Source organism: Melopsittacus undulatus, chromosome 4 (genome assembly GCF_012275295.1).
Source record: "Melopsittacus undulatus isolate bMelUnd1 chromosome 4, bMelUnd1.mat.Z, whole genome shotgun sequence".
Lineage (NCBI taxonomy): Eukaryota > Metazoa > Chordata > Aves > Psittaciformes > Psittaculidae > Melopsittacus > Melopsittacus undulatus.
The window spans coordinates 27960439-28032527 of NC_047530.1; the positions used below are offsets into that span (position 1 = coordinate 27960439).

At 43.4% G+C, this 72089-nt stretch overlaps 2 protein-coding genes across 2 annotated transcripts; one reads left to right on the plus strand and one right to left on the minus strand.

Annotated features, from left to right (window-relative positions):
• The first annotated feature begins 14978 nt into the window (after positions 1 to 14978).
• On the plus strand, positions 14979 to 42665 carry ASB2 (ankyrin repeat and SOCS box containing 2). The gene is made up of 10 exons (XM_005149521.3): positions 14979 to 15113; positions 17363 to 17622; positions 19181 to 19285; positions 24236 to 24402; positions 25056 to 25211; positions 26723 to 26968; positions 28934 to 29105; positions 33927 to 34488; positions 37968 to 38121; positions 38875 to 42665. The coding sequence occupies exons 2-10, from the start codon at positions 17384 to 17386 to the stop codon at positions 39009 to 39011; spliced, it is 1938 nt and encodes a 645-aa protein (XP_005149578.2). The 5' UTR covers positions 14979 to 15113; positions 17363 to 17383; the 3' UTR covers positions 39012 to 42665.
• Positions 42666 to 45291: 2626 nt separating this feature from the next.
• On the minus strand, positions 45292 to 46161 carry FAM181A (family with sequence similarity 181 member A). The gene has a single exon (XM_005149520.2). The coding sequence runs from the start codon at positions 46159 to 46161 to the stop codon at positions 45292 to 45294; it is 870 nt and encodes a 289-aa protein (XP_005149577.2).
• Between the last annotated feature and the right edge of the window lie 25928 nt (positions 46162 to 72089).

The following is a 72089-nucleotide window of genomic DNA, read 5'->3' on the forward strand; positions in this document are numbered from 1 at the left end:
GGAGCTTTCTCCCATCCACACTATTCCCATGCAAGCATGTGCTCTAGAACAATTCTAGGGCAAAGTCCACAGCCACCTGGAGGGAAAGAGCTCAGCCACGCTCAAAATCTAAGTCCTGGGGGCTGTGTGGTCTAAGAAGAGTTTTAAGCAAGGCCAATAGTCTACAGCTTGTCCAGACATGTTTCTTCAGGTTGGCTCTACCAGAATGTTGTATGGTTGTGGGAGCTAGGAGTACCATAGAGCTAACAGCCAATGATGGAAATGGGAAACAAGGGAGTCAGGAAGCTCAGGGTGCTCATAGCCACTTTAGTCTGTGGTTGCAGAGAGAGCGTGGTGAAGCAGTCCAAGCATCACTACCCTCTTCCTCAGGCACAGCAGCCCTTTCTGTCCCTTGTGCTTGTATGAGCTGCAGAAGTGTGTGTTCCTAGTTCCCAGCCATCAGCTGCCACCTACATCCCAGCACAGCTCTCTGCACAGCTGATTGCTGGAGGCTGTATCTACTGGACCACAGCTCTGGAGCAAAGGGAGGCAATAACATTGCTGTTATTGCAGTGAAAGAGCCAGCAGGTGCCTTAGAGTAACACTTACTGTCAGGCAATTTGTTACTGGTTTTCAATAGGAAACCATCAAATACTTCATACTTAGCAACTTTCTTTTCCAGCTTTTGTTGCCTGCAAAGAAAATCAAGAAATACACAAGACTGTTTTAGATGAGTTAGTTCAAACAGTGAGAATTAAGTATGCTGTTAAAGGTATCTTTGGTGCCAAAGCAGTTTTTAATTGTACTATGTTACACAAAGAGAATTTCCCTGATGTTAGAGGAGTATGTAAAAACAGCTATCCTTAGAGGGGGAAATTTGGCAGTTCTGACAGTTAAGCTTCTCGATGGCTTCCTGAAATAACAGGAATGCTGCTATTCAGAATAGTTAATAGTGGCAAGTATTAACATCCTGAGGTACTAGACATTAAATGAGATCTACTCCAAAATACCGTGTGCAGTGTTCACTAAAGGCAGACTCACACTACACAGGTGCAGGCAGGGAGAGCTGAGCAGAGCAGGGGAACTGAGAGCCTCTCTGGGACAAGTGGAACTTGGCTGGATTAATGCTAGAGAGAAGCCATGAGCCAATTAGAAGAATGTTTGTAATCAGAGGAGAGAGGTCTTGAACAATATTTCAGTGGGTGCATTGGGAGCTGGGGTTACAGCTATGCTGAACACCACCCCTTTGCATACTGTCATTGGAAGTTACAGCCTCTTGAAAGCCCTCTAATGCTGGAGGTGCCTAAATCACTTAGCACTCTCCCAACATTGAGAGTTTCCTGGGAGCTGCAAGCTCTGTATTGCCAGATGCCCAGAACTGCTCAGGTGGAGCAGCTTCTTGCTTGGCTCACTCTTGAGCCCCTCTAGAAGTGGCTGTCACTAGCTGATGTCCTGGGGGTTAAACCTGGAGGGCTCCTCACTTGGAGTTGCAGCATTTCTCAAGCCTGTTAATAGTAATGATATGTGGTGCATCATCATGGCATACAATCACACGGCTGTGCTTGGTAGTGCATGACAGCAAAGATGAGAAAGGGCTGTATTGAGACAAATAAAATAGTCTCTTTCTGGCATCAGTGTTTTGGCGCCATAGGGGTTTTTGTCTGTTTACAGAGGTGACTGTACTTTGAAATGCTCTGTGTACAAAATGGATAGGTATTTTATAAATATATATATATGTGGGCAGGGCTCCTTATGAGGACAATGTGGACTAAATGAAGACGGAAAGAATATAAAACAGGCCCGTCCAGCTTCTTGACAAGTTGGTGCAATGATTATACTTTAGTACTGTGCTCGGGCTGGACAGCAAATACATTGTGTTACATTGCTCAGTGAAGAAATGCAGAAAGGCATTCAAGAGACAGGTAGGTTTTCCAACAGGAAGATTCAATATATCACACTTCTCTTTTAAGTTTAACATCAATGTTTAACTCCAAAGATTTGAAGTTTATAAATCTGTGAGCCCAGATCCTCATAGGCAAGATTGACATATGTTTATCAGTATAATTCCAAGTGTGATGGTCTCTTGAATGGATCCTTCTGCACAGATGGATGCTAAACAGCTCCTGAAGATTTTCTTCAGATGGAATGTTTTCCCTGCCACCCCTGAAGAGATTAGTTCATTGGATACAACTATTGGAACCTTGAAGAATGTACCTGGTCTCATAGGTTTCACAAATTGGGAAACAAGCTATGGTCCCAGCTACTTATTTTCCACTGGGCACTTGATAAGCCTGCAAATGTGGGATGTAAAATGAGGCTTCTTTTCCAGGGTTAGTCCCAATCTTTTAAGTGATCTTATGCATTTGGTTTATTGATGGTCATAAATGTTGGAAGCCTAGAGTGTTTTTTTCTGGGGGTGGAGGTCTTTGAGGACAAACTGCAAGAGAATGGTCTTGAAATGTGCAAAATTAATGGGCATGCCTGGTATGTTGCCCATTCTTTTGAAGAGATATTCTATTGGAGGGAAATGCTGCCAACACATGTGGGAAGGACTGTACCCCTTGGATCTTTTGCACCATTTTGAGAAGGCTAATGAGCAAGTCAGCTACATGTAGGCATCTAAACAAGTAGGTCTGGGCAGCAATTTAGATAAAGCAGGTCGATGCATGTATGTGTCACAGCTCTGCAGCATGTAAATAGGTACTACAATGGGGAGCACATTACAGTTGAGGGATGCATCAGATAGGCTCACACTTCAGCAGCTGCTGCACAAACTCAGTTTCCCAGATCTGTTTTAGGCTTTTTGGGGCCTGAGCCAACCAGCTGTGCACATGTGTGTCATATTATGCATGGTGCTGTTCTGTAATTTTATTTTTCATTGCTCCATATTATCTGCTATAGATTTTAATTTTGCAATGAGGAATCGTCTCATTGACTTATACAATCTCTCTTTCCCATTTTGCAGGACAGATTGAAGTTTGGTCAATAACTACTGACTTCATTCCAGTTTGGTCTTATTTACTGTGATGCCACCCTTAAATGCACAGCACTGCGACTCCATCAGCTTCTCTGGTACTGAACCAATACACCTGAGCATACCACTAAATGAGTATTGGTTCCCATGCTTTGTTATACAGTTGTGATGCAGAGCAGAAACAAACTGATTCTGAGGCCAAACATGTGGTATGGATTGTGGTTACAAAGATCAGTGATGAGGACAGCACCTTCAAATTACTCCAGTGGTTTATGATAAATCTTCCCCTTTTTTTCCCCCTTAAAAAATATTTTAAAATAAAATTATTATGAAACACTCCATTCCCATTCACATCCTGAGCAGGGAACCAATAGCCAGAGACGTTTCATAAGACTGCTGAAAATTCACACTATCCATCACTTTTTTTGTGATAGGAGTGTTTTGGCTTTTGCCAGACACTAATGTGCCTAAAGCTCTGCTGGTCCACATGCTGCACAGCCTGCCCCAGTGAGTATGTGGGCACCTGCACTGAGAGTTCCTGCCTACAGAAGTGAAACCTTGATGAATGTATGAGGTTTGGAGCTTTTCTTCTTTGACTGTGTTTTAAAGCTAACCACAGTTTCCTGTGCAACCTGAACTTGGTGTTCTCAGCATGCCCCAATGTCATTTCTGTGGGATTCGATGTGTCAAAAGCTAAATTGGTGTGTGAAGCCTGCCTTACCCTAGTGACTGGCTCACAGTGCCAACATCCACCAGTGATGGAGGTCCCTGCTCCTTGTATTCAAAACCACATGTGGGTCCCTGCTGGTACACAGCAAGAGGTTGTCAGAAGGCTGACAACAATAGCACAGAAATGTGCTATTTGTGGCTCTGGGACACGTTGCTTCAAAATGTCACGGAGATAAAAAATCTAGCAAGATTCAAATTTGGGTTCAGTGTTACATGAAAACAGAACTGTTGAGAAGTAAATAATCAGAAAAATATTTCTAATGGTTGCAAAATGCCAAGTATTGAAGGTTTAAACCAGTCTCTATGAGCTGGCAGGATATCTTTGAAGAGGACTATTTATCCTGACAGAAGTTTCTTGCAAATGCTCCTAAACCACCACTGCCGGAGTCAGCCCATGGAGTCTTCTTAAGCTGACCACTGGCCTGATTGATTTTTAGGTATGAAACAACAGAAAGTAAGATTATGTCAGAGATTAATCCATGATCTATAACTGTGACCACAACTAATGTGACAGACATGATGTACAGTCACAACCGAGAAAGCAAAACCATTTTTATGAAAAACAGAACATGCCAACCAAGAAATGACTCAGTCTTTGCAGCATTTCTGTAACAATATTTTTTACATTCTGCATGTACCCACTTACACTCATATATAGTGCAAGCAGCTTGAGATGTCTAAACTTGTCTCACAATCTCAGGTCAAAAGGGAATCACTCATCAAAGGGAAAAAATAGTAAAAATGACATACACACTATTGAAAGGTATTGTGCTGGCATGATGTCACAGCAAAGTCTTTTGGTATCTGGACAGCAAGCACAAAGTGGATGGATAGATTTCTCTACATTGACATGGTAATGTTGTCCCCTCTCTGTAGTCCCAAAAGACTGTCCCACCTGAGGGTGAGAATTTTTTTGCTAAGAAGACCTGGCAGTACCCACTGTAATCCATGATGTGTTTGACCATCCTGCCCCTATACCCAGGCCAAGCCTGAATGTGCTAAATAGCATCAGCTATTGGGCAACTCTCAGGTATCAGCCCCCTTCTTTTGGGCTGGACCAGCTTTAGCCTAATGACCCAAGGAGCTGTTAGTATCCTATTTCTAGTGCTTTGAAACAAAGCTCTCTCCTTGCTCAGCTGCCTCAGAAGCACTGGTTCCCCTCAGCAGTGCTGCACACTGCTTTGGTGCTCTCAAGAGCACCCTGATAACAAGCTGATTTGCGCATTATAGCTGGTGGCCCCTCCTTTTGATGGCCAGCAGCATTCTGCGTTTTCTGACTAATCCCAGTGACCTTCCCCCTGCCAAGCTGTAGCTCTGAGGACACTGGTGGACAGAGACTGTGCACCAGCTGGGAACCTATGGACCTGTGTGGGATATTTTCACAGCAAGGAGCCATGGAGTCTGCCAGCTCCTTGCACCAGAGGAGAGCTCAGCATTAATGGCTATCACCCACATGTGGATGGAGCACCTGTAGATCCCCACCATCCACGGCATGATAGAAACACCCTAACCTTTCCTTATCAGCAGTGGGGGTCTAGATAAATGCCAAAGGACAGAAGCACAGCAGCAGGTCAAATGGAGAAAATACATCTTGTTTATTGTTACAGATCAGTAACAACAAGGCAGCTTGGCTGAAGTTCAGCTCTTCACTCTAGACTTCACCTGTGCTGTTGTGCTTGCTCTCATCTTACTTGTAAATGTGTTAAACAGATTTTCCATCTCCCTTTGTGGCTTTGACACTTGTAAAACAGTGGAGCTTTTTTCCTGAGCTCAGGTTTTCCCTGGAGCTATGATTTCCAAAAACAGCTCTGGAAGCTAACGATGCTTAGTTTGAAGACCTGTGTCTCCCTGCCTCAGCCATCCTGGCTGGTGTCATCCAGCTTTGTTGTAGCTGAGAAAACCCTGTATGTAGCAAGATAATTCGTACCTCGGCAAGAATCTGTCCTTTTCTAGGCTTAGGGTGGGAGTTTTAGCAGCCATTTAACTCTGCTTTTGAGGAATCAGAGATCTCTTAATTTGGTGGTAAAAAACTCTAAAATTGTTTTCACAGTCACACCAATTTTTAAGATAATTTAGACTGTCACACATATATTGCTGTGGGACAGTAATTACTACTTGATACAAAACAAAAAGATAGAACAAATACAGAAAAAGAATGGTTTTTTTTCTGTCTTCTTACTCCTGGCATCCAGTGATATATCTTCCCTCAGGATATTTGTGACTCTTATTATTGTACTGACTGCTTACCAGCTCAGTAGATAGAGTCCAGAAGCCTGCTGAATTAGGTATGTGTATGGTTATTTTTAACTGAGTTGAACATTACACGTTTGTATGGCATGTTGTGCAGCAGATATACACTGGTATCATGACATTCTGTCCAGACACTTGTCCTAAATTTCAATCTAAATTTAACCTGATAGATGTAGAGCATAATAATTAAATGTCAGCCCTGCAAAACAAACCTATTGCATTATGATTTGAACTTAAAGGAGGCATAAACCTCTGGTCCTCTCTTATTCATGCTCAAAGCAGTCAGTGCAGAACAACAAAGCTTTCGCAGTGGCAGTGTAAATAATGGTTCGTTTGACTAGGGCTTCAGATACTGTATTTATTACATATAATTTGACCGCACAGCAAAACAGCACTGGCTAAATAGAGTTGATAGTGCAGTGTCCTTTTGCACAGTCCATTCTAGTTCTTTTGCTGCTCTTGTCTGCACAGCAGCTGATGATATCCCAGGCCTGGCCAGCTCATTTGCAGGAGGAGGCCAGCATGGCATGGCAGGAGTCAGCATGGATCGCAACTTGTCCCCCTGCTTTGACTTTCTGAGCCCTGTGGCAGCAAATCCACATCCAGTTATAGTGGCCAGAAGCCACTTTCAGCATTCATCCCATGCCAGAATGGAGCCCATGTCTCAGGAAACAAACCCAACCACTTCTCCCTGGGGCTGTGCACAGGAAGGTCCTACTCTGCCTTGCCACTCTGGTAGCACCTACTAGCATAATTTCAACTCCAGGTATAGAGGTATGTAGAAAGTCATAATTCCTTGAACTTCATTGTGCTCCAAGTAATGGTCATTTCACAAGCCGCTTAATTTTGGCAGGGGCATCTTTTATTTTTTGAGGCTTGTTTATCTGTGGCAATAGTAAGGCAAAACAGATCACTATCTAGAAAGCAATGCAACAGATCTTACTGCAAACAGCAGGCCCGACATTTAGAAACAAATCAGTCTTAAGGAATTAGAGGGTATCAGAGAAATGCATCAAAAACGATTTTGTTCATAAATTAGCCTAAGGGATTGAGTGGAGAGATAAACACCCCTTGTATATTTCCAAAGATGGCTTTAATAAAACTGTGGAAAGGTTGTTTCCCATCAGAACTTATTTCACTTTTCTATCATTGTTGTTTTGGAGCTGCTGTTTTTCCCAGGATATTTTCTATTCACAGAAGCTCGTGTCTCCTGTTGCCACTCTCATCCTCATGCTCCCCTGCAAAAGCCTTGGAGCAACCAAGGGCTGCAGCAGCTTCTCTGAATTTTGTGGATTTTGTAAAAATCAAGAAAAAGAGGAATCTTTAATTAGAATTCTTACTAGCATATATTATAGCATAAGATAAATAATATTTACATTGCAAAATGTAGCTAAGTGATAATATTTATGCTTCTCCTCTTTCTCCAAAGAACGTGTATATGTTTGTACAGTCTTTGGGCTGTATTCACTTCATATTAGCATTTCATGTTCTCTTTGACTGATTCCTCTTTCAGTTTGAGTCAGTGGATGGAACCTTATTATGAGATTTGCAGAAAGGCAGTGACTGCAGTAGCTGTGCCCTCTTCCAAAGCTCACTGTAAGGGCAGGTCTGAGTTGAGTCACCTGAAATGTGGCTTAGGATCTGAATACTGTGTCATCCCCTTTGTGCTCCTGTTATATTTCCAAAGGAGAGAGGACTCCATTTTGATTGTATCTGAAAGATAAACATTTTCTGTGAGGAACCACTGTGCAGAGGTGGAAGTCATACACTGAGAGGCAGTCCATCCTGATTTGGGTCATGAGTCAGCAGCCATTAGTGGGATGAATTCCTCCTTAAGAGGGAATTATGTTCTTAGTAGAGACATCACAAGACACCTACATATTTCCAGCACTGAACTACTTGGGCAGCAGAGTCAGCAAGAAATAATGTATATTGTACTCCTTACTCCTGGGCACGTGTGACATCCTGCACCTTTTCCCATACAAGTGCCTCTGGCTCCTTGCCTCTCTCAGAGTACTGTGGCCAAAATAATTATTAGTTCTTGCAAAGGAAATTGAAACCATCTTGTCCTGTGGGAGTTTCTATCTTCTCATTTGAACATGGGTTGTGTAGCAGGAGGCACAGGAGAGTTGCTTTTGGTTCTGGTGTTTGTGTTTCATTTTGGGAGCATCTGATGGAAGCAGAATATGATGGCAAAAGTACAGAGATATGTGCCATAGGTCTGTGCTCTTAGTGAAATATGCCACAAAACATCTTGCTGTCCTTCTGCAACAGAGAAGTTCAGATGACATGCAACTAACAAGAGAAGAGCTTCAGGTTAATTGGTGCACAAAGCAGTACGCTGTTCTGTGGCAGAGTATCGTGAGGATTTTCTGTCCAGGGACTGTTACTGTCACAATTAATCAGTATTTTCTTCCTTTCAGAACAGCCATGCTTGAACCAAGTGTTTGGATTCTGTAGAGTTAGTTATCACTGATAGTTACATAGGCTATGGATGAAAAATATAGTTTGTGCTAATGGTCATTCTCACCTGCATTTCATCATGTGAGGGCATATTTATGGCAGCTTGACATAGAATGAGTCTGTAACAAGCTTATCAGTCTCCCGGGTGCACAAATTAATTTATTTTTTTCACCAGTCTCAGTTGCTTGATTCAGTTGTGCAGCTTAGTAGAGCTGAGGGGCCTCTTAATTCAGCTAACGGAGGTAGAGACTGTGAAAAAAATCCAAACATGAAGGAAACGTTAAATGTTCTTTCCTAACATGGCTTCTGCTGGCTATTTTGGGGAAACACGAAGAATAAAGTGAATCTTGCTGTTCATTTCACCATCTGTTGTTTTCACATGTTCATCCTTCTTTGTCTTCTCTCATATTCAAATATCTTTTATCATGACCTGTTTGTGAGACCCTAGTTGATTCCCCATCAGCATGAGTTGGCTGTTTCCATAATTTTCTATTTAAAGAGAAAGCAAACAGATCTAATATGCAGTGTCTGAGTTTGAAATCTGTCCAGAAAATGGTGTAAATTTATGTATTTATTTTTGCAGGTGACATTTTGTAATCTCTTAGAATGTCCTGGGGTTAAGTTGAAAATGCAGATCTATAACTATGCATGCCCCAGGGGAAATATTAGCAAATCTGAAGCAATGCTAATAAATCAAAATGATTGTTATTTTTATGCCTTGGATGTGTTGTAATAAAGATAAAACACTGTTTTGCTGGGAAAAAAAAAATCAGTTCCAAAATGTATGAGTTCATTCCTGTATAGTAATTTTTCTGTACTTAATACTTCAAACTTCTATGAGGTCTTCCTTTGAGTATTTCACAGATACTAATTAAATAAGGTCTTATTTGGCAATGTTTATCCAAGTAGTATTGCTGCCTTCCATCTGCAAGGAATGTTGGACTCTTCTCTGAAGTTAATGCATTTGATTATTTCCACTTCATTACTGAAGAAAATGAGACACAGAGGAGTGAAATGATTAACTTAAGACAAAAGGGAGAGTTGGTGGTATCTGGAAACAGATCTTCTGGAGTCCTGTGCTTTTTCTGGAAAATAGTAAGCAGCATTCATAGGGCCTTAAATACATCAAAGATGCACAGTGTTTTGCAAGGAAACACAGGAATGTGGGAGGGAAGGGAATTGCAGTGTGCTTGGTGTGAATGGCATGGGGAATCACCTGCAACGTTCACAGCTGTGAGACTTTGAGTCTCATATCTTTTTTCTAATCAAATGGTTCATCCTGGGAGACACAGGCTCTCTTGTGTGATCTGCATCATAATTTTGGTATTTTTCCTTGAGTTCAGTGGGACATCAAGCATGCCATGAGGATGCCAAGGGTGTGGATCCAATGAGAGTCTGACAAAAGGCAAGCAGAAGAGTTAAATGTGGGAGTATTTACTCCTGGTTTTAAGCCAAACCTGGTTACAATCTTAAAGTAGTATCAGGGAAAAAAAAGTGCTGGGTGCTGGTTGAAAGTCAGAGATGGTTGGCTGATGTTGTCAAGGGTGTAAGACTTTCACACCATCTTGGTGATGACATCCAGGGCTTCTTTGCCTACTTCAGCAACTGCTGAATGTCCTTAACTTTGGACAAAAAAAAACATCCCTAGCACTAGTTATGAGGAGCAGATGATTTCACAGGCAGCAGGGAAAGGGGACAAGTCACGTGCTGGCCATCCTGTCATGCCAAAGTAAGTTGGATCAAGGAGCAAGCATGGAGAGGGAATGACACTGGTACTGAAAGACCCTACAAGCAAAGCAGGTGAGCTGGAAGGGATCATGTATTAGTAGATGAAACAGTCTTGCTAAATTGGTTCCCTTCAAGATTGGTCTTGTTAAGCCTTAGAGGTGTTTATGCACAAAGGGTGAGTACCGCTAGCCTGAGGCTTGACAAGGTACTTGGAAAGGAAACCAGACCCGTTGCTGTCTAGGACTTATCTTCATATATGCTGTGTTTTGCCATAGGAATCAGTGAAGCAAAAGCTTAGGGAAAAAACAGGCATCATTTCGGTACTGTATTATAGTTTTTCTTCATTCATTATAATAGCTGGACAAATACACAGAAACCTTCCCAAAGTGAATATTATGCCCTTTCCCCAGCTAATCTAAGTGTCTGTTCTGCTGTATGTGCCTATTTTCTTATAGCTCATCGCTGGATGAATGCTATCTCTTCCTTGGCCAGCTTGACCTCTGCTAGATGTGGGGAATATGGCTACCATTTCACATTTATGGCCTCAAGGAGTCTGAGAGAGGGTGTGTTGTTCACATTTATGTGGTATAAGAGTACTAGTAAGCCCTTACAAATACTGCTTGGAATAGGTTTACAGCTGCTTTTGTCATCTTTTGGAATCCTTAAGTCTCAAACTTGCAGACTCAAAAATATACAAACCACTCCCTAAAATATCAGTAAATACCCATGTAATGTTTGGCTGTTTTTGTTTAATAATCAGCAGCTAAAAGAAAAGTAAATGGAGCCCCCTTCTTCCCAAGAAAATAAGACTCTCTAGGACAACTCAAAATTCTATGGCAATATTTTTTTTCTTTCTTTAGGTTCCAGAAACATGGCCATATATGGCCTACTTGTCAGGGACAATAAATAATGATGTAATAGAAAGGTCAGCTTTGTGTCACTTAGCTACAGGATGCTTGATGAAGTGAAGTCCTTCAGATAATGCAACAAAGAAGAACTTTAAGATGGGTAAAAGTTTCTGTCATGCATCTTCAAGCAGGAAATCTGAGATTCAGAACAACTTACATTTTGGCTTGTATTCGCTGATCATGGGGTGATCCAGAAATAAACTCCAGGCTTCAAAGCAAGACTGTTTCAAAACTGTCCTGCAGTTGATTGAAACACCCAGGCAGAGCGGGGAGATGAAAGCCAGAAAGGATATTCTGAATTAAGACTTAATCAAGAAGATAACCCATTTCAACAGTATTATTACCCTTTTATTTCAGAACAAAAAGGTAATGCAAACATGCATGTTTTGAACTTGTTTAGCATTTTCATTCTGTCAGTTTGCTATTTCTATGCAAATATTTATTTGTATAGCAGTTTGTAACCTAACACCATAACACCATGCACCGGTCTTGGGACTTTTTGTGGCTTGCCTTTGGTTTGGGTTTTTTTATTTTTGTTTTTTAAAATGAGCCATGAAACATTTAATGGTTTTAATCAGAACTGTAGCTCTGTCATTTCCTTCTTTTCATTTTACTTGTCCCTAGAATAGCCTGCTCACAAATCATTGTTGTAGTTACAACATGCTAAGGTACAGCTTAGTGTGCAAGGCACAGTGTAAAGGAAAAATGTAACATCAGCAAATGATTTCATTTGTTTACAAATTTCCAGTTAGAATGACATGAAGCCAATATTGCACTGTTTGCTGTGTGCACTAGTGCTTTCTGAGAAACAATAAAAGCTTGCTGGTATATGCGTTTCCAGTAAAGAATTCACTCAGAATCATGATTTGATGGCATCATAACATATGTCAGACTGATAGGTGACCTGTTTTGACGGCTGAGGCTGGACAAGAGAATTTGTTTGCTTGGAGGATTCCTCTGGGAAGCTTGGTTTTGCTCCTTCAGTACTGGGCTAGAACTTGAGCAGCTTGCATAAGCTGTCATTACAAAGTATGTTTGCCTGTTGCTGCAGCCAGACAGCAAGAAGTGTCATTCTTCTGACGCCTCAGCTCTGGCAGATCTGATGGATACGGAAATCTCTGTTTTTAAAAAATCATTTCCTTCCCAGTAGCAGTTATGCAACACAATATCCTTGGAGAATTGCAAAGATTTATCTGGAAACCAACCTAAAATACTGCAAAAATGTGAGTCCTTTAAGTTCTGTAAATTGGTCTGGTTTCCATTGCCAGCAGAAGATCTGGCCTGAAAGGTGCCACTGTGAGAGCTGAAGTGGAAGCTTGGTTTAATGTGAAGGCTTCCAGCCATATTTACCTTCCATCTGTGCATGTTCCTGCTGCTTTCAGAAGTAAAGGCAAACACATAGAAAAGCAAACAACGTATCTGCAGAAACTGGGGCTCAGGCATTCTTTGAAAAAGGCAAATCGAGTAAGCTGCTCCTCTTCTCTCTTGTGCAGTCTCCAAAGACTTGGTTTTGGTTTTAGAAATGTGGTTTATCACACCCTGAGCCATAAATACTGAGGTCCTGTATTGAGTTACAAGCCGACTAGGGTAAACTCAGTGCAAAGGCAGGCAAAGTCTCTGGCACTGCTCCCTCAATGACCTTGTCACTCACCTGCCACCCTCCCGTGACAGCAATAAGTAATTCTGCTAATTCTGCTGCCTTGGTTATACTGGAGGAGGACAGGCAGCCTTGCTAAGCTTTTCTTTAAGGAAGTGCTATCAATGGGGACCAGTTGTTTCAGATGCTAATGGCACTGAATAGTTCAGTTCTGCATGTTCAAAGCCTGCTGTAATCCTTGTTGTTTATTTATGTTGCATCAGGGATCAGAGGCCCATTCTCCTAAACACTGTATGTTGACAGAATTTGTAATCCAAATATAATAGCAATCTACTTGTGTTTGTCTGTGGCTTTTGCCATAATGTGAGTGGTTACTAGTAGTCAACCTGGTGAGTGGTACCTTTGGTTTCAGAGATCTGCCAGGTACATGCTCTGCCCTGCTCAATTAACACAGGGCAGAGCATTGCAGCCTGGTGCTGGAACAAGTATTTCATTTCTAACCCTGTCTTCTGGTCACTGTATGCTGCCAAGTTTCCCCTTATGACACAGGTCTGGTTTCTACATCTAAATAAAAAAACTCTGTCAGAAATGAGGATAACAAAATTAAGATCAGGCCGTATGTGCTAATGACAGTAAATTTAGATCCAGAAGATCCTGTCAGACTGAGCTATTACACGGCAGCACAGGCAGCAGTATCCTAAGATGTGTATCTGCCAAGGGAGATCACTAGTGAAGTGATTCAGAACTAAAGGCAAAGCAATATCTAAGGAATAATACGGGCATTATACCCACAGCTTTAAAAATCAGGTTCTCTTACAGCAGATGGGATGCTGTGTGCTACATGTGTGTGACTCTTGGGCTGCCACAGGAATGCAGGGGACAGCCAAACATTAAAGCCTTCCTCAAAAACCTGAAGTTGGGGTGAACAGTAATCCCAGCATTTAACTCATAGACCTGATTCCAGAACTTTAAACCTACAGTAATCAGGCTTAGAGTAAGCAAATAGATTCAAGGTGCATTTAAAAAGACCACTTTGGCCAGATCTGACTTATCCAAACTGGTTCAACCATTCCTAGCAACAAAGATTGATTTTTTTTCACAACTTCATTACAGAAGGTGGAAAATATTTAACTTATAGCACATTAGTCTACTGGGCTTTCATAAAGTCATGGTTGGCAGTTCACCACTGGCTTCAGATGGGTAACCTTAGGCCTGCTGTGTCAGCTGAGCTAGGGTAGGTCTGGGCAGCTGCAGGGGGATGCCACCAAGCTTAGCTGCAGTGAAAGAGGACTGAACTGAATGAGGCTGTGTTGCATCAGCCTCCGACTGAGGGCATGAGCTCTGCCTGTCACCACAGCTCTGCTGGCTCACTGTGGCTTGCTACAGATATAACTCTAACCAGTGCCTCAGCCCTGTGGCTCTGCAGCTTCAAACAACAGCATCTCCAGGTGGAAGGAAAGGGTGATGGCTCTGCTCTGCTCCACTGGGGTCATCACACAAGGGAGCCAAACTCAGGCACACCACACAGGTCTGACTGAAGAATGGGGTGAAGGAATGGCTTCAAACCCACTAGAACAGTCTCTGCAAGAGTTCAGGGCAGCCAAGGCTGTCCCTGGCTGTCAGGGTGGGCTCAAAAGCTCCTGCAGCCCAGGATGTGACCCTTACACCTTTGCTGGAGTTGTGCCAGTTAGATGAGCAGAACTGAGTGCTTTCTCTATTCTAGGCCCTTCAAATTTTCTCCCTGCAGGATGATTCAGTGGTGAGAGCTGCAGCCAGCACTGTTGTTTCTGCACTCTGTGGGACTCCTGTCAAAATATTTAGCTTATCAAGAATCACCAACATGCAGGGGAGCTTCTCCCTTTTCTCTCTGAGTGGGTAGGACCCAATTAACCCATACAAAGATAAGAGGGTGAAATACAAGTGATCCTCATACTCAGAATCTTCCTTTTTCCTCCATATACCTTAACAAGGTTTGACACAAAAGGAGGAGGGAGGGAAAGATGCCCAGAAATGGCCTTCATACCCAGTTCCACTGGGGATTTGGTGATGCAACTAACCAGTTATCTCCTCTGTGCCAGACTGTGGAGTAGTGATTGCAGTGGTCTCAGGCCTGACTGCCCACAAAGGGAGTCTGACACCAGCTCAGAAGCACAGTGAGGCTGGATCCACTGCTTGCTCTGCATCCTGTGCCATTGGGATGCCAGCGGTGGGTCTGGGGAGGATCAAGAGGAAGGATCTGTGTCCCATGGTACAGGTTGCCCTCTGGGAGGAGCAGCCTCATCTCCACTCTTGCCTCCTCCAAAGAGTCATTGTGCATCACCTCCATTAGGAGCTTATGATCAGATCCTGCCCTTTCCACTGACTGCTTAGTTTAGTGTCTGAGTCACCACTGGGGCCAGGTCCCTACACTGGGGCTGGATCCTGCAGACAAGCTCTCTGACTCCTGCCCGTGGATTTCACACATCTGCAGCGTACCAGCTTCTAAGTGAGTACCTAGGCTGACAGACATTGTGCTGCCCAGCATGCCAGAATTGAGCAACCCAAGCAGCAGCAGGAGCTACTGGGACAAAAAAGCTGTGTCGAGGTTCTTGGCCAGCCACCGGCTGGAGCAGAGCCAAGGACAGGTACCAAAGCAGCTGGGGTGCGGGGCAGGCAGCGGCTCCATGCGGCAGGTATCAGTAGTTTGGTGCCTGGGCTTGGCTCCCTGGGACAGTGAGGGTCACAGCAGAGCTGAGGCACACCAGGTCTTACTGGAGAAGGGAGCCAGCAGCAGCCAGGAAAGACCTGACTGAAACAAAAGAAAAATAAACAAAATTATGTCACATTATTTTAGAGCAATGGAAGGTTTTATTTTGGCAGTTTTTATGGCTGTAAAATACAACCCTTGCTGTTAAAAGTCATAATGTCAGTCTGAAATCTGATGGGCTTCTCTACCCTTTTTCCACTTGTGGGGAGTGCTTGGAGCATTGAGGTGGCTGTTGATGTGGGAGGTACTACCATTTCTGAAGGGGAAAGCTTAAATCCAAGATCTTAAACTACTTATGGCTTGCTTCAAGCTCTTTCAATTTCTTAAAACTGTATTAGTTCCTTCTTTAATTACTTTTTAAATTATAATTAAAGAAACAAACACAAGTGTCTTGACACACATAGATACTGCCATTTGGGGAAGTGCCATTTCCTCCAGGTCAGGATGTGCACGCAGCAGCGAGTACTGCTAGAGCAGGGTGATTTCCTGTGTGAGACTTGTGGAAGACTGGACTCTGCTGCCATCGAAGTGGGTGAGAACCCCTGGGAAGCCAGGCTGCCCTGGGCTCTGGGTGAGCCGGGTCAGAGCCCAGCCTGCTGCAGAGAGCCCCTGCACAGTGGGGCTCTCTGGGGAGAGAAGGCTTTGCTCTGTCAGCAGTGCTGGTGTGGTGGGAGGCAGGTGCTGAGCAGTGGCAGGCTGCCTGGCTCTGCCATCCTCACATATGTGGTTCTGGCTGCCCATGGGTGTACAGGGACAGGGACTGACAGCCCCAGGGAGGGCAGGCAGCTTTGTCAGCGGCCCCCACTGATGCCCCTCCCCTCTCTGCACCTGGGGAGATACCTCCACAGTCCCCTTCTGTTGGCTGCCTGTCCTCACCTGTCCTGTCCATGTCCTCCTGCACAGCTTGTACCCATTGTTCTCCAGTTTACACAGTTTTCATTCAGTGCTCATAAAAAGCAAACCTACTACTCTGCCCTGGCTGTCACCTTTTAACAGAGGCAAGCTTTTCCATCACCTACCATGAAATAAGGCTTTGGCTCTTGAACTCTGGTGACCAGAGTGCTTTCTAGCATCTGAATGAGATCCTGCTACAGCACCATCCAATTAACAGCATTAATACTTCCTTATTACTGGTGGAAATACTGCAGTATTTTGGGTTGCCTTTGCTTTTTTGACTCCATGTTGTGGTGATGGTTCACAGTCATTCTGTAACTGCTGAGTGTGCCCTGATAATTCCCTGTTCTCATTTCCAGCTCCCAACCACCAGTTTTTAGAAGAGAGTCTGACTATTAAGTCTTAAGATCATGACCTTGAACTTTGTCCTGTGAAAAGCAAAAAATCAGAAGTGAAACTGATCAGTGTGATGCTGCTCTCATTGCTGAGTGAAACAAAGTCACTTCAAAGAATAGATTTGCATGTTGCTCGACAGATCTCCAGATAAGGTGGAAAAAATTACTCCGTTAAGTCTCTTTGCACTTTGTGGAGAAACTGCTCTTGCAGAAAACCAGGAGAAACACAAACCTCTTCCCTTAATTTTCTGCAATTAAAACAAGAAATAAGCAAAATAAAACACAAAAAATCCACAAAAAATCCTAAATCAAAACAAACAAAACAACAAAAGAGATGTCTATTGGCATTCTCCTAAATAAAATAATTTCAAAGCTGTATGTCTTAAATCTTACGGGGATTTCCTTTAGCTGTTTTTCTCTTTAGCCATCATAACCAGAGTAAGTAAAAATCTGCCTTGCTGGCAGCAGCTCCCTTCCCTTTTTTAAGCTGAACCAGTTACTTTTATGTGATAGAAAGGAGTTAGTTCATTAAGTTTTACAGTTAAGTGCAGATTTTATCTGACAATGTTCTTTCCCTGGTGAAGGATTTCTGAGGGCTTTTCTGGTCAGTCTAATCAAGAGGCAGAGCTGAACAAAAGCACAATATAGTTGAGTTCCTTACATTTTCCAGATTTTTATGATCATAATCTTTTTTTACAGGTGAGCAAAATATATAAAGAAATGGCTACAACGGCAGCAAACACTCAAAGACAAACTATAGGCTGTGAGGAATACAGTCTGTACAGCAGCCTGAGTGAAGACGAGCTCATAAAGATGGCCATCCAGCAGAGCCTGGGAGAGGATCCCGTGTGCCAGCCAGATGCCCACCAGAAGTCGATGGTGGCACGTCCCAGTGAGGCAGCTGTCCCCAGCCACTCCAGCTGCCACAACCCAAACTACCACATCTACCCTTGGCAAAGGTGAGTGAGCGCCTGCCTGAGCTGCACCATCCCAGCAAACACCCTCCTCAGTGAGGGAAAACAGCTGCCCCTGTCAAAACACGTGCTTTCTAATTAGCTTTACTAAGCGGCTGCTCTGCGAGTCTGTCATTAGTTTGAAAGCCCGACTCTGCTATAAATACGATGAGGTCAACAGTTTACGCCCTCACAACAAACGAGAATTTGCTTGATGTTGTCTGTTTTAAGCAACAAATAAAAAAAGAAGAGAGACACTGCTACAGGGTTTCCTGAAAGATAGACATCCCTGATGAAGCCGATGACTCCTTTCCCCCACAGGGGCACCCTGTACACCGAGCTTAGGTTTTGCCAGAGAAGGCAGCATAGCACTTGTTATGGGAAATCACAGGAGAGAGGCCAAAAATAGGTATATAAAGCAGTGTGAGCTGGCTATCTTCTAGACCCTGCAGTCTTTAAAAGATGTAGTTCTTTTAGATCAGAGCCTGACCTCAAGCACACCACTCTCAGTCAAGAGCTGCTCCAGACACCAAAGCGTTGCAGCATCCCCCTTCCCTGCAATGCTGGGCTGTGGGTTGCTGAGCCCTGCTGACAGTTTCAAACTCAGACATTGTTCTCCTTTCATTTTTAAAGGGCAGATTTCTCAAGGGGGGAGGGAAGAGGTTATAAAGTCACTCCAAAACCAAGAAAAAATGTATTTTTAACCAATTTTTTTAAGGAAGCTGGGGATAACTGAAGTTTTGTTCATCCTTTCACATAACTCCATCAACCTCTGTTGCCTCAGTCATTACCACCTGTGATTGGTTTCCAAGGCTGGGAAACAGGACAATTAGATGAGTAGTAAGTATGTTTCATAGCTGCAGAATCAGGATGCTGCACTGAAGGCAGTCCTGCTCCCACCGAAGGTCATGTTTTCTCTATGCTGTTACCATTCACTTGTGCTGTCAGCTCTGTCATGGGGACCTGATGCAGATATGGCTTCCCTGGCCGTTTGGTGGTCCTGCCCTCCTTAGGGGTCCTTTGACACCTGCTATTTCAACAAAAGGCAGCATCTGCTTTTGCCTCAGCCCAGCAGCATTTGACCTCTGGCTGGAGGAAAAACTGCGGCTCGTAGCTCCATTATCTGTAGTGTTTTTGAAGTCTTCTGCCACCTAGGAATGTCAAGCTAGAAACAGAGATACCACCCAGGGACCTTGGGTCCTCCTCCACCACCACCTCCAACCTCCTTGTGTGGCACTTCAGAGGTGATGAATGTCACCTCACCTCGCCTCATGCCTGCTTCCTGTGTGGTGGTGGTAGGGTTAACCTCACTGTTGTCTTATATGGTCATTTGAATCCCCTGACGCTTCCTCAGAGGGCCAAAAATAAACTCAAGCTGAGCGAGCAGCTGAATCCAGCACGGAGCAAGCTGTGGCCATCTGCTTTTGTTCAAAGCCCTCACCGGCAGGCTTTCTCACTTTGTCTCTGTGGATGTGTGTCTCTGTCTCTGCCTCTGCCTCAACATGACCTGTTTCTCCTATTCAGAGTATTTCTCTTTATTTCATTCATGTCATCACCACTCCAGACTGGCAGCCCAGCAGAGGGGCCGTGCTCAGCCATCCAGCTCGGGGGCAGCCTGGGGGGTCAGGCGAAGGTACGACGGCAGCCTCTTCAGCACATCCCAGCCTGTGTAAGTGCCTCCTGCTCCCTCTCCTGCTTTCCCCCATGGTCAAAACAAGCCTTGCTACCCACTCTCCCCCTTAGATCTTCTGGGTGGTGATAGTGTTTGGTGGGGGGATATAGAGGTGCCTTTCCACTCTTCCTTCTGACCTCCCAGATGCCATGGATTATGCCCAGGCTGTTACTGGTGATTCACCTCAAACCTCCCTTGCAGTTGTCTCCCTATTCATCCCTCTCTCTCTCCAGTGCATATGTCCTGGGGACTTTGGGTCATTTGGTAGCTCTGAGGTGACAGGGACAGCAGGGAAGGGATGCCTGTGCTGTTTATTTATATAGGCTAGCTCCCATATCAACACAGTAGATGAGGCAGGCAGGTGCTGATAGTTACTACATTAGTGTAAAGTTCACAGTACAAATATGGGGAAAGAGTGCTGGAACCCAAGATTTTATTGCAGTAGATAAACAGGATGAGAAAGTCCAGTCCTTTGAAGCAAATGTTTTATAAATGCAATGCCTGTTCCCAGCAATACCTGCATTGTCCTGCCACCCTGAGGAGGGCTGGTAGAGGTATGTACTACATCTTACCTACCCAAGGGGGAAAACAGTGTGACTGATCCTTCTGGCCAAGTTTTTCTGTTGGTGGAGACCATAGATAATCTTAGGTGAACACAGACATGGATGAGGAAAGCAGACAGGCAAGGGAGTGGTTCTTCCCCAGTGCTTGTGTGTAATGGAAATGTTTGGACCACGATGGGTTTATTACAATTCTCTGCAGGGCAGAGTAGATGCATACACCTGCCTTTAGCAGAGAGGAAAGTGTTGTAGGCAGCACTTCTTTGAGTCCTGCAAAACCTCTTCCCTACCCACTTCGCTTTGTTTTATCCATCTTACAAGTCCTTCCCTGGATGCACGGTTGTAGTAACTACCCCTCCACCACTCTTCTTCCTTTCATCCCTCACCTAGCTCAAAAGTACCTCCACCTCAGCCTGCAATGTGGCTGATCCAGGCTCTGTCCCTGACTCTCCACGGACCTTCCCCTCCCTGACATTGGAAAAACCTCATTTTACTGGAACATGAAACCTCCCTTATCCCTGTCACATGCCAGCTCCCCTTGGCTATACTGAAATCACATCTTCTTATTAAGTGTTCTGCACATCTTGCATACCTCTGCTGCTCTGCGTGCAAGGACCAGAGAGCAGGCTCTTTTTACTGCCTCGTAGCTCAGTAGAGTTCAAGCCACAAGAAGGCTTGTGTAAAGCTGGTAAGCTGGCCCTCCTCTTCTGCCAGGTGAAATCAGACTGTGGCTGGGAGGCCACAGGAAAGCATGATGGCATGACTGTTTTATAGCCCTGATCTCAGAGACAGGCAGGGATGATAGCTGGCTTCACCCGTGGAGATGATGCTCCTTCATCCTGCCTGCATATCGTCAGGCTGCTAGGAAAAGAAGGAGCTTGCTTAACCTTTCTGTGGTCCACAGAACGTATTCCTCAGCATTCTGAACTGACCACACCATGCATCTCACCTACAATGGGTATTTACTATCTTGGCTACTGGCCTTTGAAATGCAGTAATTCTTTTGAGTCACCTCTAAGATTAAGATTTCATCAAAACTCCAGGCTCCCTCTATAGTTTTAATACTCTTTTTTTTTATATCTGATTAAATCTAAGTGGCGGAATGTGTTGGTTTTACAACAGCCAACTATGAACCAGGCAGAAAACAAGGATCTCACATAGAGATTCATTAAACTTTCTGTACTAATGTGGAATTTTCTTGGCTAAAGCATCTATAGCCTGGTCCAGCAAACCCCCTCATCTTACTCAGGAATCATTTAAGGTCAAGGAGCCTGGCAGAAGTTTGCTTCATTCAACATCCAAGGGCTTAAGCGGATAGTAACTGATTCTTCACACATTTTTAACCCTATTGCACATCTGAGGTACTCTGCTTTCACTGAGCTCTCAGCTAAGGTGATTCGCCTTGCACTTGCTGTGTGCCAGCCCCACATACGGACTCCTGCCATGGCCCATCTGGCATGCAGTAACTCTTTAAGTGCTGGTAACTATTTTGTGCCCAAATCCTGAGGTCTCTGTGCTGCCCTGCATGTGTAACATGAACCTTTGCACAGAACAGCAGATGGCTTCAGCAGTCTTGTGCCAGAGGCTTTTGAAAACAAAGCTTCTGCACCTTTGCCTCCTCTTGCAGCCAAACATGCCAATTGTTGCTGTTAACTGACTTCAACAAAACACTCAATTTTGCAAAATTGTATAAAAATCTATTATTTAGATAAGACTAGCAATTTTAGGTTTAGTCCCCAGGGCACTCTAAATAGTATGGAGATACAGCAGCATCCCTGGGACCTCTGCCTGGCTGCTATCAGAAGGTCAGTTGATTCCTCCTGGGTGGGCTGTGGATAGGAAGGCAGTTGCCTGCTCTAGCTATCTCTTCAGGCAAAACACCTGCCTTTGTGTCCCACAGCAACCCCCATTCCAGTGCTGCTATTTTTGTGAATTTGCTGTCTTGAGATCACTGCTTCCAGCTGTAGATATGGAGCAAGTGGCACCATGTACTTTTTCACCTGGGAAATAGTGTTTTTCCCATTCCTTGGCACACATGTTGTGCTCACCTGTTCCGCTCCAGGCCCTAAGTTTGTCCTCAGAGAAGTAGCTTGGTGACTGCTTTCAGTGCTAATATCAGTTTATGGCACAGATTGGGTTCCTCTGGGCAAGCTGAAGTGAGTGACGCCTGTGTGAGTTTCAGGCTGTTAGTCTCTCCAGCCCCTGCACAGCAATGAAATCCAGTGCTGCTCCTGTAACTTGCACTGAATGCAGAGGCTGTGTCAATGATCTGCATTTTGAAGACTCCTATGCTGAGCTGCCCACATTTTTCTATCTCTGATCTCACTGTTGTGTCATTTTAGACCTTCTTTCACAACTAGAGCTCCTGGCTGTTCCCATTGTCACTGCCCTGCATGACCTTCATCACATGCAGTATTCCTACCCAGGTGATGCCAATCTGAGATACACAACTCCCTCCCCATTCTCTCCACCTTCAAGGCTGCATGATTTTCCCTTTAGAGTTAGTTCAAATCACAAACTCTCCAGTGTTTTCAACATCTTACTCTTTGAAAAGACAGCTCACATTAAGTTTCTACAAGTCCCCATTAGAACTTAAAAATATGCTTCTTCCTTGTGGTGTCTGCAGTCCTGAAGCTTAGCTGTTTGGTGCCTCAGAATAAGGAAGCAGTGGGTGCCTTCTCCCAGCACAGCTCAGCAGAAGCACAAGCAGATGCTAGTACTGGAAGGCACAGCTGCCACCATGCACAGAGCTACTGTCTGCCACTGCCATGGGCAAGGATCCTGCCTGCATTGGCTGCAGGGTACCAGCTCCCTGCCTCTGTTGTGCTGCTGGTGGTCTCAGGGTTCAAACAGGAAGGCAGGTCCTGCTGCAGTCACTGCTGATCAGGGGTATGGTGACTGTCAGGCAGCAGCTCTCACTGTTGTTGTGCAGAAGGACTGGTGTGCCCATGTCAGCCCTGCTCTGCAATTGCTCTTGCACAGCATGGAGAAATGGGTTGCTGCCCAGACTGTGCAGAATGTATGCTTGGCAAAGGGCATGCTTGTCAGAGCAAAGCTCACTTGTAGGCTGCTCTTTGTGTCTCACTTCTGGGTGGCATGGTACACGCTTCATGCTTTTTTGTAGATTTTCACAGTGAGACTCTTCTTAAAAGCTTCAGAATTAGGTAGCATCAAAAAAAAGAGGACTTTGATGTTATTTGTATTTTCTCTGGTAAACACTGAAATACTGTTTTAACACTTTTCAGTGATTCTACACATTTCAATGACTTTCTGCTCAGAAGAGGTTACAAAGTATTCCCTCCCTCCCTAATATTTTTTTCATTCCTTTTATTCCTTGCATCTAGAAGTTATTTGGCCCTCTGGAGCCTGACAAGGGTTTGCTGGGTTCAAATGGTCTGGAACATGAACCACTTCACAGCTTGGCACCAGGTCCCATTGAAGTTCCAGAGGCCCCTGACTGCTGTAGTTACTGGGGGAACTGCTAAGTTGGCTAAGAGGCTTACAACAGTGGTCTTGTCAATAGAGCTAATGGGTCTTCTCCCAGATAGGCTCCTAAAAAGCAGATTTTCAGAAGTATCCAACACATTTTTGAAGGTCTGTAATGTCAGAAATGGTTATAATTTTGAAAATTTTAGTACTCAATGCTGAAATAACAGCTGGCAATATCTAGGGCATGGTCATGAAGGGCAGCTCAGAATTTCATTTGGGTGGGTCGTTTTATTGTCTTAATCCTCCCTGGCAGAAGAAAGGAGAGTCCAGACCAACACCCTAATGTTCATGCAGTCTAACCAGACCTCTCCTTCCCTCGTAACTGGACTGGCTAACTTCTGAAAACAGGCTCACATAAGAGAAATGGGAAGTATCTTCAAAATAAAAGAATAAGATTTATTAAGAACTTCTGCATTAGGGCTTAGGCACATGCAAGTCAAATTTAAAATTTTCTTTAGGGATGAAAAGGGGCAGCTCTCTTCAAAGCTGATCTTATTTAAGAGATCTCATAGGAACACCTTGCTACATGCAATAGCAAATGACAGGGTGATGTAATTTTCATAGCCATGGACATGCATGGCAGTGTACAGAGCAACTGTAGAGCTAGCAGCCCCCAACTCCAGATATTCAAAGTGTTTATGTCAGAGTTACACCTAAACTTCCCTTACACTCCAAGAGATCAGCACTTTCAGTGTTCTTCTGAACTATTGTGAATGGCCAAGTCAGAGAAGTCAAATTTTACCTATACAGTCACTGTAGCAAGATACCTTAGGGCAACAAATACTTATTGTATACCCTGTAGATGTTCAGTATTTTGGCCAAATGATACAGTGATGCTGGTGCCAAAAGCTTCTCAGTAACGATGAAGTGGTAATCAACTTTTAATCTTGTTTTAAAGAGAACTTGACCCTGTAGTGGCAGCAATCAAGAATGGAGATGAAAAAGCAGTAAGAAACATGATGAAATCAGGAAGAGATCTTTCTGAACCTAATAAGGATGGCTGGATACCCCTCCATGAAGCTGCATACTATGGCCAAGTGGGTTGCCTGAGCCTGTTGCAAAAAGGTCAGTGAAGTTAAAACTAATTAATTATAAAAGGGAAAATAAGTATATGAATTAATTAAAAAGCAAAATTAACAGCAGCCCAATCCTCATCTGGGACTGTGTGAAGCTTTCTTTCAGCCTTTCTGAGTATACATTCACTTCATCTTCTCTTTGAGCATAGGTTTCCAGGAGGAAGCCTCTAAAGTTAGGATCTTCAGGAGAAAGTGATATCTGGATAGATCTTGCCAAGCTCTTGATTCTTACAGTAAAGCCTTTAGCTGAGCTCTTGGCTGATGTGAGCTGCTCAGCTGCCACAGCTGACAGCAATTACCCCACTTCCCACTAGCCTGAGATCCATACCAGCACCTCTTCTGGTGCTTGAAGGTCATTAGCCAGTGTAGTTTGTTTTGAAAGTACTACTGAAGAGCAGTTAATAACTTTCTGTATCACTAGTGGCCATAGCTGAACATTTTAATCTAAGCTAGTGACTGATTTAGATACTTAATCAGAGTTATAATACCTTTATAGTATATTCTTAGTTTACTTTGCTCATGGAAAAGGAAAAGAAATAACAAAAATCCACTAAAAACTCCAAGGATTTTGAAAAGTGATGATGCTGCATGTACTTCTGCATTATATGCCACAATGACTTTGAGCTTGCTGTTTCTCCACAGCGTACCCCAGCACAATCGACCAGCGCACCCTCAATGAGGAGACAGCTCTCTACCTGGCCACCAGCCGGGGCAACCTGGACTGCTTGCTTTCCCTGCTGCAGGCTGGGGCTGAGCCTGACATCTCCAACAAAGCCAGAGAAACGCCACTTTACAAAGGTGAGTGGCTGATTTTCCAGGGATGCTGAGCTCTTCCAGCACTACCAAAGCAGAGCTGCAGGATAGCTTGTGATGTAGGGCTGAAACTCAGTGATTAGCTCCCATTTTCTACCTCCCTCCAGTAGTCCTCTGTCTCCTGTGTCTGACACTCTATGCCATGGCTTTTCTTCTTATTCTCATCAGAAGCACGCTGCAGGGTGCAGGCTGTGATTTGCTGCTGAGATCAGTGAGGTGTGATGTGCAAGGTGCTTAGGGGCCCTAAGCACAGGGTGTCTGCACAATGTTCCAGATGTATGGAAAGCTGGATAGCATGGCAGTATGTATGCCTTTCTAACCAGCAGGACCTAAGTCCCTTAGATGTGGGAGTACAGTACAGTAGATATGCCAGTGATATACAGTAACTGTAGATAATGCCACTGATTTTGATGCTGTGTAGGCTAAGCCAGGCTGTGTGCTATGGAACATGCATAAAGCTATGAAGAATTCAGTGAGGTAGTTGGTGTTTAACATAACATGTTACTTTGCTGTTGGTCAGAAAGAGTACTTTCTGTAGCTGAACAGCATTACATCCATGGTATCACAAAGATTTAGAGAAGGAGATGATCTCCCATACCTTCATGTCCATCCCTCTTTCACTGACTGCTCATGTCATGACTATTTTTAGCACTCTAAAACATTAAAATCACACATGAGTGATTAAAACAAATGGTCTCTGATTCTGGATACCTGGCATTAGAGCTGCTCAGTTTAAATGCTTTCATTTCAAAATTCTGGCTTAGTCTGCTACAGGAAAGCTGTTCAAGTGGTAGTAGCAGTAGTACTCAGTAATAATAAGAGCAATAATATGAAGTCACCCTTTAGCCAGAGAAAAGCTTACTAAGAATGTACTAGTCTTGATGTAAAATCTTCTGTTCTATGATCATAACAAATTGTCATAACAAATTAGTCATCCTTAGTACATAAATAAATTAAATTCTGCAGAGCTGTGCATAGGTAATTACAGAAGTTTCTAATCATGAAGTTGTTTTCAGTGCATGTGACTCCTGTGTATGGGAAAGAAAGCTGTGGTGGTATCCCAAGGGAAGAGTCAAAACCAAAACATGGGACCTCTGTGAGAAAAAGTTACTATTATTTCAATGAAAAAAAAACCAACAATTGTTATGGAATGTGCTAGCCTCTCTTTCTGTACATTGTACAACAAATACTAATTGGGGTTTGAAAATGTCACTGCTTATTCTAAGTACCTTTGGTTGGGGGTCCCACTGAAAGGTGTGTAGAAACCTCATGATTTGGGATTGAAAAAGCAATGGAACAAATAGGTAGAATAAGCCCCAGTAAGATACTATTAATTATCAAGAAAATACTTATAGCTCAGGGTAGTTTTTGATCTTACTCACTATGGCCTAGTTGTATTATCCTGCCTTATCCCTGTCATAGGTGAACTGGATACCATAATATCCAGAATCTTTTCAAAAGCCTTCCTAATCACTTTCCTTTTTTTTCCAAAACAGCGTGTGAGCGCAAGAATGCAGAGGCTGCAAGACTTCTGGTACAGTACAATGCTGACACCAACCATCGCTGCAATCGAGGATGGACTGCTCTCCATGAGGCTGTCTCCCGAAATGACCTGGAGATTATTGATATACTTGTGAAAGGGGGTGCCAAGATTGAGTCTGCAAATGCCTATGGGATCACTTCTTTATTCGTGGCAGCTGAGAGTGGGCAGTTGGAAGCTTTGAGATACCTTGCAAAATGTGGTGAGTACAGTTGTGCCATTACATGCCTTTGCCCACTTAATTCTTAATATTTCAAAGTTCCCATACTTCTCACTGTCTTAGTTTTTCTGTCACAGGAGCCTGCATAGGTGATGAAACCCTGTTGCTCCAGGTGGCTGAATTGTGTAGAAGCTTTCAGAAAGTGTGGTCTAGATATATGTACTTCTTCAGCATTCATTCAAGGTCAGCTACTTTGGGAAGTAATATGGGGCACTCTAATTGCAATATCTGATGGTTTTCAAAACCCATATTGCTGCACATGTGTAGCCTAAAACCCAATCAGTCATAAAAGGCAGCTGTAGCTGGTAATAGATGGCAGAATTTGAATATTAGCCAACCCCATCTGCTCATGAAGATGTGCAGTGATGGGCAAGGTTAGCTCTCCTCCACTAATGAATCCCACTGAAAATAGATTAAGTACTATTGTACAGTTCTTAGATTAACACTAAGGAGAAGCAGAAACTCTCCCCATGTATATATGTTCAACCATATACACAGTGACTGAATATAGTTTACACTAAACTTTTACTTCTCCACTCATGTAAAACAGCTTTACAACATGCACAACAGACTTCCCTACTATTCTGAGGCATATTTTATTTTCACTGTGGACTAATGTCTTGAACATAGGTAAGAGCTATGTCCTGCACTTGTGGAACAAGAGCTAAATATTGATGAAGAAAAACTCCTGGAGCAGTTAGTGTGGCTAAGAAAGACAAGAGAGTTAGGGAATAAAAAATGTGTTCTGCTGTCCAGCTAGCATTGTCAAGTCAGTTTTATATGGCCAGTTAGTCTATCACACTGTCCACAGTTTTAGAAACTAAGACAGAATGTGATTTGTGTTTCAGCTTAGACAGCTATTAGGATTTCCTTAAAGTTCAATTTTGAGAAAAATACACAGGAGAAAATCCAATAAAACGGTCCAATTTTTTCAAGCCCTGAAAAACTCCTCAGAGAATCCCAGGAATGATATCACAGCATTTCTTAATGATGAGCAATATTCATCATAAAAAGTATTTCTTTTAAATTTCTTTTTCGTTAGGAACATTGTCCTGTGTTATGTTTTGTCATAGTAATTTCCCTGATGTTCCCAGTTACAACATCCTCAAAGAACCGAACACAACACATGTTTCAGTTTGGGGTGAGAGCACAAGGAAATGTTGTGTTTGGCGTGGAGTTTTCATGATGAAACAGGAGACTGATTGGCTTCTTTACTGGAGTTTAGAAGCAAAAATCCAGTGAACTGTCATTCTCATTTAGGATACACATAAAGCAGCCTTCCCAAGGACATGAGGGTACAGCATATTACAGTTGAAACCCAGGATTTCAGGCCTTAAGTATCTAACACAGAAAAGGTTAGATTCCAAATTGTGGACAAGAAGTATTAGGTCTTGGCTTATAGTTGTATCATGCTTATTACGAGAAGCACACAGTAGAGCTCAAGAAAAAATGACCCCCAAAATCCTAGAATTATTGAACAGTTTGGGTTAGAAGGGATCTTAAGGATCATCTAGTTCCAACCCCCCTACCATGCGCAGGGACATATTCCATCAGACCAGGCTGCTCAAAGCCCCATCCAACCTGACTTTGAACACTGCCAGGGATGGGACATCCGTAACATCTTGGGGCAATGTGTTCTAGTGCCTCACCACCCTCATTGTAAAGAATTTCTTCATAATGCTGAATGGAGCTTGGATTCATGACTGGGACATAATGGTTTCCACCCAAGGTTAAACTTTCCCTCATAAAATTCACATAATATTCAAAGCCAGTGGAAAACTACGGTAGAACTTTACATAACTGAAACGACTATTATCTGTGATGACATCTCTTTCCACCACACTTGGTAGCTTCAGTGTCATGGAGATGTAAATGTTCATTCAAAGTATGTTATTTCCATCTGATTTTGACCTTTTTTGTTTTACTAAGATTTTTTTTTCTTCCTAGGTGCTGATATAAATACTCAAGCCAGCGATAACGCCTCTGCTCTTTACGAAGCTTGTAAAAATGGACACGTACATATTGTGGAGTTTCTTTTGTCCCAGGGAGCAGATGCTAACAAAGCCAATAAGGATGGCCTGTTACCTCTTCACATAGCAGCCAAAAAAGGGATTTGCAAGTAAGTTTTACTTCATTTCATAGTTTCATTTTTTAGAAAAGGATACAATGTCTTCACGAAAATTAAAATATAATGTCCCACATCTAATTCTGAGCATTGCAAGCAAAGGAGCTGCCAATTGAGAACCAGGTTTTCTGCTTCCAGAGCTCAGGTTCAAAATTATAAACTGATGAGTGTGATTGTGGGTTGGGATATGGTGAGCAGGAATGTGGGTGCAAGATTCATTTAGCTTCGCCAAGATATCATCAATTACAGTTAAATAACATCATGTATCTTGGAAGGGGATTAAACTGTGCTCCACAAAATATGCTTGAGATGGAATAAAAAAGCATTTGGGGGGGTGGGGTTAGTCCTCAATAGCTATCGAAGGATAGTTTGCAATAATTTTCCTACATGAGCCCATCATGATTCTTCTGCAGAAGCAGAACATGTTTCATTCGTCTCTATTGTGTTCAGGGTTTATTAACAATAATTCAGATGCTGACAGCAGGAAGTGGTTAAGTGACTCTCTAGGGCATTAGTGAGAATGTTGGCAGAATATGATGTCCCACTCTGGTATCCTCCCTTTCAGAAACCTTTCAGGAAATCAGAAAAGCATCAGAAAAGAAGTAAAAGAATTACTCATGGTCTGGAAAATAGACTTTAATACTGAGTTATTAAATGACTCTTAAATGCATAAAAAGATCCAGTGGTTTGTTTCTGAAATTTAATGTATTTGGGATAGAGCTGAGTACATTCTTTAAACAGTGAGGAAAGTAACTAATGGAAAAAATAACTGAATTGGGTAGATTTACCACTCCACTGAAGTACAGGTGTTTATAGGAGGCGGAGAAACAATACAGCGCATGATACAGAATATCAGTTTAGAAGATGCTGTTTAGGGCTGGGATTGTTGCACAGTCATGTAAATAGTGTTTACCTTGCTCTTTCAAGACCTAGGACATTACAGCATGCTTCTGAGCCTGAACTCCTGAGCATTTGCTCCTGATCTTAGGGCAAATTTATTTCCTGCCTTTAATCCCTCACTGCTAGAAGGGTGAGTCAACCACAGTTGGTTTTGCAAAACACAGTCACATCTGGAGGTGATAGACCCTTTTGGTGACTGTAGCTTCTGACTATCACAGTTTCTATAAAAATCCTTTCAGCAATAATCAAAGCAAAAAGTATATCCCACTGCAAAGACTGTTTCTGGATAGTAATGCTATATTTGCAAACAACTGTTAAAGCAAATTCTCATATATTTCACAATGTCTGAGGAATGAAAACTTTTGACAGCATTACACCTTCCCATAGCATCTTTCATCCTAGCATTTAGGTCTGCTTTGGAATCCCAATATAGCTTCTTAAATCACTTTAATATATGTGAGGATATTAATTTTCTGTAGTTGCAGTAGGCCTGCTTCTTTGTGCAGGCTGTGTAGTCTAGAAGACAGCCCAGTGTGAATTTATGTAATCTGTTTATATGCTTAGAGCATGCACATGAATACCATGCATAGACTAATGCAGGCATGATTCACAATTTTCTCTGGAGTTTGAGTTACAAGGCCATTTTCTTGAAAACAAACACATTTGAGATGAGAAATGTGCCAAAGACAAGAACCCAGCTCCAGTTGCTCACTTCCAAAAATGTTCATCTGAAAGTACAGTAAATTGATCTGAATCCAATTTGTACACAGAGTCAGGACCAGCTCTCTGAATCTTTTCCTTCCCTCAGTAGTGCCACATCCTGACCTGAAAAGAAATTTACATGGAAACTCTTCAATCTGAAGCCATCCCCATGTTATGAAAGGGCCTGATTCAGCCTTCACATCTATTATTCCCAAAACCCAGCAGCATAAATGAGATCAGAATTCAGTCCAAACTGAGTTCCTTGAGTTGTAAAAGACTGAACACAGATTTTTGTCCATAACTGCTGCAAACTAAGTGCAAAAGAAAGAAAAAAGAAAAGGATCTTCTCTTACAAATATTTATATAAATGACAAAGCTTTAGCCTAATTGGCTGATCATTCTTAATTCTTTTGGTATTCAGTAAAATAACACCCTTCACAGTGATCTCTGTATTCCTGCAGATTTAATACGTAATTCTGTAGGAATTCCATGCTTCAACTTTTTGCCAGAACACTAAGGCTCCCTACCATCAAAAAGCCAAGAATGTGGTCCCAAGGCTCAACTGTCAACTCTTGTTGCATGGTGTTTGTTTATTTTAAATGACACCTTGTCAATAGTGACCTCAAATTCATAAGGGTCATCTCATCCACTGTAAAACAATTGCAAGCAGTCACTTTAACTCTTTACCCCTCAGAACTGAGATTCTGAGAAGGGAAGACTTTGTGAAGTGTGGGCAGATTTATTAAGTAAATACGAGTCATTAGACTCTTGACACACTCATACTAGGAACACTCTGCCTCCTTCTCCACATAGCTTCTAACAAATAGAAATCACAGAAGCAGGTGTCAGGAATAAGGGGAAACTCAAAACTAGTTTGAACCTGTACATGAAGCTCAGCCTTGTGACAGACCTGGGATGTGGTCTGGCTTGTCTGGCCTTGGCTGCCTTCACTTGAGCTGCCTTCTCTCTAGTGAGACCAGAAAGACTGCAGAGGTGGAGGCACCATTGTTACTAAACCAATCCACTTTGGAGGATGAGGAAGAGAGACAGGTTCAAGCCACAAAATTACTCTCTGTTACAAATTTGATGCTTCCTGCTTTTCTTCCCCAAATAAATGTGTGGTACAGGGAGTGTGCTGAGGTCTGAGACACTGCAGCATTTGGATGCAGAGCCTCAGTTTGCCACCCCTGCAATGAGGTTCAGGTCCCCGCTGCAGACAGAAATGATGCAGTGCCTCTTTAACTCAGATGTGAAGAGCTGGCTGAAGTACATATGCTGGAGCGAAAGAACAAAACAGGAACTTAAATCTTCAAATCAGTTGATCATGGGATGACTAATGCTGGTACTTGGCATGGTGTTCTCACAGTGCTCTGTGCCCTTTTTGTTATTATGGCTCTTCCAGAACATTTGCTAATGGTGGGACATTGCCAGCTCATCAGCACCCAAACCTCCTGCTCCCTGGTGAGCATTACAGCACTAGAAGATTAGTGAGGCTGCTTGGGGGGGGGGGGGGGGGGGGGGGCGGTGGGGGGATGTGATAAATTTCCCAAGGTATTTAGATATTTACATATTTTAAAAGGCTGTTTTGTTTAAAAATGAGATGTAAAAGTGACTTAGAGACATCAACAGTCCATCATGTAAATTGGAACTTAATCCTGTAAAGTGTTTTGCATCTTCAATTCATATTTCAGCTTCTGGGGACTCAGTCTTTCATAGGATCATTCTCACAGGATCATCACAGACAAAGGTTTTTCTAAGGCTAGCACTTATATTTTGCTTGTTCATGATGTAAATGTATGTTTGAGGTCCCAGTGCTGAGACCAGCCATTGCAGCCAAGCTGAAGATATGCAGCATTTTAAAGGGGACATACTACATGGTAGAAAAATAAGCTTTGCATGTTTGTGTTAGAACTGTTGACTGCTAGATAGAGGAGTCTGCAAGGGATGAAGAAGAGGAGGAGAAGGTGTGCTTTGCTTGTTAGCTTGCTCCCACAGGTTCCTTTTTAGATATTCCTCTCTTCACAGGTATTACATAGGGAGCCTGGGCATCTCCTGACACAGTAGGAAGACTTAGGTTGCATGGTCCCAGTCTCTTTCTGGAAGTAGGTTAAGGTGACTCACCTGTGCTTACAAAATCAGCCAAGCCTGTTGGCTAAAACCACACAACTTTATGAGCAGGAAATGAGGGTTTAACCCATGGGTCTGGTCATGCAGCAACAATGACAGCTAGAGAGACATAAAAATAATCATGGATTTGCAACTGTGGGGCTCCTGTACATCGTATATTTGCACTTCAGATTTCATGAGAGCAGCTTGATTTATTTTGCTGTATTTAAAGCCACATCACACTTTCCAATAACAATCCATGATTACTGAGGTTTAGAACTTGGCTGTACATCTTTTCTCCTTGGGCTAAAGCATGGAAACCAGCTTGGAAAATATTTTAATTTCTTTTTTTTCCTCTTTCTGAATTGTCTTTTTGGCTCCTTGTGATCTGGGATGGCCATTGGTAGCCCCATGGATTTGCCACAACCAAAAGCCACATGGCGAGGACCCCCAGGATAGTGATGAATCCAGGGTAATAACCAAATTGTAAAATTTGGTGGTGAGGCCTGGGAACCAAACGTGTATTCTATCCTTGTGCATTCCTGCAAAGGAAGGTTTGGTTTCACCCCCTTTCTGGTCTCAAGCCTCTTGTTGCGGCTGTGAGGCCTGAGAGTGATGTGTGTTGACACACTTCTCTGTGGAGCAATAGAGCAATCCCAATGGAGGTGGGAGATACAGCCTGTCTGTTGGCACCTTGGCCCGCAAGCCGTGCCTGTTTCTCCAGTCCTACCCACAGCATGGTGATGAAGGTGCAGAATGTTTGGGGGATCCTGGCCTGGTGTCTGCCATTTGGCTGTGGCACCTAACAGAGGTTAGGACAGCATAGGTGAGTGCCAGCACGTTGTCTCTTCCATCATAACTACCCCTGTAGCTGCCAATACCTTATAGAAACTGTGTGATAATTTCAAAAATACTTGTTTCCTCCATGAAAGAGGGGTCACACAGCTGACAGGCTTCAAGTTCACACCCTGGTTTCTCTCAGAGAGAGTTTTTCCTGTGGCCAAATTAGCAGGCTCTCTCCTATGGAGAGCTACAATTTGCTGTGTGGTTGTAAATGCCCTGGATCCCCTGGAGCTCACTGCTGTCCACTGACTCTCCACCCGGCAGGATTGTCTCTATGCTGATCCCCGTGACCAGCCGCACCCGCATCAAGCGTAGTGGTATCAGCCCCTTGCACTTAGCGGCTGAACGCAATAACGATGACATCTTGGAAGAGCTGATCGATGCTGGCTATGATGTCAACACTGCGCTGTCCAACGAACGGTCCTGCCTTTACGAAGACAGACGCACTACCCCCCTCTATTTTGCTGTTTTTAACAATAACATCTATGCAACAGAGCTCCTGCTGCAAGCTGGAGCCAACCCCAATGTTGACCTTATTAACCCATTGCTCATCTCCATCCGCCATGGCTGCCTGAAGACCATGAAACTGCTCCTTGACCATGGAGCAAACATTGATGCCTATATATCAAGCCACCCCACCACATTTCCAGCTACCATCATGTTTTCAATGAAGTACCTATCTGTGCTGAAGTATCTGCTGGATCTGGGCTGTGATGCAGGTTCCTGTTTTGAGTGTCAGTACGGAAATGGCCCACACCCTGCATTAAATTACAGACGGGACAGACTTAATGATCCTCAACTGTCCAAGGAGCCAACTGTAGTTCAGGTAAGCACTGCTGGTCTACTGGTACTTCTGAGGGTGCCTCCTACTCATGTATCATCTTTGCAACTTTAGTGTATTTTTTTCTTCCATCATTCCTGTGAGAGAAGATGCCTTTATTCCTACTTTATTTACAGAAAAAAGGCTTAATAAGAGTCTGTGAACATTTTAAGTCCACGTTCAATGACATCAGGATGGTAGGCAACAGCCACTGTGGCCCTAGTTTGAATTTACAGTGAATTATAGCCATCTTGACAGCCTTGCTGTCAGATCTACAGTAATTTTTTCCTCTGGACCTAAAGTGCCAGGAGTGTCAGGCAGTGTCATACAGGTGGTAGAATATGGGTGGTAGCATATGGGCAGTCTACTTGCTTCTTGGTTTATTTGCCCTGTAAGATTTGTTTTGTCTGATATGGAATTTAAGCTCCTGGCTAAATTAAAATTGGTGCTTCATGTAGGTAAACCAGTGAATGTAAATAGTTGTAATTTCAGACTCTACTGGATAAGCAGTCCTGGAGAGAGAGAGTAAACTGTTAGCTATATGTGCATTATATTTGAAGTTTTCAAAAGAGATTAGGAGATTTAGATCCATGATTTCAAAGCCAGTTACAGATTTTAAATATCCAAGCTTTACACATATATCTTTGCAATCCTTTCCAAAGTGCAGCTGGGCTTATCTTCCATTGGCCTGGAATTGGATTCTCAATACCCTAAAGGATTTTGTATAATCTAAGATTACACTTTTTTTCTTATCTCTGTATATTGACTCCTTCCAACATATCCCAAACAAAATCTGATCTTCCAATCAAAATTTGCTACCCTTCACCATGTAACATGATAAAGAAATCTCAGTATGTCAGTCTTTCTGTTTTGCAAAGAATTAGGGAAGAAATAAATCAGCTTCTGTCTAGTTTAAGTATAGTTTTGAGGGATTTAGAAGAAAGTGTCTTTTGCCTTAAGAGATAGTCACCAAAAATGTTCCTCAGTCATGGAAAGAATGAAAGAATACATTAAAAGATCCTAGAAAATCTTTACCTTTTTATCAGCCCTACTTCCAAAAAACTTTACTCTGCAGTAACATGTCTGAGAAACAAGCAAAAAGGAATTTAGAAAGAATATTGTAAGAGTGCATCAAAATAATCTGTTATCCTGAAGAGCTGACTTCTCCTTGCGAGTGTTTGTCACAGCTTTAAGATTGCTTTAGTATACCACATTTTTGTCACAGAAAAATTAATAAAATTATAAAATTATATATGTGCCTAGAGAGAGACTGGTGAAGGACAAATGCATACAGAGAAAAAGCAATTCCTTCCCTCCAATATAATTTTAAATTTGCTTCCCACTGCTAGGAATTTGTCTAACAAAAATAAGGCTTGTGTGGTGTAGCTTCATGGCATAGTTGTGATATGGTTTGCATTCTGAAGTATAGAGGATCTTATGAAACTATAGACTTCTCCAGACAAAAGATGTGCTTTCTTTTTTATTATTTTCTTGTATAAGATTACAAAAGGATAATAAATCTGAATGATTAGTCTTTATACAGTAAAGACTATGAGCTACTGGAAGTGATTTGAAAAATGTGTAACTATAAATCACTACTGTTGCTACTAAATTAATGTGTCCTGGAGAAAGTGAACACAGAAAAATGGTTGCTGACTCACTCCACGTTTGCAGTGTCAAAACCGTGGAAGTGGGGAGTGAATTATTCTACTGCCACGAGAGGGCATTCAGGGGCCTATCGAGACTGCAGGCTCTGAGTCACTTTGTCCCTGATTCCATTCCACAGCCTGTAGTTGCAGGTTTGAATTATTTTTCTTTGTTTAGCTATGCTTATTTTCTTGCAACATGTTTTGGAACATTTTTATTTCAGAAATTTTTTTTGTAGACTGAGCTTGTCAACAGGGGAGAAAAAGACAGGCAAACTCTCTGGCAGAGGCAAAAAGAGATAAGTAAGACCCACTGGTTTTTTGCCTTACACATGTGCCTTCATTTAAACTCTGACAAAGTGGAGTAACTGTTTGGAGGTAGTAGTGCAGATCCGCAGTTTGCATGTCCTATGGGTAACTGCATGTGAATGGCACATGCACAGGTATACTATACTGGACTTCCTATAAACATTTCAGGTAGGAAACTGGGTTGTCCACTGGGATCCTCCTGATGTTATTGTATCTAATTTTCCTGGGAGAAACTACATGGTGATGCCCAGTGAAAAGAAAAAGAAAGGTCAGAAGAGTAGTAACCACCTTTGTGAATGCTCTTAACTTCTACAAAATTGCCTTATAATTTGCTGCAGCTTTATTCTTTCCTAGGTGAGCTAATGTGGTTTTATTTCTGAATAACATTATCCACATGAACGTTTAATGCATTTTGAGTTAGGGCTCATGCATATATCATCAAATTTGATTTAGTTAGAGGAGCTTAAACTGAGAGAGGTTTAAGCTGGTGCATTTTCTTTCCTGTTTAGGGTGGGTTTGGAGGGTGCTTGCAGACAGTCTCTGTGTGACTAAGCTGATGGATGGTGCTTAAGCCACCATCATTCATTTAGGTTTGTCCATGTGTCTGCATTCTTATCCACACAGCATGATTTAATTCATGTTAAACTTTCTGGCTGCTCACATGCAGATACATCCACAGATATCTTCATCATATGCAGCACTCTAACAGAGATAGATTAAGCTGTCTGGAAAAATATACATATCTAGATGAAAGTGGGAAGAGAAGTCACTACTTTTTTGAAATGAAACTGCTTAAAATCAGATCCTTAAATCTGTTCTTCACTATCTCCATAAGCAGCCCTCTATGCAACAGCTTTGAGTACTCTGCAGCTTACAGTGGGGTAATAGAAAATTTGCTTGATCCAGGACTGAGTAAGGAAGACACCTCTATATTAGGCCGAGGATAGTTCTCCATGAGCAAGTAAAAAGGCCAGGGATTCATCTATGCAGTTTCCACAGACTTGTTTCTAGTAGGGTGCTTGGTCCCCAAAAGCTGCAGATACTAGTGGGTTCATAAGAAGCAGGAGGTGCTGTGCTTTGCCGAATTTCTCTCTTTATCTAAGCCTCCTTTGTGCAAGTTGCCTCACAGAGCCCCTCTCAAGAAGCTAAAGAGAGCCAGCATACTGGGTCATGGTGCCCTGGGCTGCATGGACCTCTCAGTAGTTCCCTTACTGGTTTAGCACAAAGCCTTCCCATTTTTACAGAAGTAGGACCTGTGGACCCCATTAACAACTTGGTATCCTTTCCATGCTCCAGAGCTAAGATTTAACCAGGAGTTTGTGTCCTGCTGTGGTTGTAAAGAGGGGAATCTAACCTCAGCTGCAAAAAGAAAAAGTTTTAGTTGAAGTTTTCTGAGGGTAAACTGGTAGTTGCCCTCTTAGCTGGTAGTAGGGTGGGACCACCAAAGACACTGGGGCAGTTGCTATTTTTACAGTTTCCATGGCTGCATTCATGTCCCACTAACAGTAGTCAATCTGTTTTAATTTGAAGTTTTGTGAAATGGTGTCTACTCCAGAGATTAGTCGCTGGGCTGGGCCAATCATCGATGTTCTTCTGGATTATGTGGGTAACGTGCAGCTCTGTTCCCGGCTCAAGGAGCATATTGACAGCTATGAGGACTGGGCTGTTATTAAAGAAAAAGCAGGTATGTTCACCCTGGAAAGAATCTAGCACAAATAGTCCTAGTTTTGGATTCAAACCCTTAGTCGCCATCTCCAAATCAGTATTCATCCATTAAACTTGATGGGATTTCTCTGTTGAGACTAGATGACATTTTAGACCAGGTATGAAGTATTAGAAATTGTTGGGGTGTCACCAACGCTGTGATGTTAAATGCACACCAGCAATGGATCTGACTGTCTGGGAATAGGCATTGTTAGGAGGACCATGTGACTGCATCTGGAGTGCAGTCAGATCAGGGCAGCTGGGCAGCATGACCATCTCCACAGCAACCCAGAAGATATCAGTGGCCTTTAAAGACTTTACTAATATTCTGCTTTCCTAAATATATTTTCCCTCAGGATCCAAAGTCTTTCATAGGCATTAGTTTTCTGGAACCAAGCTAAATTTGGTACTTATTACATTTATTTTCAGTGGAAAGGCTGAGTACTGGGAAGGAAATTGTTTAAATCCTTCTAGAAAGCCCATTGCTAAGGCTGAGATGAGATACAGCATGCCATTCTCCAGCCCCACTTCCTTCCCTATGTATGTCCTGTATGCCGCAGTATAGATGAGCTACCACCAATGCAAGTTATAGCATCCCTCCATTGTAGAAAAAGCCCCCTATTTTCATTCCTCCTTCTCCCATTTTGCCCTTGCCCCTGAGTTAGCCAAGCCAAGCCATCTCTCTCAAGTTCAAACCTGTTTGGCTCATGTTTCTGACCTGCCTGTCTTTCAGAGCCCCCACGACCTCTTTCCCATCTTTGCCGCATCAAGGTACGAAGCCTGGTTGGAAGAAACCGAATTAAACTTCTTGACACCTTGCCTCTCCCAGACAGACTGATTCGATACTTACAGCATAATTACACAGAGTGACCCAAGGCACACTGGACACACAGCGGCTTCCTGGCATACCACCCAGCATCATCAGCATGGCAAGGGCACACATTGTGCATGGTGGGGAGGAATTGCTGCTGGCTTTGTCAATAGCCCTCCAACAACTAATTGAAGACAAATAGGCTTCTGAAGCATGAGTAAGAAGAAAACGATGGAGGCAGAGAACTAAGCATAGGACTACTGTTAGGTTTTCCAAGAGAAAACATACTATTCACCTCAAAGCTTGGTTTGCAGAAAAAATGAAAGCCGACACTGAAAAATGAGTAGTGCTGAAGCAAGTATCAGTGAGGAACTCAAAGGTATTCTGGGGTTGTGGTGAAGCTTAGCATCCCTGCTGTAACCAAAATTGAGAAATTGTCAAGATTCAACATATTTGGGAAAACAAACACATTTTCTTCCCCAACTGAGACTTTAATTTCAGTTTCTATTCTACTGTTTAGATTTCTGCTAAGTGTGCTAATTCTCTGATACTTTGACACCATCTTGCTAACACACTTGCTTTCATTTTTTGGACCTTTCTTATTGAGTACTTGATTTCTGAACATTCAAATCTCAGACTTTTAATAAACTAAAATACAGAAATGCTGATTCCTGTAAAAGTCAAAGAAAAGTTTAGTTAAGAAGGATGTAGGAACTGTAGTGAATACAGTTAATTTTGTATTACATTTGCAGTGAGAAGAAAGTTAAATTCTGCTTGAGAACATTTTCTAGACTGGGGATTTGAAGGCAATTTGAGTTTCTGGTGTTGTTTGTTTTGTGGGGAGGGTTGGTTGTAAATTAGAAGTGGCTGTACTGTAAACAGTAGCTTTACTATGTCATGGAGCTGGTGTCAGGACAGAACAAAGCCCTGGGGGAACAGGAACAGAAGGTGATGTGGAGAGGTGAGGTATGTAGGGAGATGCAACACTTATAAAATGATTTTATCTGTTCCTTCTCTAGGAGATCTTGCTCCCTACAAGGCCCAACCTCTGTTACTCCTTGGACCTCTGTAGCTATAACAATACCATAACTGGAAGAAAGAGAGATTATTTTAAAATTATGAAAATCAGTCTGAGATTTATGAAAACAAATACCCAGAATTAGGCCTCCAAATCCTTTTCAGGTGCCTAAACAATGTCAAGTTGCTTGCGCCAGGTATAGTTGCACTAAGCCAGTGGGATCACATGTGGTGTAAGGTATTACTGAGGCAGAATAAATGTCTTAGGATTTAGCCCTGAATTTCCTGTCTTTAGAGGTTTGAAGTATCTATCAGTCCCTTTGACACTGAAAGTTAGTATTTCAGCTTCTTTGAAAATTAGGTCACCTGTTTCCAGCTCAGATCCACAGCTGATTTATGGCAGCTTAACAAGTTACCATCTATCAGCTGAACCACTATAATTGTCCGTGAAATTCTTTTATTGAAGTTTTTAACAAGTCACATTCCTTCACAGCTGGGGAGGCCGAAGAGCCCATGAACAGTTATTGGCAGTGACGACAGCTCAGTTGACAGGTGTGACTTGCTGAACTGATTTGATGAGTGCCTTAATTTTTTAACTAGGCACCTAAATAAGGACGAAAATACCTACATTTGGAACTATATCTTTGTGGATCTTATGCTAGACACATACTCATTCTTACCTCAGGTGATTAAGGGGCTGTGCACCAGGGTTTATTTGGATTCCCCACCAGAGACCTGAAAGATCTGGTTTTGTTTGTTGGCCTGCATGCCAGCCATGGAATCAGATACAAATGTAAGTAATCAGATACAAAAATAGCGAAAATGCATTGCACCGAGTTTTATTTGCGTGGAGTTTTATACCTTAACACGGGAGTAAAAGTGTGTTGCACAAAACAAGTCTGGGCACACAAGTTCAGATTCTGTGATGGTTTTGTGTGAAATGTGTTCAGCACTTGTAGGACAGGATGTGGGCAGAAGAACTGGTTACAGCTGTGGGCGCTCTGTCCATAGCTGTCCCCTTCCCAAATGCAAAGGAGTTGAAAAACCAATAGTTTCAATTCACACTGAACAGTGATCTTCTTGCAAAGATTTGGAAAGTCAGGTGAGATTCCCCCACTGCTGAGATTTTGTCAAGCAGCTTCTGTTACTACCAGTTTAAGATCTACCCTTTGTCTCCTGCAGTGTGAACAGGGAATTGCTTCAGGTTGGAAAAATACTGGGTAGAGGGAAAGGCATGGAGAATAGGAAATCCTTAGACCAGTTTTGCCAATAAAGGCCCTGTAGAACGTTTAGAAAGGGCTTAATAGAAAATTATCTATGGGTTTTTTGCACCTCTCATTTTACAGTGCTTGAGTAGTGAAGGTCTGGGTCTTACTCGTATCAATATAAATCAGAAGAAAATTCTTTGAAATTAAATGAGTATGACAGAGTCATAGAGGCTGATGGATATAGACACAGCTTGGTGAAGATCATTACTTAAGTGCTTGTTTAGTGTGCAATGCAATGACAGCCCTGGAGACAGCTGGCTAGTAGAAGGATTTGGTCACCAACTGCATGTATAACCACAGGGGTGGGATTTCATAACCTATCCCAAACTAGAAATTTCCCCTGAGCCAACACTGTTATGTACACAAAAGTCTTTTGGATTGCAATGTCTTTTTCTGTCCTTGAAGAAGTTGAGACTGGGTTTGAGTGGATCAAATATGGAAATTCCATTTCCTCTTTCAACTAAGTGACTTTCATCTCTATTGGGAGACCCATGTCCTGGTTGTTTTCAACCATCTGTACTGATGAGGAGGTTCACTGAGCTGGAGAGCACTGATCTGATGGTATGTACTGCAACTGCAGGAAAGAAAAGTGCACAGTGCAAACAGAAGCTGAGGAGAATCTGTTAGAGGGGGAATCTGGTAATTACAATGTTACTGAATAATTTCTGCTTGATCTTCACACAACTAGTTTACATGTATTTGCACTGAAATGGAGCCTGCTACCTCTCCACTCCAGTCACTGACAGTATTTTATGCACAATACTGAATCTGCGCAAATTCAATGTGCATTTAATGCATCTATCTACATGCTACTGTGAAAAGACAGATACCCCTAAACCCAAATAAACCAGGCTTTTTAAGCAGATCAATGGTTCTAGTGCAAGCAAAAGTAGCTTATTTTTACTGAATGTGATAGATAGACTCCTTCAGAGATTATGAATTTATGTGAAATGTTCTACAAATATTTCATTACCAGGTTACTGTACATTTTTTACTGCAACATGTGCAATTCACTTGATGTTCCTGTGCACTTTTTGATTTTTTATTTCATTTTATATGAATGCTTTTTCATTCACCTCTCCCTTCCCTTTATTTATATAAGGTATTGTGTTTTAAACAGTTTAAATTTGCATTGTTGTAGTAAATATCAGCTTTTGAATGTTGTGTTTCCATCTTTCAAAGTATGAATAAATAAGTCGATTCTGAAGGGCTATCTGCTGTCCTGAATAGCAACATTGAACAACCAAACACAAAAATAGCCAGAAATGTCTGAATCAGTCCAAGCTTGAGCACTTAATAATTTTGATGTCAATCTCAAGGATGAGAGAACAGTAAGTATTGCTGGAGAGCAGAGTTGCTATACTTTGCAAACCTTTTAGAAAATCTCACATATCCTCATTAAATAATCTTGAATATACTTAACAATTATCTTCTGTTCATTTGTGTTTTACTTCATTGCTGCTTCAGTTCAGAGCCCCAGCAAGGGCCACTGCCTGCCCTGGGCTGGGAAGTTCCATGTCACAAAGGATTTCAAAAAGTAACATCAGTTTAAATCTGAGGATACGTGCATAAATATCTCTGTGTTGGAGGTAATTTGGAACAGTCTGGTTCAATGCTTCATCATAACTTAAAAACATTCTATTCTATTACATGGAAAATGTACAGCGACATACATTCAAATAAGAGTTTAAAAGAAGAAAAAAATAAAAAAGAATTTGATATCTGAAATGTAGAAATTTTACTTTAACTCTCTTATTTTTATGGATTTCTTCAGAAATAAAATTCCTACAGAGGCTATCCATTTTGCCAAGTATTTTAATTTTGATAGAAACCCATATTCTGGTGCAATATGCAGCACTTTCAAATTTCCCTTCTGAATTTGAGCTGGAACATTTGCCTACAGCAGTCACTGCAATACTCATGGTTCTTTCCACGAATTTCTCTGGTCACCCATATGGAAATCCAGATCAACACCAATAAGGCTCCTTTACGTTGACAGCATTGAGTCAGAGTTCAGCATCTGGCTTCATCTGGATTACAACAGTGACACAGGGCTATTGATGTGAGAAAGCACCCATATTTCCAAGTAAAAAAAATTCCTTGTCTACAGTTTTGTAAATTCAGAAATATTTCTCCTCCAATTAACTTAAATGGGGTTACTGCCTCTGGTTTCTGTTAGAAAACCTCATGGAAAGAAGCAGAGTTTCTTCATGGATTTTTTTTTTTCCAAACAGAAAAAAAAAAAAAGGAGAAAGACACCTAAGTGTATTCATATCTTCATTTCTGGACTAAAAGCTCACCTGATGTATTGAACCCTTAGATCAGCTCTTTGGCACCTTGCATGAAGTTGCAGGTATGTGCTGCCATTTCCTGCTCTCTCTCCTATAGGAGTAATCTGTACAAGCTTGGTACATATATTAACTGCTGGTGGTAGGCAGAAAGCAATGAAAGCTGTAGCAATTTCTGCTTTTTGCCTGCTGGACTAATACATTACAACAATTTTTTTCTGTAATTAAACACTAGTGGGATATACTGTAAGGTTTAGGAAAAGAATAAGCTATTTTTAACCTAAGAACAGTTCATATCCTAACAGAAGTTGCAACCTGGTTATATAACACCAAGCCCCATCAGAAGATCAAAAATTGTATTCTACAATTGCTTAAAATGATAAATTTTTCATTACTGCAATGCACTCAAAGGAAGCGCTGCCTGGTTTTCCCCTTACAGAGATACCAAGGGTCACACGGAGCTAAGTTAGCCAGAGACCAAGTCAATTGAGGCCACTTTTTATTGAATCCTGGGAGAAGCTCCCATTAGCTTCAATAAGAGCAGGCCTGGGATATCACAGGTGTTCATTCATTCCCTCCCCCCCCTCCCCCCAACAATACACTTCTTTTTTACCCCAGTATAACTGAATAAATACATAAGGCTGCAACATTAAACCTTTCAGATCTCATATTCTGTGCCTTAGCTCCACTTACCCCAGAGTTTAAGAGAAAACTAAGTTTAAAAAAAAATCCCCTATTAACTTCTTTAATGCCAACTTTTTTAAATAATTGGGAAATTACTGGGCAAATTATTTGTAGATAGGTCTTGTGACAGCATCTTAAAATCAGGCAAAATAAAACATGTCTGTGAGCCAGAAATCAAACCAGTGTATTCTACATGTTTTTTTTCTTCTATCATATTTTATGGGTTTGTAATCAAGTAATACAATTTCTCATTTGTTCTGTTGATGCAGAACAATTCCTGATGTGAAAATTCATCCTGCTTCCATTTGCACCATCTTAACACTAGCTAATTTCCCAGCCCCAGAAAAATTGCTTTTGATTTATATCACTCTAATAGGCAGAGTTTTCAGCCCTCTTATCTACCCACCAGTTGAAAATCAAACCTGTGTCCTGCCCAGTGGGGCAAAAATAACCAGACTGCATCTTCAGAATCTCCAAAATAAAATTACCTCCTTTCTTCCCGTAATTTTTTAATTCTCTCAGTATTTACATGCAAGAAGAGCTTAAATCAATTCACAGGTGTGGTTTCTACATTAAATATCGTCCTTGCACTCTCTTGCATGCAAAAGGAAGTAACCTGAATATCTTGACTTCTCTGGAAATAGTTTAAAGTACGAGAACTCTTTGTATGGGTTTAATTCATTTCATGTCACTGCTGTTGCTGCAGGGCAAACCTGGAAAGATCCTCCCACATGGAGGAGGTCTCCTAGGTGTTACAAGTGTGGCTATGAATGACCCACAGCCCTGCTCTCTGCAGCACAGACAATGCTCATCGATGAAAGAGCCCTGGTTTGCCTCATGTTCCATGCCACCAGCTTTGTAAGGCTTATTCCCAATTTACACCTGTATACTGAGCGTGGAGCCTGAGTAGCTTTCCAACAGTTACTAATTCACTCAGGCCTGACCACAAGGAAGAGGGTGTGATTGCCAGCCTCCTTCCCCCTGCTGCTCCACGCTGCCAGCAGCTCATGCCTGGTGCCCAACCGGACGTTTCAATCCACTCTCAGGAGCTGTGGTGCTCAGCGTGACTCCAACACCCCCGGCTAAAGATAGCTGAAAACATTGAAGATGGGTGGGGGGACAGCAGGCTTGGTGGGGATGGGTTTCAAAACCACTGGCCTGTAGAGTTTCTGTCCCATGCCATCAGCCTCCTTGCAGAAGTGTGGCACCTCTGCCGACAGTGTGGCTGCACTCTTCCTCCACAGCCCCAGCCCCAGGAAGGGTGACTGGGACAGTGTGCCAGGGGGCTGGTACACCCCTGGCCCAGGGCAGGGGAAGGGGCAGCAGGTCCAGGCACCCACCCTGCCCAACAGGATGCCAGCAGAGTCCTTGTCCCCAGCATGTGGGGTAGGCTCGGGGGGACTCTCTGGACCACTAGTGTTCGGGCTCCGTTTGCTTTTCTTCCCCTCAGAGGGAGGAGGGTCTCTGGGGGCTGGGAGACCCTCGGAGCTGGTGGGATAGGCCCTGGCCAGCAGGCTCTGGGCCGGCTGTGGCTCTTCCCAGAAGGAGGCAGGGAGCTGTCTCTTCCTCATGGGCACCTGGTCTGGTCTGGTGGCTTCAGGGTTTTGCTCCTGCAAAACCCGTTCCTCAGTGAGGCTGCCCTCTACCCCTGCTGTCTGCAGCACCCTCTCTGTAGCAGCTGCACCACGGGGGCTTGGGTCAGGTGCCTCGGGTGGAGGTCCACGGCCCAGGTCCTCTGCCCCCCTGCGCCAACCACACTCTGTGGATTTGCTGGGATGGCACCGTGGGATACGGGAGTATTTCTGAGAAAATCGCTTGAGCTGCTTCTGCAAGTATTTCCTGTGATCAACTGACCGGCGACAGGGAGCTGATTTATCCAGAGCTGCTTTGATGTCACTGGAGGCCAGGTTGACAAAGTTCAGTAGGGTTTTAACCTCACTGTCTGATGCCATCTCACTGGATGCACCGTGTAAAGCTTCCCATGAAATGTTTATAATTCACCTTCAGGCAAAACTTGGCAACCCTGTGAAACACAACAGGCAGACTTAGGAGTGGAAAACCTTGGTTCAAACAACACCAAACAAACGAAGGGAAGGTGGGGGAGCATGTCAAGCTTCTCAACCACACAAAGTTGTCCATCAGCAAGCTCCCACTGGAGCCTCCTCATGCCTGCAGCCCACCACCCCACACCACTGCCCCAGAACACACCAGGATGGGATCTAGCTCACAAATGCCTTCCAACCCGGTGCCTAATCTTGTTAGATAGCGCTTAGGTGGAAAGAAGCCGGGTGGCCACTCCCGCCTTCCCGTAAGCAAGTGCGGACACTCACCCTGTGTGCAGTGGCTTTTCTCGCCGGTGCTGGCAGCTGCGGTGTTGCTGCAGAGAAGAGCCCCTTCCCCTTTCCCACTAATCTCGTTAGGCAGGTTACACACTGCCAACCTCGGCAGAGGCAGCCAGGGCCTGCCAGTGTTTGGATGCAGTTTAGCAAGCACTTGAGCAAGCTGAATGAATATCGACTCCGTCGAGTTCGGGGCTCTCCCAGGCCAATCAGAAGCCACTTTGCCAAATACAAAGCATCCCAATCAGGCATCAGCCTCCCCTCCTCGCATTCTTTGCCATCACAAATTGTCGCCATGGGGACAGCCACAGAAAGACAGCTAATAAATACAATCATTTCCCTGTGGTTTCTACCATTCTCCCTATCCTCTTCACCCCTATCGAGGCCTTTCTTTTTAAAAAATGACACAACCCAAAGGGGAAATGTTGAGGATGAGTTAGGAAAGTTTAGGCACCCTTTTCTCTGCACTCCCCAAAGCTGTCTGGGGGCTGATACTAACCATGCTTCATTGGCACAGGACAATGTAATACAGGGGACCAGGCTAGCCTACTTTTAACCGTTCCCCATCACAGACCCTTTTTTTTTTTTTTCCAAGGGGAGGATGATGTCAGAAAAAGGTAGGGAAGGAACAAATCTCTAAAGAGATGTGCAGATATCCATGGAAAGGGAGCTTGAGCGCTCAAGAATCTTGTCTTTATGTTTGCCCCCTCAATTGAGTTACACAAAAGCTGAATTACCCATTCAAACTACCCGGACAAAAGGATGGAGTTGGATAGTACTCTTGCATCTGTAGTCAAACAGTTAGAGACTTAAATCGAGTCGTCATGATGGAGAAAGAGTTAGACAAAGCCCATAGAATTGCCATCAGCAAACATTTTCCTGTGTCATATTAGTGGGTCTCCATGACTCCCCCTGGCCTGGGGACAATAGCACAAGTTTGCACACTCGACTACTGTCACCCTGCCAACGCTGGCAAGGAGCAGAAACAGGACAATCCTTTAAGGGGAAAGCATGCCCGCTGCAGGGAAGGTAAGAAGAGAGGGAAGAAAAGGCGTGTGAAATGCTAATTGAGCTGCTTCCTTTACTGATGCAGTTATGTGAGCCCTCTGCCTTCTTGCAGGCTTGTCCCTAAGGGGTGGCAATAACTTAATAGCACAGTAAAACTAAGAGCTGGAGGAAGAGGAGTGCAGAAGGGCTGCCCTCAGTGTGCACCAGACATGCCGACTGCCTGTGTGCCAGCCTGGGACCTGCTGCCTCCCATGACCACAGCATTGCTACCCCTGCTCTCCAGACTGCAGTGCCCTGTGGATAGGAGCAGTGGAGAGGGGTACAGACCTGTACATTCACTGTCAGGGTGATGCTGGACCAAACATGCATGCCCTAGAGAAAACAAGGACTGAAGTCCAAGCCATTTTGTAAATCAAATCTACCTTACTGATGTGAGGCATCAAAGACCTAAGCGCTAAGGGTTTTATGGTTTTATGGTTTTAACCATAACATTTTATGGTTATTTTGCTGTATTTATATTATTCTGATTTTCCTTGGAGGAGGACAAAATCCAGACTGTGCCATTATACCAAACTCTGGGCAAAGGCCTCAGGGATGACTCTTCAGTGTCCCTATACCAGTGCAGCCAGTGCAGCCATCCCTCTTCTCATAGTTTCTCCCAGTCTTTCCAGAGCCACATGTGCTGGTGCCCAGGCTCAGGTGTTTCAGGTCTAGGAAGACCCTGGGGCCAGGATATCCTGCAGCAGAATGTGCTGCAGAACCTTTGACACCATGGTGGGCAGTAGCATTTTGGCTGATTTGCTACCATAGACATGCCTCTCTCTTTGCAATTTCTACTTCAGAAGCAGTTTATTCCCTAGGAGACCTGGAGCAGCTAGCCCTGCCTGCACCCTCTATCATCTACTTCACACCAACATTCAAATTTCTGTGCAAGCTTCTCCTTTTGAGGAAGGTGGAGTGGCAATTTCCAGTCACCTACTTGAGCATCCATTTCAGGATGCGCTAGCTGGGGTCTGGCCTTTCTGTGACACAGCACAGATCCTTCTGTGCAGCTGAGGCTAAAGGAGAGGTTTTGTTCAGCTCATTGAAAGAGATGCACACCAAGAGATCACATCTCTGCAGGAACAAACTGCCTGAGCTTTTGAACCCAACCTGGACACCACGTTGCACAGTTCAGTCTCCCAGTAGAACTAGTTGGTTGTCCAAGGGATGAGAGGGAAAGCAAAGAGATATAGGACAGGTGTCTGGGACCAAAGCATTGTCTCAGGATGTTAATGACCTGTGTCCTCAGAGGCCTGGGAAACTCATGTCATGTATGTATATATACATATATGCATATCTCCAGTCATGGGGGCTCAAGACTCCTGGGCTGTGCTCTGAGCAGAGAGTATATGGCTTGCCTGCTTACTGGAGGTTAAGTAAAATGCAGCACATCTCTATCACACCCATTGCAGAAACTGTTTTCAAGCCGCCAAACTGGAGGAATGCTCATCAAGGACATGGCTCCTTGGGCACCACATGGGAGTAGTACAGGGGGTCCCCATGCCCCGCTGTGCTCACTGCTCCAGCAGCCCATTCCCCTGCAGCTGGGTAACGGCTGGGAGCCAGAGGGGAATGAATCGGCAAGCAGGATTTAAAAACCAGAGCAACCCACCCTTTCAAGGTCAGACTCAGGTTGAGCTGCACCGCGTTTTCTCTAAGAGGCCACCGGAGCCCTTTTGTTCCTCACTGCTCTCTCCATGTTCATCCCAATGTACATGTGAAAGGAACAATTAACAATAGGGCACTCCTCTCCGAGGATCCAATGCACTTTGAAGTGTCCACCAACCAAAGGCTCAAGAATGATACATCATTTTCCACTGTGAACATGTCAAACTAGTACAGCAATTGAAAAAATGTCTCCACATGCCTTCCCAGCATGCAGACAGGGACCAGCTGGAGAGCCACTTCATATCCTACATGTCATCCCCTGACAGCTGACTTCTTGGGAATTTTTGGTATGTAAAGTTGTCTAACTCCTGCTTTTTTAAGTAAAGCACAGAAATAAATCCATTCACTTCAAAGTTGCACCCAGGCCACTCCTAAACATGCAGTATTTCCTTCAAGACTGAATAAAGGAGAGAGAAAATATTTTCTTATACAAAAATACCTGGTAAGTGTTTTTAAAGTGTCACTCATTGAAAGTGATGTCAATCTTTAGATACTTACACACCAAAACATCCCACAGCTTATTTACAGGCTGAGGGGGCCATTCAGTCAAAGGAGACTGGCCTGGAGTGTGCAAGCAGACCCACTAACTATAATTAACACCATTAACTGGGAAAGGGATCCCTCTACTTTAAGTGCCCTGAACAGTTCAAATAGCACGAACACCCAAATCACTGCTGTTATTCTAATCATCTGTAAAGCAAAGAGCAGCTCGATGAGTAGCTGAGTAGAGCAGAGATGGTACAGAGGTCACTGTTTTGACATTAGTTTACTCAAAAGTAATTTTCCTTCCCTAAAATTTAACTTTTTTTTTCATCCTAGCTCAAGCTATAGGTGTAGGGTTCATCCTGCTGTCAAGATAACAACTTTATGTATCACATGGTACACTTTCTGGGCAGGCCTGGACTGAAATCAGCTCTCAGGGGCTTCTTGTCCACCCTGATTCGGGGTATCTCTTTGTCTGAGGTGCACGTCTGTATGGTAAACACTGTTATCCTCATCTTTTCCTCATGGGTATTAAAACCAGGCAATCTCTGTTAATCTAAAAACAAATAAAACCCCAACACAGAACGTTTCAAATTTTTACTTGAAAAACGAGACTTCTCGGCAATGCTAAAAAGATTTTCTTTAGAAATTCTGTAGAGATTTTGCTTCTTTGGGAGAGGAGAGGAGAGGGGAGGAAAGGAGAAGGGAGGAGAGGAGAAGAGAGGGGAGGGGAAAGGAGAAGAGACCAAATTACCATTATTTTTTTGGAAAAATTCAACTATTTTTCCCCATTTGGGTTACAATCCTGCAACTCCTTGTTGGGCCTAACGAATATGCACTTTGAAAGAAAGAGAAAATGGGGCTCCAATCACTTTGAAACAAGGTAAGAAAGTAAGGTGGAAAATTCCCAGGTGGACCATCTACGAATCATTCCTTTTCTTTATCCATTAAGAGCAGATAAAAGCAAAAGTATTTCAGTTGCACTTTATATTTTCAGTCATCTGCTGTTTCCTAAGCCCCTGCTCTACCTTCACACTCAGAAAAAGAGGAAGGCTTTTGAGAAGTGCCAGGAGCCTGAAGGGAGGTGATGATGGCTCATGGTGAAACCAGAAGTATTGTCCCAGAAAGGAGAACCACTGGGATGGAGGAAGACTACTAAAACTCTTCCTCAGGGGTCTTGATTTTTTATTTCTTGCTGACAACAATCAAAGTGGAAGGATGTTAATGATGCCTTGATGGTATAAAAATGGAAAATGTTATTTAGCATCATATTGCAAGAACTGGGTGACCTTAGGAGTGAGTGCCATGGCAAAGGAAAGGATTGTAGTAACCACACATTGTAGGAGCCACACACCTCAGACACTGATAGCAGGATTTCCTGCCACAGGAAAGATGTGTCTGGAAATGAGAAGGAAAAACAGGTGATAGGATGAAAATGAATCCCCGTCCATCCAGTATGACCTTGGAAGGGGGGACCCTGAGTTGTTCAGGCTTCCAAACAGGTTGTCAGAACCTTGCCCTAGCCTGGGATGTGAGCCTGTCTATCACAGGACCTGCAGGTTCATTTTAAAGGGAAAAAAACCCCTCTGTGATACCTTAATAAATATTTCTGGGAATGAAATTAATCTGTGAGAAAACTGTGTGGGGAAAGCTAGCAGCCTGGCTCCCAATACAAGGACTTGAAAGGTATCCAGGATGGGCAAATGGTGACCAGGGTTGCAGGCCTGTGGTCCTTGCCTCCAGGCCCCAAGGGATGCCTGACAGTGTGTGCACAAGGGTGCAGCCAAAGCCCTCATCATCCCTTCGCACACCCCAGTATACAGGCACTGCACACAACAGCACTGTCGTCTCACCCTGGCACTGACCCTCAGACAACCTGGTCCTGCCCTTGAGCTGAGTCCTCTAACCTCAGGGAGGGAAGAAGAAGGGAGCATATGTGATTTGTCCACAGACTCGTGCTGTTCCGTCATCCCCTTTGCTCTCCTTCCTCATATCCTTGTTGAAGCCAACACCTCTGCTCCCAGGAGAAAAGCAACCTGGCAGTCCCATCAGATGAAGCTTTGACTCTTTCCACTTCCCCCCCCCCCCTTTTCTTTTTCTCTCTTGACAGTCTGCTTTGACCTGAGTGACATCCTCTCCTTGCTTTCAATCCCCGATTTTCTGCACTTGGGGACAGATTTTGAGCAGGCACTAAGTGTTGAGGCCGCGCAGAGGCGGCGAGGGGGGGCTGCTGCTACCCCGCAGCCTGCCATTCAGGCAGATGGTGGAGGGGGCCGATATGAATAGCTCCTGTCAGTCTCATAGAGTGAACTTTACAACTGTGCTACGTGTTGGACTGCACGTGACTAATGCCATTCTTTTGCAGGCTGCAGGCAGGACACAGCTGTTTCTTTAAGGAAAATTTTGTTTTTTCTGCCCAAAAAAAAAATCCACCCATGCCAATATTGTATCTATGTACACAATATTACACTCCATAATTAGGCGTGATCAAAGCCCATCCTGCTTTGCACTGCCTTTCTTTCTGGTAAATCAGATCATGTTTTAAAATGAGCCTGGCGTTGGTTTGGTCCTTCTGGAAATTTAAATCCTGCCTACCCACACAGCAGGTATGCACTGAGAAGCAGCAGGGCCAAATATAGGTTTCTTTACATAATTCTGCAGTAATTAAGTATTTCAAGATCAGTGATGAATTCAGTGCCAAATGCTACCTGCAGCTTCTGTTTATGAGAAATAATGCTGCAAAAAGGATTTAAACAATAGAGATATGAATACAAGCATGTGAAAAGGAGAAAACCTCTTAAAAGCTGCAAAAGAAGAAATGCACAGTGTGCTCTGGACAGGGCATGAGTCTGGATCTTGATCCTACGGTACAGAAGAGCCATGCCAGACCAGAAGGGTAGTGCTCCTCCTGCCCGTGTTCTGGCCAAACAGCCCTGTTCCCTGCTCCACTCTCTTGGACAGGGCTTCTCCACGTGGGTGTTTCTGCAGTGAAAAGGTGCTCTCCCGCTGGGGTGCAGCCAGAAACATATTCCTGTACCTCCTGCACCTGCATTTCCTTACCGGGGAGGGGCATGGCCCTGACTCACCGCAGCAGGGCAGCCCCTGGCGATGGGACAAGGTTCAGGCAGTGCTGCCTTCAGCTGGCCCCTGTGGCTGTCTGGCCATGAAGCTGCAGGCAGGCAGCTATCTAGCAGGCACTGTATGTGGTTATACCCCTAATATTTCCTTCTGCCTACCTTGCTTTCTGCATTTCCAGACTGCTCATGAGCATTGCTGAAACTCAGAACAGAGCAAGAGTTTTGGTTTGACTGTTGGATGAGCATCACCCCAGACCTGTGGGTACTCTGTTGAGGCACGGGAGTTCAGAGAGGCCAAGTTTTGCTTAAAGCATCTTTGCCATCCCCCCAAAAGAGTGAGCCAGGCTGTGTCTGAGCAAGAAGGGTGTCTTTGATGTCCTTCTCTTTCTCACATTAATGGGCACAGAGACTTTAACATACTGTTTTTCTGTGCCATTGCAGTCCTGGCTCAGGCTGTTCATCCAGCACGAATTGCCCTCAGATCCATACTTATACACACTTATGTATGTTATTCATACATAACATTGATATAGGCAATAAAAACTAACCCTAACAACCATTTTAGTTTCTCTCTGCTGAGAATCAAAGTTAGAAATAAGATGGGTCATTACTGTCAAACAAACATACAAAAATAAATCTTTTCTATAATGACAGCTGGAAATAGCTGACAAATTACACCCCTCTTCTTGGACCAGCTCTTCAAACTGTCTTGGTGATCTGCAGTATGGGAGGCTGGGGAACATTTCCAGCCCCAAGTGTCCCTTCTGGACAGATGCTGGAAGGAAGGCTCAGTGTCCAACCTAGCTGGGCTGAATTATCCATGAAGGAGGCCTATCAAAAACTCTGGAGAGACTTCTAAATCTTCTGTACCCTGTAGTCTTGACTCATAACTGTAGTACTATTCCTAGGTTGGAGAATTTAGCCACCTTGGCTGTAGGCAGCAGTTTCTTGAGGAAGTAGAGCCTGTACCAAGTTCAGTGTCATTCTGCCATCCCAGTTTTGGAAATATCCTTCACTGAAGTTGTCTATATGCCTCAAAGGAGTGTGGAAAGCTGACAAGAGCTGCAGCTGAGGGTTACCCTGGGAGCCTCTAGAAGGGTCCCTGGGAGGTGAGTGCTGGGAAATATATTTAAAACAGCATGCTGCACTTGCCAAGCCACTTGGGGATGAGGAGCCTTGTTGTTCTGTAAGGTGGGTGGAGGGAGAAACTTCCTTAGAAGAATCAGTGGTTTTCATAGGACTAGAGAAACAAGCACTTTTCTGCAGTGCTGGCTGCTGCTATCATCTCTGCCCTGATGGTGCCCAAACATGTGGCTTTCTGCTGAGCATCTTGAGGCTTAGCCAGTATGCCAGGGTCTCTCCAGCGTGGTGGATTTGATTCACAGACTGTGCCGACACAGGTAAGTGACCATCATCCTGGTGCTCTGACAGTATTTGTACCACGGAGCCACAGAGCAGGAGGGAGGACACTCGCGTCCCTATAACCTACATGCTGCTAAGGGCAAGATCACTCCGTTCCGGAAAGAGAAGGTCGCACTGATACCCAGCCCGGTTTCACATGCCGGAGCACAGGGCAGGGCTGTGAGGCCGGGCCCGGACCGCGGCTCTGCCGCTAGAGCGCGCTGCAGGGCCCGGCAGCATGGGCCTGCTCCCGCGGCAAGGCACTGCTTCTTGAACGGTGCTGGGTCGGCGGGGCCGTCGCGGGCAAAAGAATGAGCCTCTGAGCTCAGGACACCCTGCCTTGAACGAGCTAAAAGGTTCAAAGATGCCCGAGCAAAGCCCTGAGCAGCCTCAAAGCTCCCTCAGTTACATGGCGCCCGAGTGCGCTCAGCACCTTCCTGGTGCTCAAGTCCAGCTCTTCAGGACCAATCCTGCATTCATAAAGCATCAGGAAGAGTTTCAGAGGAAATTGGGATCTGCGGTACACATTGCCATGAAGAAACTGAGCAACTCATAAAGCTAATATTAAGCAAAGTATCAGTGATCAGAATCAGTCTCTGCTGGAACTCAGGTGTTCGCTACAGCAGTTCTGGGCTTGTTACTGCCACTGAAGCCAAATTTGAGCTGGACATGGATTTCTACAGGTGCCATTTAGGTTGCCCCATAGGTTTTCTGTTAAGAAAACAAGAGCTGGGTACTTGGAGCAGATGAGCATGCTGCTTGTCTGGGATATCACAGTGTTTGTGTCCGCTGGGATCCTATACGTGGGTGTTGATGGAAGGCAGCAGGGTTTGGTATGTGCTCCTGCAGAATGTAAAGGACTTAGAATAGGAAACCACTATGCTGAAGTAAAGAAAAAAAAAGAAGGATGTTTATTGGCCCTAACACAGTCTCTTCAGCCATCTTTTGCAGAGAGAATACTGATGAAACAAAATTAATATTTTATTTATGACAAATACCAATAAGAATATTTTGTCCAAGCTGGGTGGCCAAACCAAGTTTTGCAAGTCTGATGCCAAGTCTATCATTTGTCTTCTTTTCTTTCTGCCCCCAGTGGATCTGGTACATAGAAAAGTCTGTTACTATTGCCTAAGCGTGATCTGTGCATCAAGCTGCCATGCATGTGCAGAGCTCTACATGCGAGACAGTGGTATTAGGGAGCCCAGCTTCATCCATCATGGGGACCACAGAAACTAGTCCAGATAAATGATGCGTTAAAGTAGCACTTCACTCACAAAATCTTATAATCAGTGGCTCATGGTGAATGAGAAGTATTTGTAGCTGTTTCTAATAGTAGCATAATGTCTATTATTTGCAGTGCAATTTGCACCTTAGCAACAAAATCTAATAAGCTTTTGTATCTGATGAGGCTTTTGTATTATACTTCAAATACTTAGGCAGAATTTGTATTATTTTCTTCATGAAGTATATTGTGTAGCCAGGCTGCAAGGACAGCAGAGAGTGGTACAAGAAATACTTTGTCTCACCTGTGGCAACCCTCAATTTAGTAATCACCTATTGTTCTAGCACAGACAGATGACATAAAGTAAACTAGAAGAAACCAGTGGATTAACAGTTTGCCAGCCTGGCTGGAGCAGAGCTTTGCATCTGCTTATCAGATACCCATAGACCATAGAGCTGCCTGCACTGAAAGTAAATGGGAAAAGGAAGAGTCAAAACACAGGTTGCTGTCCTGCTGAAGTGACTTTCCCCACTACAAATATAACCTTATATGTGTTCCTGTAGGTCCCAGCTCAGGGGAACACATGAGCACAAGCTTATGTGCAACTCTACAGATGTCAATACTGAACTAAAGAGACATTTAGTCTCATTCACTAGAGCATTTGCTATCCGAAGGAATGGGAAAATACATCCTGGGTATGATTGTGCAGTGTGAGGCAAGAAGAGGGTGTACTAGAACTGTGTGAAAACAAAATACCATTTCCTTCCATCTGCTGTTTACAAGTTTGTTTGGGGCTATTCTGCATGCATAGCAGTTTTGTTTTGGTGCTAATAAAAGGAAGTCTGCAACTCAGAAAGATCTAGTCAGAATGCTTTTTCAGAAGACATGAGGTTGATCTGAGGGGTGGTAACATAATTCGAAGTGTCATCCATCATGGAAAAAGTGTTATTTTGCTGAGAAGAATTTGTTTACATTGTTGTTGTATTATAGTCACAGCATCTTTTCTTACACCTGAGTATGTAGTACTGAGCCCATCAAAACAAATTCCCCAGTCCAGTTCTGAAAGCAGCCTGCTTACCTCTGAAGCCTCTCTCCACTGTGACTAGAAGTCAGGGTGGCCAATTCATTTTGGTGCATTTGAGTGCATATGTGCTTGCAGATCTGGGGCCCAGGAGAAAATTCAAGCCAGAAGAAGACACATATAAAATTATATTCTCTCTTGTTTGCTGGTTTGCAGATCACATCAAGGGTTCAGATGCGCTAGTTTAGTGCCACAGTGTCTCCATCAAGGGCTGACTATGGGGTCTAAAGCAGAAATAAAGTAGGCAGCTATTAAGGGCAACACACAGCTGACTGCAGCCAGATGTGGGCCTGGCAGCAGGAGCAGCCAAGCTACATGTTTGTGGGGCAGTACAAATTTGATTTTACTCAGCTTGCTCTTGAATCTCCAGCTGCTCTGCCTAGTTTGCAAACACAGGGGAGGCATGTTCCTGCTGGAGCTAGAAAACATTGCAATAGGGCTGTTCCTGCTGTCCCATTTTATTCACACATTTGATACATAGACAAAAGCCAAGGATTTTAAGATTTCCCAGGAGTGAGACAAATACCCATCCTCATCCCCATGAGCCTTCGGATACTGCAATGAAGCTTTTGGTACAAAAACTTTGGTTGCTTTCTTCTCCAAACAGCTTGGCTTTGATAAATGCAGCAGGACTGATCTGTGCTGTGCATCCCTTAACTGAGTTATGATGTATAATCCTCCCTGGAACAGAACATTTACATTCCACTGACCTAGTTGAAAAAATACATTAATTTTAATTTATGAAAAAATTCTCCCAATAGAAGTGTGGGAGGAGAGATGCTCTGGCTTATTTGCTGTCTTTGCTTGCTTGGAGCTAGAAGTGAAGTCCACCTCTTCAATCAGACTTTTTGAAAATGCTGAAGCTTTTCAATGGGTGGCTTGTTCATGTAAATGCAGCATTACCTAAAAGCTCACAGGATCACAAATAAAAAATGTACCATCAACCTGCCCTCAGGGCAGTGGGACATGTGGGACAGTTTAACACAAGAGAGAAATCAAAGATTTCACTCAGGCACCTCATTTCAATTCCCCCTGTTGCACACCTCTGTGGAGGCTGATGCCACACAGCACAGAGATTGGGGAACTTTGTTGCTGAGGGAGGAGGTTAATGATGCATCTTCTGACATCAGCTGGCCTGAAGAGCCTAGAGAGCATTGTCAGCCCATATGCCAGCCCCAGTGCTGCAGTGCACACAAAGGGAAAAAAGCCAGTAACCTTTGTGAGAGCTGGTTGTGTAGCCCAAAGTTTGGCTGTAGGTCTCTCCATCTGTCTCAGTGAGCCAAACACCACAGGTACATTTACAAAAGGAACTGAGTGGAGGTTGGGTTTGTATTTCTTCAGCATGGAAAAACAGACAGAAAGATGTGATTCTGTGATTCTATGTGTCATGTTAGAATTCCCTTTAGTAAAAATTATTAAATGGTCTCGATCAGCAACGTTGTTCTTACTCCAGCCAGCCAACCACTTGCAAGGTTGTCAGAGCAAGGAAATGGTAGGAGCCACCATTATTTGCTCAGTAGACTCTTCAGTTGCTACCAATGTTATTGTAGCCAGTTTCACATAAAGCCAGTTCAGGAGGTTTTTGTATCACAACAGCCTAGGATCAGGGAAGCACAATAATGTCCATGTCATCTTTTTGTTCCTTTCTCAGCTCCTACAGAAAGAGTAAATCTGGAGCAGGTGGGCATGGGGTCCTTGCCTTATTCCTGGATGCTGAAACCCATCCGGCCTTACTCATGCTGGTAGCCTAGCTGTGGCCAAGGGGAATTCTCTTTCCGTGCCCAAAGCAGGAGCTCCATGAGCCTCAGCAACACCACAGCTCTCCACAGGAGCCTGTATGCAACTGGAGGGGAGATGTTCAGATCCAGACTTTGCCATGAGCCCTGGTCTGAGAAATATCATATACAGCCTATGCTCACACAGTGTTGCTGCACAGCATATTGTCCCGTGCAGTCCTTGACAAAGTTGCCATGTAAACACAGGAACCAGAACTTTAGCAAGCAAGAGATTAAAATAAAAACCAAAACAAACGTACGACATACAAAAAAAAAAAAAAAAAGCATACAACAACTGTGTAATTCTTACATGTCCATATCATACATATCATGTAGTATTCCTGCTCTTTATGGTCTTATACCACTCTCTGGTTCTAAATCATTTCTGTATCAGCTCCAGGAATGAAAAACTTCCCTTGCAGGTGCAAGTAAGCATCTGTGTCTAATGGAGATATCACAGGGATAAATTTGATTGCTAATGTGTAAGGGCAAGAACCACTGTGCTTTCAGGAGGCCAGTGCCCACCTGACATATTATTTCTTGGCTGTTGGTATCTTCAGCTTGCAGTGAAACTCATTTCAGATGGAAAGTATTGTAGATGTGTTCTTCATTATCAATGGAAATACAGTGGTGTGTTCCCAGTAAGGCTCTGAATGTGCTTATCTCCAGCTGTTTAAGAACACTTTCATATTGCTGAAGAAGGGCAATCCCTACACTAGACTGCAGCTGCTGAGAGAAATATAGTATTGTAAAATGCAGACAGTGATTTGTGTCAATAGAGAAATTTTTCTTTTTTTCCTGGCCAAAAAGCAGTCATTTTGCACTCTACATTATGCAACATGAAAAAGCTATTATGGAAAGTAACCTTTCCCTGTTTTCTAATAGATGGATACCAGGAACATCAGGGGCACAATATCAGGCATTATAAATAATGAAAGGCAAGGAAAGGAGGAGGTATATTGTCCACAAAAAGAAGTACCCCATCAGCTCACCAGACACTTCAAAAAAGGTATTTGGCAATGAAACCAGCAATATTCACTTCAAATATTAGAACCCAATTGTCAGCTTTTCAGGCCTAGATAACTCACAAGCTGTCAGATCTCCTTCCAGACACACAAACACCCCCACAGATTTGTCTTTTTCTGCAGCTGGACTATGGCAGAGTATTACGGCAAATGTTGAGAGAGAGATAAATGGCTATGTAATGATACAACTTTCTCTAAGAAGATAGAAAAGAGAAATCAATAAGAAATAACAGTGAAACAATGTGCATCTCTGTACAGTTTAAGATTTGGAGGACTGTGGAAGAACAGCCTTCCAAGACCTCATAGCAGCCTTCCAGTATCTCAAGGGGGCCTACAGGGATGCTGGGGAGGGATTATTCGTTAGGGACTGTAGCTATAGGACAATGGGTAATGGGTTGAAACTTAAACAGCAGATGTTTAGATTGGATATAAGGAAGAAATTCTTTACTGTAAGGGTGGTGAGGCACTGGAATGGGTTGCCCAGGAAGGTAGTGAATGCTCCATCCCTGGCAGTGTTCAAGGCCAAGTTGGATGAAGCCTTGGGTGACATGGTTTAGTGTGAGGTGTCCCTGCCCATGGCAGGGGGGTTGGAACTAGATGATCTTAAGGTCCTTTCCAACCCTAACTATTCTATGATTCTATGATTCTTCCAGATATGGAAGTGTTGAGAAGAGAGCAGAGTTGTTCACTAGCATGAATAGCCAATGGGTGATAAAAGCAGTCAGCAAGTGGGAATATCCTTTCAGCAGAATCTTTATTTTCCATGGAATTTCTCATGATTTTCAGAAATTTGACTACTTGTAGTTTGTAGGGATTTGCTATTATTAGCCTGGTTTGTTTTCAGAATCAGCAACATGTTAAAGACTGTCATTCTGCAACGACACTCGAAGGGCTAAACTGACAAAAGGATTTCTGACAGAGAAGGTTGTTCTAAGATTTTAAACACACCTGTTATTTTGTGCAATCTAGTGGCTATGGTGTCAAGATACTCACTAAAGAAACAGAACAGATACCTGAGTGTCCCACCTCTATCACCAGGTAAGATTGATCCAAATAGAGGTCATACCCCAGACTAGATCCTGTTCTCTGTGCAGGGTCTCTACCAGTGTGAGCAGCTCAGCCCACCAAACTGGAGATGCTGCTAAATGTGTTTTGAATGAACAAGCAATAGATCTATCAAGAGTCTTCAAGGCTTAGTATATCAGCTGAATTGGCATGGTATGATCCCAGGACGTGTAGGAACAAAAACTGTGCTTGAACAGTTTTTGTTGCTTAACATTTATGTGCCACCTTTAGGACAGGCTTGGTTGAATTCTACCAAGGATTTCTGGCATGGTAGCCTCATTGTCTTGATGCAGATACATTAGTTTCTTCCTTCTTTTCCTGCTCTTACTTTAGTTCATATTTATGCAAGCATAACTGGTCAGAAACACCATGAGACTAAAATAAAGCTCCTTTTCTTCCTAAGAAAAGTCCAGTTATTATTTTCTGAACTGTTTTGGTTACCCATGTTCCAGCTAATGGGTGAGTATTGTCAGTTCAGCTGTGTCACATTGTGTCATTTTTGTTTCTTGATTGGGTGAATGAGACCTTTAAATGGGATGTAACGAGTAATGAATACCCTGTTCATACAGTAGAGTAATTCTTGGGTTTGTGTGTAACTGACTATGCAAACAAGATTACATCCAGAACAGTGCAGCCAGCCACCATGGGGTGAATGCAGCACACCAGCTGCATGGGGAAAAAGTGGAGTTTGAAAATGTCATTGCAGACCTCGTCCAGATGCTCTGAATGAAACATCATCCTTTTACAAAATGTTTGGAGGAAAACAATCTAGCTGGCCCTACAAAATTATTAGTACTATTATCTGTGGTTTGTTTTTTTTCCGAACAGTGACTTTTTAAAACCTTTTAACCATCTGTTGTCACCACTGGACTATTTTTGTTGTCTGCATGCCTTTCTCAGAAATAGTTGTTACCAAAACATGAGTAAAAATAAAGAAAAAAAAAAACAATTTTTAATTGAACAAATTTAACAAATTCAGAAGTTTGGTTGGTTGATTTTTCCTAAAGTTTCTTTTGTGTTGTAATCCACAATCGTGCATATCAACAATTCAGCATTATTTTTGCAACTGTAGTACACAGAAGCCTTAACATAAAAGGACCTCATTGTCCTTTGCTTTAGTCTTTTGTATGGATTGAGCTTCAGTCATGAAAATCTGTTTCTCCAACAATTATAAAGTAGAGGGTATATTTTCTAGATGTATCTGAAAAAATAAGTAAGTAGTGTATGGATCAGGAACATGGATGAATCCAGCAGCTTTTGGGGGCTTTCACAAATATTTACAAATGCTCTTTGCAGTGTTCAGGCAGCTGTAATCACCAGTAAAAAAGCTGTATCAGCCTGGTGTTTAGCAACTGTGGTAAGCATTAAGAGTCTGAATGCTTGTTGGCTCTGGAGAGATTGCTTGGTAGTGGGTATACTGATTTGCAGGCAGAAGATTTAGATAATCCACTTCCAAGAAAGCTTGTAGAAAAAGTAAGTTCTAATTGTTGTGTATTTGACAAGAAAAAATGCTGCACTTTGTTTAGTTTCATCCACATTTTGCACACCAGAAACTGAATAGCTTTCCCTTAAGAACTGCCATTTGCCAGACTTCACACTGTTCTGTTTCAGGCTGATCTAAGCAAGGCAGGAGGGTGTAAAAATTAATTTTGTCAGTGCAACTGACAGAGCTGGAAAAAGCAGGTAAGCTTATGAACATTAAGTTCATACTTTAGGTCTGGAACAGGCAACAAGCTTCGAGATGAGTTTAATTTAGTTGTGGTAACCAATGAAACAACAGTGCAGCCTGACTATGTGCAAAGGCTGGTTGGTACCCATGGAGAAGGTGAATGGAGAAAGAGGAGACATGATGAAGTCCTGCAGCCCAGAAAGAAACAGCTAACCTCAGAGCAGCTTTGTAAGGGAAATAGGAGAGATTATTATATACTACAAAACATGTCTTTGCTGAGTTGGTAATACCTAGTCTCCAGCAGAGGTATTTTTATAGGTAGGTGAGCTAACCTGTTAAGTACATGTTATCTGCCAGTGACAAGAAAAATGGAATGACTCCTTCACAGTGTTATATCAAGCAGATTCTATTAAGTGCATCTGGTCAATGAAATATATCCAAGCTGTCTGATGTGTCTCTCAAATGCCAAGATGCTTATTCAAAACAAGATTGCAGGATAGAATGAAAGACCAGTGGGAATATATGTGACTGATATTGATTCAGTTATGATCTTGCTATAAAACTAAACACAATAAGCTTTCAGTGAGTTCAGCTATCTGTCTCTGTGTCCTGGGCCTTCAGTGCTGCTGTCCATTAGCAAGTCTTTTAACTTGGGGTGAGTTGCTAAAAAAGCTTGAACTGCTCTTGGTCAGGGCTCCAGATCCCTTCTCCTGATCTTCCTCTGCTTTTCTGCACCAGATTGCTTTCTGTATGGGTCCTTCTCTTTGTATTTTTGTTTGTCACCAACTGATATTATTTCTATCATTATCTTGCTACCAGCTCTTATTTAGAAGTAGAGGAAAATAGAATCTCTCACCCATATGTTTATCTTGCTAATGGGAATTATCCGAGTAGAAAATGAGCACAAGGAACACTCATTTACCATGAAAAAAGCAAGCTGGAAAACATCAGAGGCAATGAATGAACTCACAGTGAATGAACTCTCTTGCTAATGGCTGACTGGCCTTGTTATTAATATAGATATAATAACGTTAAGCTTCTCTATTAAGTCAGCAGACCAGGGCTATTGGTTACACTTCATTTCAAAGAAACAGGCTCATTTTTCAATAATGTTGTAATTCACAGTGTCTTTAAGTGCCTGAAAAATGCAAGAAGTTCAATAACACTTCACTGAGGATGCTGTAAAGTTTCACTAAAACAAAAAATTCAATACAGAAAGACCACATTTGCTGGCTTGTGATACACTCCTTCCCTATTCCCAGATGCAGGGAAGAAAGTGATCACACCCATGCAGATTGGGAACCTAAGTCCATAACAGGTAAAGCTCAAAGTAAGCAAAGATCATCCTGAGGACATGATTGAAGTTGTCTGCTTAAAACCCTCTGCCAGCATCCTCCAAATTCTGACTTACCTGAGCATGCACAGCAGACGCATACTGGTGTGTAGCTGCAATTTTGGAGTGCCTGGTGGGGTGATGTTAGGGCATCTTTACCTCTTCCTTGTGCCTCTGTGCCCCTGGTGCAAGCACTGGGTCCATTTTCAGTCCTACTTATTGCTGGGGCATAGACCAGCTGTAGTCCATCCTGGGGCTACTGTCCCTTGAGCATCTGAGTGTGCTGGGAAATAGTGTTACCCCAAGAATGCTCTTGGACAGTAATGAAAAAACACAGCCCCTATTGTTAGTATCTGGATCACTATACACACAATGTACATCTGAACCCCCAGTCTTTCCCAGGTCTCAGCAGCACTATTTCCTTATCCTGATGTGCACACAACTGCAGGGTCTGGCTTTCAGGTACAGCCTGTCTCACGATGCTTGTTCAGGAGGGAAGCAGAATCTTCTTCCTTCGCAGTGTCCTTGTTTTCGTCTGTTCAATTTAGTGATGTTTTGACATCTGGGAGCTGGGAATCCCAGGGTATGCTGTATTCTCTCAGCTGGAAACCTTGTGCAAAGGAGACAGTTAATGGTTGTTCAGGAGGGTTAAGCATGACTGTGGATGGAACTGTTGGATCCAGCTTAAGCAGCAAAGACAAATGTAGGGGTAGTTGGCATCAGAATAGCATTTCCCTTGCCAGAACCCTCCCTTTGCCATAGCCTGGGGCACCAGACCACACATGAGGCCTTGCTGGGCCTCCTCAGACCTCTTGGATATGTGTATTACTGGGGTGTTAAGGGATGCCTTCCTCTCACTAGTGCTGGCAGAAGACCTTGGCCCAGATCCTCAGAGCTGCTGCCTGTCGTGGTTTAAACGAAGTCCCCCAACTCCCTGAGAGTTAGGAAGGAAAATCCAAAGAATGTAACCCCCACGGATTGAGATAAGAACAGTTTAATAGCTAAGGCATAACACAAAACCCCTACTGCCATTTACTACTACAAATACTAATGATACAGCAAACAGCAAGTGAAAAGAATACAACACCCCACCAGCCACCGACCCATAACTCACTCCACCCTGCCCGGCCGAGCACCGCGTGCTGCCTCCTCCATTTTCCTCTAGAGCTCTACCCCTCAAGCTCTCTCTCTCCCAGTTGCATCCTGGGCATCACGTGCTATGGTATGGAATACCTCATTGGCTAGCCTGGGTCAGGTATCCTGTCTCTCCTTCCTCCCGGACTCCCCTCCTCCCTGGCAGAACATGTGCCTTGAACAAAAGGCACTTGAACAAAAACAAAGGCTTTGAACAAAAACACCCTCAAAACATGCTCACCACCAAACAACTGCTCCCAGCCCAGAAGTCAAAACACAGCACTGCACCAGCTACAAGAAGGAGAAAAATGATTGCCACGGCTGAACCCATTACACTGCCTTACCCTCATTTAATTTCAGTAGAAGCAGCTTCCCATGTGCCTTTCCTCTTTTCTATCAGCTGAAACTGGGGCCACACTAAACAGCTGCAAACTCCTTAGGTGCCTTTGGGGTTCCAGCCTCTGGGCACAGCTTTGCAAGATGTAAACCAATATTAATAATACAACTAATAATATGTGAGGAGACAGTGTGTTCTTTCTCATAATGTGACAGTGGAGACAAATACACCCATTTTTTTGTTTTTGATGTCTCCTGTGCATGGCTGCACATTGCCTACTCCTCCAAGACACACACTAACCCCTGAGAGGGGAGAAGTTGCTTTTGCCTCCCAGCCAGGAAACAACAACGATCTATTCCCTAGTTCCCACTGAGATAAACCCTCCTCCAAGGGCCTGTTGGAGGTACCAAGCAGTAGGGAATAGCCTCATGGTGGTACAGAACGAACAAGCTCTGCTAATTAGGACAAGGTGCTCTGTGGAATGTCCCAGCTCTCAATACAAGGAGCAGACAGCAATCAGCTGTTCTCTAACTCCCTTTTTCTGAGCCTCCTGAGTCCCACCCCAGTTGCACAAGGAGGCTTTATCCTTATCCTTATCCCTGTATTTCCAAGATAGCTAAGTCCTTTCTAAAGCTGAAGCTGTGGTTACTCCCCCAAAGTGCAGGAGGAAGAGACCAAACTTTGAGAAACTATTGGACAAGTTGAAACCTGAAGTTGACCCAGTTGCACAGCATATCCATCAAGCATCTATTCTTTGCAAACATCCACTGCAAGTACAACCATTAAATATCTGCTCTACACTATTTGGAAGACCCAAGTGGTGGGTCTTTGTCAACCCTTGGCTGCTGACCAAAAGCGCTTCACTTTCTCTCTAATACTTTCTTGCTCACTTTGGTTTGCACCAGTGAGACAGCTCAACTTCTGCCAGCATGGCAGTAGTGATTTACTACGCACGTTGTGAATAGGGACAGGGCCTGAGTTAGGTCCCTTATTCCCCCATCTCTTGATCTTTCATCTTCAGGGACGGATACTGCACTGAGGACATGAGCACGCCCTTGCCTGGTGTGCAGCTCAGTGGGACTTACTGTAAGAGACTTGGTCCCAGGCAGTGGGGGCTTTGGTGTGCCAGTGATCCTCTTTCATTTGGGGGTGGGGGCGTGCCTATGGTAACACTGAGCATCTCTGACACTCAGAGCAAAGCACTAGCTGCAGAGAACAGCCAGTGACATTTCACCTCCCTGATTAGAAAAAAGCAGCCTTTTGAATTTGAGAGTGACTGATATTCATGACCTTTTCCTCTTAGAAGTGAAGGACTGTCTATAAAACATGCTCTGCCTGTGTCTGGGGATGTGAAGCGAGCTGAGCTGCTCTTGAAAACAGGTCTTGAAGGGACTTTACTTCCCAGGGTCTTGGACTGGGACCAAGAACTTACCTGTGAAGGGAGAGGAGTTGGAGATTTGCTCAGTCAGGACTGGAAATAACATGTGACGGATCACGGGTAGGCAGTTGCACTTTCTATCTTGCTCAGATGTGCCAAACACTAGGGCACCCCACAACACAGGCTGGTGATGGCAAGAGGAATGGCTGGCTGGAGGAGAGCTGCCAGAGCCCAAGTGCAGGTCCCACCCACTTCAGTACTGCAAGGCAGGACCTGCCCCACTGCCAGCTGAGTGACAGTAGCATGTACCTTGCTGTCCTCCCAGTGTCCTGGCATTGTGCAATGAGAAGGGTTTCGCCGACTGGGAGACTCTGAGAGCTAATGCTGCCACCAGCTTGTCCCATTAAGAGACTTGAAACCTCCATAGCTGTCACAAGCATTTGGGTGGCTGGAGCCACATTTTGCAGTTCCACCAATCTGTTGCGGTCTGCTACATGTGTGCTGCATGAGGAGCAATGCTTCCTTAGCACAGATGAAAAATCAGATGAAGATAGAAGTTATCTCCATGCACAAACTTATAAGGACAGCACTCACAACTGAGCAGGGGGTGAGGATTTTTAACCACAGCTACAGGGCTCTTTCTTAGTTTCCTATATACCTGTATGTAAACAAATATCTGGCAGACTGGGATGTGATTCCGGTTCCTTGTCAGAAATTGCAATGCCAGGATTGCTGCCCGCAGCTTTATCAATATTACAGCAAGATACAATTCTTGATTAAATGAAGAATTAAATGATTAAAAAAATAAAAAAAACAAACCTAAGAGCCAGAGGTGATCATAGCAGTCTTATGATCAGAGTGAAACTTCTAAGCTTCAAAATAATGATGCTATAGAAAGGTTGGTAATTTCTGCACAACATAAAAATGTCTGCTCATTGTTACAGCATTATTATAATTATTATCACTAGTAATGCCTAAACCAATGCAGAGTTTGTTTTCTGTCTATATAGTGGAGGGGAAGTCCTGAGAATTGCAGACCCACAACTTAAAAATTAGGCTAAAGAGAGTTAAATTAGAGAGTTAAATTAGGCTGAAGATACTTTTACAGCTTTTGGCTTCTTTTAGTGTACCTCCTTTTGTGTGGATGTTCTTTTCAAAGCTGGAGCTCTGCAGCTGGAAGTAGTCACTGGGAAAGATCCAAGGAAACTTTGTCAAACACATGCATTAGCAACTAGTCCTGAGGCTCATTTGAGGCTGTTGTACCTACTTAGGCAGTGTTTGAAGAGTTTTCAGTTCATGCACTCTACTTCATTTAAATACACAGAGATGCCATTTTTCAGTGCATAATCCTGAGCTCTCCCATTTTGTTTTCCCACCAAACAGGAAAGTATTCAGGATCAGTCTGACCCTTTTCACACTGCTGATGACACCTCAGGATGGATTGTCTGGTGCAGTGAGCAGCATCCAAAGGATTAATCCAGGGACCCTTGTGCCCAGCCACCCTGGGGGGAGCACAGCAGATGGGCAGTGTGTGGCTCTGCCTGTGAGACCCCACCCCAGTCTGGGCTGCAGCTACCCAGGGGGCTGAGCCCTGCACTAGGGCAGGAGGCTTTCCAAGCTGACAGATGACAGTCTAGTCTAGTGCAAATAATGTAGATAATATAGATAGATAGATAGATATAATATTTATAATATAGATAATATAAGGGCTTTTAAGAAGATGGGGTTATGGTAAGGACTTTTTCAAGCATGGAGGAGGGTGTGTGTACTGATAAACACATTAGTTGCTGAGATTCATAGCAAATAATGTCTCTTACTTCCAACAGGCTTCCCATTTAGCTACTTTTTAGTGGAAATATGTCTTTCTGCTCCATCACCTCCTTGTCCCAGTGGTGGACTGTAACATGCTCCCATACAGCTTTTGGGTGCACACTGCTGTATGGCTTACATGTCAAGAAAACTGTTCCTGCCTGTGCAGAGGAGCCTTATGTGAAGGCAGAAAGTTACACACGTGTATACATTCTGTACGTACTTATACCTAGACCTAAGGTTTTTATCTCCCTTTAGTTAATACAAGGGCACCTCCACATGGGGTGATGTGCACTCCTGGCTTGCAACACAGGGCTCTCTGCAATATAAAACTTTTCTCCTTCATCACAGTCTATAAAGGTACATGAAGTTTCCTGTGCCAATGGCCAGGGCTTGTTTTGGCACAAGGAGTTCTGATCACTAGTTATATGACCCCAGAGATCTTCCCTCCTCCCTTACTTTGAACCTGGCCCAATCCAGACCTCTCCTCAGTAGGGAAAGTACTAAAAAGAATGAAAGAAACACAAGGAGAAGAAATGCCTCATCGAGAGGAGTTGCAGATGACTATATGTATAGCAGAGAGCTGTATGCAAATGTAGAATGAGCCCTGGACTGGGCTAACTCTGCTCCCATCACTGACAGGAGTGATGAGAGCTGATAGCCCACAGTCCACCCTCAGTCCCAAGTGCCAAACTCCTTACCTCCAAAATGCTTTTGATTTTCAAAGTGCTTTTCACCAGTCCTTATTGCCGTGACAACTCCAGACACTTCATACTCACCTATTGCTTCTGTACATCTGCCAGATGCCAGCTCCAGTATATCAGCACAGCACATCCCATGACCACCACCTCAGCAGGACCCTGTCTCCAGCACACTAGCCCTGGTCCTGCCTCAGACAGGCTTGCCAGTCATTAGTCTGGGAACACAAACTCTGTTCTGGGGTGCTTCAGAAACAGGAAAAGGGGGAAAGCCTGCTGCTGTGCCAAAGGTACTTGAGCAGGTCCAGCACACATCTCACTGGCTTTTTGTGGCTTCCCTCTGGCCAGCAGCTAATCCACAATGTGGATAAGTAGTTGTGGGTCATGGAGAGCTGACGGTACTGCCCTCTCCTGTGCTGGGGTCATTGTGGATGGTGAACTTGCTAGGAGAGGTGGCTCTAGAGCAGCATCTAGGGCCTGTGCACACTGCTGCCAGTGAGACCGCTTCCAGTAACACACAGCCTGTGGCTCTTTTGCAAGAGTAAGCACAGCAGATGCAGCCTGGCACATGAATCACTGAATACACCTTCCCATGTAATTTTAGCAGCCATAAATCCTGAGTCACAACTAGATGTGCCAAGTATTGAGTTCTGTGCAAGCCTGCAGACAGTGTCCACACCTGGAAGACCCAAGCTCTGGAGCATTTTGAATGCAGTCTCTAAACCATGCTGTCCATAGCTTGGTCTTTTACCCCGAGCAACCTGCTTGAAGAGGTTTTCTCAAGCACAGCAGATCTCCTGTCCTACATGCACCCTATTGCTCTTCTTTTGCGCTAGCAGCATCCAAGCCTTCCCAGTGTCTTTTAAAACCCTTTTTCACATCACCAGGATGAAGGACGGGAAGAAGGCTGTGCTATTTTTCTAGACATTGACCAAAACATGTGCATCTCTCAGATTCAGGTAGACTAAAGTCACCATGTACTTCAGGAGCCAGAGTCCCTCTCATGGGTGGATGGATGCAGATGAAACCTTGCCCATGCTACTGAGGCTGACACCTGCCCTGTGATGTGAAGGACAAACAGCCAGGAGATCTCCTGCATTAGTGGCACTAGGAGCTGGCAAAGCAGCAGTAAAACCAGTTTGCTCAGAGGTCCATGTGGTGACAAATTTGGCCCAGCAAGCTGGTTAAAGAAACCTTGTATACCCCTGGCAGGCATGCCAGGATCCTTCAGCCTCTCTTGAAAGCGTAGTGGCCTCCCTCGACTTTCACCTCAGTGGATGGTTTGGTTGCTTCTTGTCTAAAGGAGAAGGTCCTTCCACAGCCCTCTGCTCCCCTCCCTGCCACTGCACCTCGCTTATAATTAAATAATAATGGATAAATGGAACATAGCTTGATGGTAAGTGCTTAAAAGATTTATCTTTGTGTTTTAATTTAAGACATTTTAGTATCAGCTAGCAGTTTCCAGCCATGATGGTAATTTATTTAAATGATTTATGTGGAAAAACAAGACATTCCACAATGCCTGTAAGATGGCTCCTGGAGTGTGGCTGTTGCTGGCCTCTGTGAGCCAAGATACTCATTTACACCTTGTACTTCACATCTCTGTAGGGGGGTGATTACCCTTGATAACAACACTTCTTGCCAGGGATTTTAAGCCTTTCTGCTTGAACAAATATGAAGCTGCGTGAAATAATTTAAAAAGCAGAGTGCACAGGAACAACATGAGAAAGAATTATTTCAACAGTGCTCAACACAGCAAAATGAAACTACAAGAAAAGAAACAAATTCTGGAAACGGATTTCCGATAAGTTAAACCAAAACATATTTAGGGACTTCAGAATAAAAACCGAGGAGAGGGTGCCTGGTTAATCCATGTGCATATTAAGACACTCGATGCTACTCCATTAAAACTTTCAGAAGCATTGACTGAGAGCAGCTGCAGAAATTCCTCCTTTTCCATGAAACAGTGGTGAGCCATTCTACAAAAACAAACAACCAATTCAAAGGATCACTGTTGCCTTTAGAACTGCTGGGTTTATCCATTTGCAGAGAAATATTACCATTTAAACAAGACTGCAGTGTACTAAAGGCTGACTTATCCCATTTTTTAAGCCTCTCAGTCCAGCCTATATTACTCATATTAGCTCTTGCAAGAAAGGAAAGCTCTCAACAAGCTCTAAATTCTCTTGCAGGGATTCTGTGATTGCAGTTAGGCTTCAGTGTTATTGAGACAAGTCAGAAAAGGACCATTAAAGCACAGAAGACAAAGTACTAAGATAGTAGAGGTATTTGACATCTCAGAACCATTCTCCTCTAGTATCTTAGTGAGCACCATAGGCATGAACGAGCAAGAAAACTCTGCACCCTGTATCTAGCTAAGCTCATGCCCAATAAAGAAGTCAGGATTTGCCTGCAATTTATCAAACTATGATAGTGACAGGCAATACCTGCCACCAGGCATTGGTATTTTTCTTAACGACCTCTTCTGCATGAGTGATTATCCCTAGACTAGAAATAGGGAGGATGACCACTAAGAGATGATGTGATTTATACAAATTATCTCAGCTATTATGAAAAGAAACAGCGAATGAAACCCGCACCATTTAGCTCCCAGGCTCAGTGTGTCCGTGAGCCTATGCTCTCTGTTACTGTTTCTTTTAAGTACAGGAAAAGGGAACATGTTTGAGCTAGGAAGACCTACATTCATTTTTTCTTATGTTCCTTCTAATAAGAAGGGTGGTTTATCCTGGAAAGAAAATTTAACCCCTGATTATTGCTCAAAAAAAAAAATAAAAAACTGTGAGCACATATATTTCTTCTAAAAAGTGTTGTGTTGTTCTCCAGTGCATGAAGAGAACTGAGAGGGGGAAAAAAAAAAAAAGGTGTTTCTCTTTGTGTAAGGCATAGAGGAAGACTTATAAATTGGTCAGAGACAGCAAGTAAAACTGTACCTGGCCTCCTATAGCATGGCTGCTGCACAGGGAGCTGGCCAGCCCCCATAGCACCTTTGCTCTCTTCCACCTTCCTCCTACCCCCAAGATATTATATAGGACATTTTCATTATATGCTTGAGAAAGACATTTATGACAATTTTCAAGACTTCATATGCATCAGTCATTCTTCTTGAGATAGGAAAGGACTTTTGTTACTGATTTAGGGCTTAGTACTTAAAAATTTTTATATAGAAGTGCTAGGTGTATTAAAAACATATGTTTAGCACATGGAACCAAAATGTTGATGTGTGTGGTTGAAAGCCAACAATAAAAGAAACTACAGAATGAAAATAAAGACTGGGGGGAGTGGGAGGAAGGAGAAAAAAAAAAAGAGAGAGAAAAA

Coding starts and splice junctions, on each gene's coding strand:
- FAM181A (XM_005149520.2), bottom strand. CDS start 46,161: ATGGCATCAGACAGTGAGGTTAAAACCCTACTGAACTTTGTCAACCTG.
- ASB2 (XM_005149521.3), top strand. CDS start 17,384: ATGGCTACAACGGCAGCAAACACTCAAAGACAAACTATAGGCTGTGAG. Junction 17,623..19,180: donor CACATCTACCCTTGGCAAAG/GTGAGTGAGCGC, acceptor TCACCACTCCAG/ACTGGCAGCCCAGCAGAGGG. Junction 24,403..25,055: donor CCTGAGCCTGTTGCAAAAAG/GTCAGTGAAGTT, acceptor GTTTCTCCACAG/CGTACCCCAGCACAATCGAC.